The sequence below is a fragment of the Eretmochelys imbricata genome, chromosome 14 (assembly GCF_965152235.1).
Source record: "Eretmochelys imbricata isolate rEreImb1 chromosome 14, rEreImb1.hap1, whole genome shotgun sequence".
NCBI lineage: Eukaryota > Metazoa > Chordata > Testudines > Cheloniidae > Eretmochelys > Eretmochelys imbricata.
The window spans coordinates 13,969,787-14,040,075 of NC_135585.1; the positions used below are offsets into that span (position 1 = coordinate 13,969,787).

At 47.1% G+C, this 70,289-nt stretch overlaps 4 protein-coding genes across 5 annotated transcripts in view; all 4 read right to left on the reverse strand.

The window, feature by feature from the left end:
• Positions 1–955, reverse strand: part of LOC144274505 (CMRF35-like molecule 2) — a 4,723-nt gene extending 3,768 nt beyond the window's left edge. The window contains exon 1 of the mRNA XM_077833363.1: positions 916–955. Within this exon, the coding sequence (XP_077689489.1) occupies positions 916–955 (40 nt within the window). The remainder of the gene's footprint in view (positions 1–915) is intronic.
• Positions 956–4,389: 3,434 nt separating this feature from the next.
• LOC144274506 (CMRF35-like molecule 6) lies at positions 4,390–17,724 on the reverse strand. Its single transcript, XM_077833364.1, has 5 exons — positions 17,670–17,724; positions 13,571–13,909; positions 12,119–12,236; positions 5,039–5,173; positions 4,390–4,414 (listed from the first exon to the last, which is right to left on the reverse strand). The coding sequence occupies exons 1-5, from the start codon at positions 17,722–17,724 to the stop codon at positions 4,390–4,392; spliced, it is 672 nt and encodes a 223-aa protein (XP_077689490.1).
• A 6,907-nt stretch (positions 17,725–24,631) lies between these two features.
• Positions 24,632–32,263, reverse strand: LOC144274912 (protein CD300H-like). The gene is made up of 5 exons (XM_077834009.1): positions 32,113–32,263; positions 26,997–27,353; positions 25,553–25,685; positions 24,966–25,106; positions 24,632–24,766 (listed from the first exon to the last, which is right to left on the reverse strand). The coding sequence occupies exons 1-5, from the start codon at positions 32,261–32,263 to the stop codon at positions 24,730–24,732; spliced, it is 819 nt and encodes a 272-aa protein (XP_077690135.1). The 3' UTR covers positions 24,632–24,729.
• Positions 32,264–46,274: 14,011 nt separating this feature from the next.
• On the reverse strand, positions 46,275–58,638 carry LOC144274721 (CMRF35-like molecule 1). 2 transcript variants are annotated; one of them, XM_077833767.1, is made up of 7 exons: positions 58,526–58,638; positions 56,746–57,075; positions 55,837–55,957; positions 54,139–54,248; positions 50,155–50,207; positions 48,363–48,500; positions 46,275–48,019 (listed from the first exon to the last, which is right to left on the reverse strand). In XM_077833767.1, exons 1-7 carry the CDS (start codon positions 58,563–58,565, stop codon positions 47,870–47,872), a joined length of 942 nt encoding a protein of 313 aa, XP_077689893.1. In that variant the 5' UTR covers positions 58,566–58,638; the 3' UTR covers positions 46,275–47,869. The 2 variants fall into 2 exon arrangements, with proteins under 2 accessions (XP_077689893.1, XP_077689894.1); XM_077833768.1 differs by lacking the exon at positions 48,363–48,500.
• Positions 58,639–70,289: the final 11,651 nt, after the last annotated feature.

Sequence of the window (70,289 nt, forward strand, 5' to 3'; positions counted from 1 at the left end):
TGGAGGTCACTCCTTCCATACAAGTTGCTCATATCTCACTTTACCTTCTCTATTCTCTGGGGAGAGACACAAACCAGTGGATTGTCCCACCACCAGGGTCAGTTACTGAGTCAAGGGGAAGAGGTGTCTCTGCACAGGGACTGTCTCTAACCTTTTAAAAAGCTGACTTGGGAGCAAGAGCAACTCACGTGCTCCACAGCACGGGCATTTACACCAGTGCAAAGTACCATAAACTACTATCATGCTGATGTTGTAGCCTTTTACACCCACTTTCATTGACGTAAATGCCTATGCAAGGTGCAGGGCTATGGTGAAGTGGGCCCGTCATTCCACGCTGGGGTGGTGCACACAGGAGGAGCTATGATACTTAACTGCAGCCATCGGTTAATAGCTCAGTGTTACCGAATCCAAGCGTTCCAAAATCAGGTCAGTCCCCACCCCCACCTCCAAGCATAACAAGGATTTAGGAATCAGCAGATTTTAAACATAATACATCAGTGGTTCTTTTTTCTTGGCTTTCTGGATTTGAGTCTTTAGGTGGCATTTGTGGCACATTTTCAAGTTTTTCTCTGCAACCACAAGGGCTAGAAACATTATCGTTTTTTCTTCAAGGAGTGCTGAGATTCTCACACATTCACGTGACTGTCTGGGCTGCGTCTTAAAGCAAGCAAACAGATACACAAGACTAGACCTTTTTGTGTCTTCTCCACAGAAAGCTTTCTTAGGATACAGATTTCAAATCTTTACTTCCCTGCATGGTTTGCAAGCTCCATCTCCAGTAGGCTGTAACAATTGCAGGAACCTATCTGGAGCTTTCCAGCTCTGACGGTGAAACTGGGAGAGCTTGTAAACTGTGCAAACCCAATCACTTCAGTGTATTTCTAGCAATCCCCACAGCGCTGACATCACTCTCACCTGGGAAAAGAATCCAAACCAAAATGGGGACAATCCTCATGGTCCTGGTTTCCTCTGCACAGGACTCACTCCCTGGGAAAATCAGGTTTCTCCGAGACCTCTGGGACCCTTCTTCTTTTAGGCCAGTTGACGATGAAACCTGGAGGCTCACTGACCAGTTCTATAATCTGAAGTTTCTAGACTCTCAGCTGCTCCACTTCCCTTTGAAGAGGCTGGTGTTTCACGAGGGAAGGAAGTTGCTCCACGTCCATTCCCTACGGTGGTGTTTGCTATTTGCATTGAGGAGGAGCGGGGACACAGCATGAAATGTGGCTTATACCAGAGGCTGATGGGAAAACTTTAGCCACAAAATACACAGATCATATGATGGTAGATCTCTGAAAAAAAATGTTACTAATTGCAACACAACCTAGGGTTTAGGTCACAACCTCCAATTAGACACCCCTACCCCCTCCCAGTGGAACCTGGTTGGTTCCACTGCAGGGACCCTCAGAGAGAGAGACCCTGCTGCAGCTGGCCTGTGCTAGCTAACCAAGGCTAAGGAGCTCAGGCTACGGGGCTGTTTAATTGTGGTCCAGACATGCGGGCTCAAGCTGCAGCCTGAGCTGTGGGACCCTCCCACCTTGCAGGGTCCTAGAGCCCTGGCTCCGGCTCCAGCCCAAGCCTGAAGGCCGACAGTGCCATTAAACAGATCCCTAGCCTGAGCCCTGCAAGCCCAAGGCAGCTGGCACAGACCAGCCACCAGTTTTTAATGCTGTGGAGACCAGTGGTTCTCAACCTGTGGCCCGCAGGCTGCTTGTGGGCCAATCAGCACACAGCTGTGGCCCATGTGACATCCTCAGGGCCGTACAGGTAGGATATATATTGTGTGGATGCGGCCCACATAGCACACAGAGAGCTGCATATGCGGCCCACAATGGTAAATAGGGTGAGAACCACTGGTGTAGACATACCCACTGAGGCGTCCGCTCTCTGTGTGTCTACATCACTTATTATTTCTATGTGGCAACACTGATATTGTCCCCCCTCCCCAGCATTCAAAAATCATGTGTAGCTCTCAGCAACCATGAGATTGGCTTTAAAATCTCAAGAGCTTTGGTTTATTTAAAGATGTCTTTTGGGGTGCTTTGTTTATCTTCCATTTTTTGAAACCTGAGGGTGCACTCGGGTCACCTTTTCAATTTTTCTCGACTGTGGGGTGGGCTGGAAACGTATTGTTTCCTTTTCTAAGGAAAGCTGAGATTCTCCCATAATCTCAAGAATCCAGGAGCTGGAACTTTAAAAAAAGCAGCAAATGTTGTGAGACTTGCACTAAAACCGTGAGAGTTGGTAACATTGGGGAAGCCGAGTGGATCTGGTGGCAGCTGTGCAGGCAGTGGGGATCAGCATGGAGGTGGTGGAGGGGACAGAGTTTAAAGAAGAGTGGAGCTCCTGTGGCCAAATAGGGAGAAGGAGCAGATTCCCCGCCCCCCGCCTCCCAGCATCATTACTCACCCTGGGGTTACTAGAGGCGCTAGAGGGGGGTGGTATGAGGGCCCCCAGGGGTGCACATGGTGGAGATGAGGCTAGGAAGGAAAGGCTGGAGAGCATAAGGGGAAAATATGGAAACTGCAAGGGAGAAGAAGAAGAGGGAAAGTCTCCAAGTATGAAGACTGGAATATACCATGCTCCTCCCTCACCCCCCCAGTTACTGTCTCTCTTTTCTATAGGGGTGTGTGAGAGAGAGAGAGAGAGAGAAAGGATGAAAGTAACTCTGAGTCCAATAAGTGAAATGGCTCAGATAAAGTCACAGGTTTGAAGGCAAAACCATGAACTTCTCAGCTGGAAGGAGCAGAAATCACCCCAGCGAAGGGCAGCTGCATCATCTCCACAAATGCCCCTTTCTCACTAAGCTGTTTTCTATCTTTTCTTTAAAAAATGCCTCAGAAGAAAATTGCCTCCCTTTGGGACACTCACATTTCCTGTGGGACTTTGCAGAACCTTCAGCTTTTCTGAAACCTGAAAAAAATATTTTTCTCATCGGATGTCTCATTTTCTGCTCTGTGTTCTCTCCCACTGCCCCTTTTACACAGTCTATAAACCAGAAGGTGGAAATGAACAAGAAAGAGAGTATGTGTAACCAACAAGCTGCTGGGGTAGCCTTTGAGATCTTATCCACTTGATTCCCAAGAACTCAGCTCGACTCCGAATGCATCACTGAGGTTTCTTTATTGGCATACAATCAAACTATACTTGAGGTGATCAGGCTCAAGTGTAGAGGGTGGGAACAGGGTATACCACACATCCAATGTACACAATCATGACTCAGCTTCTAGACACACTTACACTTCATACTACTGGTTAATAGATCAGACCATACACTATGATTGGTCCACTTATTTTTGTACCCAATCCCTGTCTAGATCGTGAACTGTACACATGCTGCAAGCAATCACATGTTGCCTACTATCTCTTTTCTACTAGCTTTGTCTTTTCATATTTACAAGGCTACTGTCCGTTCATGCTTTGTTCATTGTTTCATGTTCTTGCTCAGAACAGACGGACATGGACTACAATTCAATGTGTGACAATTTTGGTCACTGTAATGTTACAGTAATTTAATGTAAAATATTGTACCTATTTACTTATCTAAAACATTAAAAATTCTATCCAGGGCTCCAGGTGCATTTGCCATAAACTAAAAATACAAATGAGTACAAACAAAAATAAACACAGCAGCTTCCCCAAATCTAGGAAGGGGTTAAAAAGAATATTCGACAATTATATGCGTGCTTGCAGTTCCATCATTCACCCAGTAGGGGTCTGTGTGAACTGTACCTTGTTCCAGAGAGGGTGTGGGGCTGGGTAAGCAAGCAGGCAAGCTGGGACTCAAGCTGTGTGGAAGTCTGTCTCCCTGTGCAGTTGCGTCTGTTTTCTTTCATAAATGGCTTCGCTTTAGGAAAAAATGTTATTCCATTAGCGTGACCCCGTGCCTCGATGCACAAATCCCAGTTCTTAGTACAGCCCAGCTCCCCAGAAGCCTGGAAAATGAGATGGCCTTTGCAGTGTCAACAGATCTGGGAGGATCCGGATCAAGGGAATTCCAGGTACAGGATCCCTTCTGGAGAACACCTGGTGGCAGCTCCCGCTTTTCACCTCAGGTCACTGTGACTATGTAGAGCCCAGCTGACTCAGGGGCAGCCTCTGTCACTGCTGGCTCTGACCTTGTGTTTGGTTCTGGGACTTCAGCGGAGTTACACTTGCTTAAACCAGGCATGAATTTGGCCCTGGGCTCTCCCACCCCCTGATAAGAACCTAGGTACCTGGGCCTGGAAACCATCGAGACAGACACCTCCAGCAGACTTCATCCTCGGAGAACGTGAGGGCAATAGCTTCACTTGACAGGAGAAGAAAATCAGGCCCATGGTGTGGGATATTCTGCGCAAAGCTGGAAAATGAATCCTCCGTCTGCCGGTTCCGATCCATTTCTAAGAGCTAGCAAAGAGGCAGTTCATGAGCTGTAACGAAAACAAGGACACCCCCAGTGACTGCAGGAGAAACACTTCATGCTGGGAGCTTTTTGTTCATAGCCATCATGGGGTGAGTCTGGTTCTATGAATTCCTGATCAGGGCTATGGAGCAGCGAGGTTGTCTCCCTATTCACACACAGACTCATCACACTCCTATGTAAAGGTTGAGGTCAAATCATGGCCCTGCTAGTACAGCAGGGGGCCATAAGGGGGTGCAACTTAGGGATCCATGCAGGATTGGAAGCAGACGCAGCAGAGCACCGAACAGGTCGAAGCTAAAGGTTGGGGAATGGGTGGATCATTGGCTCCACCTCCACAATGGTCCTGGCAGTGTAGCTGAGCCGATTCACCACTGGAAGTACTCCGCATCAGTTATAGCTCTGGAGGTTTGCGCCATCTCTGAAGCAAGAGGGGGGGAGAACAGAAGGGACATTGTAACTTGGGCAGTCATGATCTGCCTCCCAGGGTGCTCCAAGGGCAATGCAACAACTCACTGCCCCTTACTCTGCTCACAGGAAAGCTATAATTGAGCCCTTGGTGTTCAAGAGAAGACTGAGAACATTCCCATGGTCGTGTCACCCCGTAGTGGGAGTGTTAGATGCTCTCACCTTGTCTGTCTGTCTGGCACCATCTCCCTGGGACTCCTCCTGTAGCGTACGCTCATCCAGATCAGCACACAGACGATGCACAGGAGGAGGAGACCCTTCAATAAGACCAGGAGCAGGAAACAGATGATGATGGGTTGGAATCTATGCAGTTGAAATACAATAGAAACTTTAAAGCTCTGTCAATTTGACCAGACTCCTCCCAATAAAACATTCCGGGGCTGCTCTCAGGCTGCAGATGTGCACGAGTTTCATGGTGGAAGATGCAACACACAGAGCCTCAGCACCCTGCCCTTATAGAGAACCACAGCACCTACTTGGGGATTCATTCATCCTGTTATACAGTCTTGTAGGATTCTTGCAGGGTTCATGCACTTGGCAACACTCAGGGCACACCCGGAGTGTTGTGTAGGAGCAGTGCACACACGGCTCCTCTCAAGGGCATGAAACTTGCCCAAATGACATAACCGTGGGAAGCCTCCCAGGACTGGGCTCAAGGCCCGAGAGCAAGGAATGCGGTAGATAGAAATTGGTAAATAAGAATATTAAACAAAGCCAGTGTATTCCTTTTATCTGTTGAAGTATGTAATGCGCGGGAGGAGGGAGAGAAATAAAAGAGAGGGTGGAAAGCTGAGAGGCAGACCAGCCCATCGGCAGACCAGCCTGCTTGCTTGCTTAAAGCCTTGTTCTGTCTTGTATTTGAACCACAACAACTGGTGCCCAAACGTGGGGCCCTCAGCACTCACCTCGCCCGGCAAGGGTTTCAGACGCGTCACTCATCCGCTTCGCGGATCCCGGTGAGTATTTTTCGTTGTGGTAAGTATGGGAAGCTCCTTTTCTGCTTTGCAAGTGCAACACCGCAGTGAGCTACAGTATTTGCTGCATAAGGCTCAGCATGACTGCCCCACTCGAGAACTCACTCTCCTGCTACAGGAGGTGAGTGCCCAATGCCCGTGGTACCCTGAAGCTGGAACCCTTAAGCTAGTGGACTGGGAGCGGTTGGGCCAGACATTGCACAAAGAGCCTCGGGCGCCCGTGCAGGCTTTACATGCCTGGCACCTCTGCTGCGACTCGATACAGCGTGTCGCCTCGGACAGGTCCTCCCTCACAGGGCTGGTGCTCTCGCCACTCCCGTCCGCTCCTGCAGCCATTCCCCCCTCCTGGCGATGCGACACAGCATGTCACCTCGGAAAGACCCTCTCCCGCGCCAATAGAGGGGCTGCTGATCTCGTCACCCCCGTCCGCTCCTGCAGCCATCCCTCCCCCTGCTTCGCCCCTAGTGCCTCAATTACTGCTGCCTCCTTTGTCTTCCCTTCTGGAGCCGGTGAGTGGTCACCGGCCCCCTGTGGGGCCCCATGCTCCGGGGCCCCCCGGGGGGTCATCCACGTCTGCTCAGGGGCTTTCGCTGGTGCAACAAATGGTTCACGCAGCGAAGATTCACCCAGATCTTACAGCAGAGGAATTAGCTGATCTGGTCTCAGTTTGCCCGGTGACCTGGCAGGATGATGGCCAGGGCAACCAGCTTGCAAACTGGGTCAGTTTGCCTTACTCGGTGATCAGAGAGGTAAAGAAAGCGATTCGCGAGTTCGGCCTCACTAGCACGTATGTACGTGGTCTCCTTGAAGGGCTAGGTACTGGGTACACCCTGGTCCCTGAAGATTGGAAGGCGCTGTTGTGCATGATGCTGACGCCCAGTCAGTATGTTATTTGGCTTAGTGAGTATCGGCAGATGGCGGAACGCCAAGACCAGGTATATATAGCGCAAGGTGTCATTTATGAGCAATTGGCAGGGGAGGGCCCGTTTGCTACCGTTCAGATGCAGTCTCAACTCCAGCAGGCTGTCTTCCCCATTATTTCTGCCTGCACCCAGCATGCTTTCCGGAAGGTCCCAGATTCAGGCAAGCCTACCAAAAGCTTTGCCAGTATCCGTCAGGGTGCATCAGAGTCCTTTATGGATTTTACCAACAGATTGCAGGAGGCTATCCTCCGACAGGTGGATAACCCTGTGGCAGCTCAGGAGATTCTGTTAAAAATGGCGGTTGAAAATGCGAACGAGGATTGCCACCGTGCTCTCCAGGCGGCACAAGCCGCTGGCGTTCTAGAGCTGTCGGACATGCTGCGGGCGTGCCAAAACATTGGCACACAAGCACATAAAGCTGGGGTTCTGGCCGCTGCCCTGCGGAAAAGCGGGAAGGAGGGGAAGCCTTGTTATCGCTGTGGTAAGGAGGGTCACTTTCAGCGGGAGTGCCGCTCATCGACGGCACCTGCCCGCCCCTCAAAGAAGTGCCCCAAGTGTCGGAAGGGCTATCACTGGGCTAATCAGTGTCATAGCGGGTCGGGAAACCGCACGATGGGTCTCCCCCGAACCCAGGGCCAAACGGGGGTGTTCCCCACTCAAACAACAGTTCCTCTGCCTTAAAATCCATAGACTCCATGAGGGCAGCGACTGCTGGAAGTGCAGGGCTTGATTTGATTATGCAGGAGGACGCTGATTTTCAGTTGCCGGGGGAGTTTTGCGTCATACCTACACAGGTGACGGGACCTCTCCCTGCCGGATTTGTGGGTCTGGTTCTCCCTCGCTCACACGCTGGGAAACAGGGTTTTTTTGTCATCCCAGGGGTCACTGATGCCGATTACACCGGTGTTATTAAGATTCAGGTGTGGACCCATCTTCCGCAGTCGCTCCCGCGTGGACGGTCGATTGCACAATTGATTTTAGTCCCCTATCAGGTGCCAGCCGCAGAGGATCGAGCCCGGGGCAGAGGCGGCTTTGGATCGACGCTGTCTCAGTCGCTGCCTCACAACACGTCCTCTCCACTTGTTGCTCTAACAATGTCACTCCACCCCTCGAAACCTCAGTTAACACTTCTTTTAAATAATTTTCCTTTTACAGGGCTGGTGGACACTGGAGCTGATGTTACGGTGATTCGTGATCAGGACTGGCCGGTCAGTTGGCCAACAGTTCCTTCTAAAGAGTTGTGGGGGATCGGGGGTAGCAAACCCGGGCGCCAAAGTTTGTCTTGGGTCACGGTCTCTAAACCAGGAGGCCATGCCCTTGCTACAATCCGCCCTTTTGTGCTCCCTGTCCACCTCAATATTTGGGGCCGTGACTTACTTGTAAAGCTGGATACCACCCTCGATATTAATATATAATGGCCCAAAACCCTCCCCCACCCACCTTGCCCTCCGCATTACCATTGGTATGGCAATCCTTAGAGCCCGTATGGATTGACCAGTGGCCCGTCCCCCTAGAAAAACTGAAAGCGCTTCATTCACTTATGCAACAACATTTGCATGCACAGCGCTTGGAGAGCTCCACTAGTCCTTGGAACACCCCGGTGTTCGTTATTAAGAAAAAATCTGGTGCATGGAGGCTGTTACATGATTTAAGGGAAATAAATAAACGCATCCAACCCATGGGCCCCTTGCAGTTTGGGTTGCCAAACCCAAATTTAATTCCTCAAACCAATCAGCTTTGTGTGTTAGATTTAAAAGATTGTTTTTTCACAATCCCCCTTTGCCCACAAGATCGCGAAAAATTCCCGTTTACGGTGCCAGAATATAATAATCAGCAACCCTCTCAAAGGTATCAGTGGAAGGTCTTGCCCCAGGGAATGCAAAATAGTCCAACCTTGTGTCAATTTTTTGTGAATCGGGCCCTTGCCCCTTTTCGTGCCCGATACCCCATACTAAAGGTCTACCATTATATGGATGATATTTTGCTTAGTGGTCCCCAGGTCACGGCACAACAGCTTGAATATTTGTCTCAGATTCTTGGCCAAAATGGCCTGTTAGTGGCACCAGAAAAAATTCAACACTCTTATCCCTACCGATATCTCGGGCATAAGGTTTTACAAACCTATGCTGCCCCTGTTCGTCTGGAAGTGGTCCTACCCCAACCCCTAACCCTCGTTAAATTACAACAAATTTTGGGTTATTTGAATTGGATTCGACCCTACTTCCGTCTCCCCACATCGATGCTGCAGCCGTTGTTCGAGCTCCTACGTGGAGCTTGGGCACCGGGCGCAGTTATTGCCATCACTGAGGAGCACATTGCCTGCATTCGACAGATCAATGCAGTGTTGAGTCAGCGTTTGTGGATAGACTCACTGAGGTTCGTCCCCTGCGGTTAGTTCTCCTTGCCACCCCTCATACGCCTACTGCGGCTCTGTTTGTACCTCGTACAGACACCGCCGTCTCTATCATAGAGTGGATATATTTGTCTTCCACTCCTCCTCGGAACATTTATCCTTATTTAGACGCCCTCTCCGACCTTGTTCGTAAAGCCCGCCACCGTGCAGTGCAATTCATGGGCACTGATTTAGTTGCCATTGTTTTCCCCTTATCACGTAGTGAATTTGATTCCTTGTACCACACCTCCTTGGCCTGGCAGGTTGCTCTTTGTGATTATGTGGGAGAGATTTCTTATAATCCCCCGAAAGATCCTCGGTTGGTGATCACACAAAAGGTGCCACTAATCGTACATTGTCTTAGCCGCTCTCGACCTATTGTTTCAGCTGTCACTCTTTTTACTGATGGCTCTCCACATCGCGGTGTTGTCACCTATCAATTAGGTGACCCCCCTCGTTGGCATTCTCGTTTTATGCTGCCTCAGCGTTCCGCGCAGCGCTCAGAACTGGCTGCTGTTATTTTGGCCTTTCAACTTTTTGCTGATTGTCCCTTTAATTTAATTGTGGACACCCATTATGTTTATCAGGTAATTGATCATTTACCCCTTGCCCTCATTACCCCTTAGATTGATGCGGACTTCCTCCGCCTGTTTTTGTCCTTACAGTATCTCATCACCACTCATAATTTCCCTTATTTTGTTGCTCATATTCGCAGTCATACCCCTCTGCCTGGGCTACTCACTGAGGGCAATGCGCGTGCCGATCGCGCATTACGTGGTCAGGTAAATTCCCTTTTTTCTGACCCCATCGAAAGCCATTCTTTTTTTCATCAGTCTGCCTCTGTTTTGGCCCGACAGTTTCACATTCCTGCTGATCATGCACGTTCTATTGTTCGTTCCTGCCCCCACTGTGCTGCTGCTGCCCCTACCTTTTCTTATGCCGTTAACCCCAGAGGTACCGCGGCGAATCAGCTGTGGCAAATGGATGTCACTCACATGCCACAATTCCGCCCCTATTCGTTTTTACATGTTTCCATTGATACCTATTCGGGATTCCTCTGGGCGACCCCACAGCGTGGGGAAGCCACTCCCAAAGTTATTCACCACTTGCTAGCCTGTTTTGCTGTTATGGGTCACCCGAGCCAGATAAAAACGGATAATGCCCCAGCCTATTGCTCCACAGCCCTCTCCACCTTTTGTGCCCAATGGGATGTCCGTCTCAAACACGGGATCCCTTATAATTCCACAGGCCAAGCTATTGTTGAACGTGCAAATCGCACGCTAAAAACCTTGCTTGACAAACAATTAAAACAAGGGGAGCTGCGTCTCCGAACCTTAGGAGACATTCAGCAACAATTGCATGTCTTTTTGTTTACTTTAAATAATTTAACATTGAATACAGATCAGCAGACCTCCGCGGATTGGCATTTTCATAAGTCCGAGGTACTGGAAAGACCGCGTGTCTATTACCGTCAGCTGCCCGATCCGCAATGGTTGGGCCCAGTACCTTTAATTACTTGGGGTCGGGGATATGCTGCTGTGTCTCTCCCTGCAGGACCGTTGTGGGTTCCGGCCCGGTGTGTGCGACCGGCACTGAAACAGCATGGCATGGCACCAGGGGCTGTCGAACCCCATACCGGAGTTTCAGCTGACCTTGGAGGAGAACGCGGTGCCTCCCGGGTCGACCATGGCGGGACGGAGACGGAGGAGACGTAGCGTCCCAAGCCAACCCGTGACATGGGGAGCAGTGAAAGCATTGGTCGCCGCGGCTCAACGAAGACTGGCAGCAAACCAACAGCCAGAGACTCCTGAGACTCTGTTTGTGGCCATTCTTGCCAAAATCACTGCTAATTCTGTATTGATTGTGTGTCTTATGTGCCTGCTATTTCCTGTAGGGGTTGACTCGGGAGCGCCTCCTCCGTTATGGGCCCGAATGACATATAACCTATGGGAAAGATTGGCTTCAATAGCAAATGTTACCCACTTTTGTTTATTTGATTTTGTAGCAGCTGAAGAATTGTTAGGTACGTGCCTTATTCCAGTATGTCATCACCCTGAGGAAATAGGGAAAGAGATGATGCTTGCTGCTTATGCGAACCTCTCTTCCCAGTACTCTAGCATGGCTAATTGGGGCCCGGCCAACTACACTTTACCTTCTTGGGCTTATTTTTGCCGTTTCTGTGTGCAATGTATTTTCTTTTTGTTAAGGCTTTGTCGAGAACTGCCCTCGCAGGCTCCACGAGTTATGACCTTGTCTGTCCGGGAGTTAATGGCTTGCAAAAGCAAATTGATAGCTACCGTGAGTTGGCCGAGCACAAATAAACAAAAAAGGAGGGGATGAAGGATTCTTGCAGGGTTCATGCACTTGGCAACACTCAGGGCACACCCGGAGTGTTGTGTAGGAGCAGTGCACACACGGCTCCTCTCAAGGGCATGAACCTTGGAAACTCACCCAGATGACATAAACCGTGGGAAGCCTCCCAGGACTGGGCTCAAGGCCCGAGAGCAAGGAATGCGGTAGATAGAAATTGGTAAATAAGAATATTAAACAAAGCCAGTGTATTCCTTTTATCTGTTGAAGTATGTAATGCGCAAGAGGAGGGAGAGAAATAAAAGAGAGGGTGGAAAGCTGAGAGGCAGACCAGCCCGTCAGCAGACCAGCCTCCTTGCTTGCTTAAAGCCTTGTTCTGTCTTGTATTTGAACCGGAACACAGTCTGATGTGACTGGACCCAGACAGTCCCTGTCCAGTGCTACTCTGCATCTAGAATTGCCATTTTCCTACATATGAATCCAGCCTCACTGGACCTGCAGGTTCTTGCTGATAAAAGCAACATTTGTTTTTTTCTGTGGGACGTTATCACCAATGATGTCACTATTCTTTGTGCCTCTAGAGATGGATCTTGCTAGGGCATTGGGAGAAGTGACCAGAGCGACAAGGGACAGGAGTAATGGCACTCACCGTGTAGGAGTGGTGTGTGCGGTAGGGGAGAAACTGGATTCAGCCTTTGTTGGAGAAGACACATCTGGCTGCTTTGTTCCTTGTGGTGTCATTTCAGTCTGAATTGCATAAGGAACAGCTGTAGAGAAAAACAGAGATTTAGTCTGCTCCACAAATCAACCCAACCTGAAATGTTTGGCATAAGTCTGATCATTAATGAATCTCCTGCTGTCTCAGACCCTTCACGCTTAATCCTGGCCCACATCACAGTCCTTGCTCTTGTTTGCTGTCAGCTGTAACATTTCGTAGGATGGATTGCTCCTGAGGACGAAGCACATTATCTCCCTCGACTTCTGGCTAACTTGTGTGTCTAACTTTGCCAGACCATGAATGTACATACTCGTTTGATGTGCTTTAAATGAGGTCGGTCCATCTGCAGACTCTATTGTTCGCTGGGCCAGCATCACTCTCTCCATTAATTTAATAGGCTAGTGATACATCCCAGCTCAGTTATTTAAACAAAAGACCACATGACTCTGGCTTCATCTAATCACATGAGAAAAAATATTGTCAACAAAATTGAAAATGTTCAGAATAAAAACCTTCCTTTCAGAAACCAAGGGACAGAGAATTACTTGCCTGTCACTGCCCTTGGAAACAGCAAGCAGTTGAAAATCAAGGGAAGGGATATTTCAGGACAACATTGACCTTACACTGCCCACATAGGAAAGGAACGAATCTTCTCAAGTATATTTCATCCCGACTCAACAGCCCCAACTCTGAGCCCAAATGAAAACTACTGGCGCACCAAAATCTCGCCCTTGGCCCCCAGCACTGTCCCTTGAATGTGAGTTTAAACAATGAGCCAGCGGCACTTGAAGGCCTCAGGGTCTTGATTTACTTTCCAGTTACTCGGGGCAGGTTTCGGTTCGATCTGTCAAGAAGTGGCAAAAACAAATTTCCAGCTTGAAACGGAACGGAGGTCCCCGCTGCTGTTGACTGCGCCCATCCCCCCCAAATATTTGGGGACCGATATCTATAGTGCAGGGGGACGGGTATGGAGTCTGGCAGCTCCCGCTCCTCTGGTGGTTCTGCCAAGGGCCTTCCACACCCCTGGGCCCCACTTCTCTCCCCCTCTTCCAGCCCTTCTCCTCCTCTCCCCCTCGCCCCCACCTGTCGGGGAGGCGCCCGGCCGCTGCCTGGGGATGCCCTCCGCCCTCGCTCTGGCTCACGCAGGCACTGGGGAGCGAGGGGCCGGGCCTGGGGGTCTCAGAGGCGGGGTGATTAGCCGCTGTCCGGTGCAGGCGCTGCGGGGCTGGGCAGGGGCCGGTCGGCGCGGAGCAAAGGGCGCTGCGGGGAGCCCGGGTTACAGCAGATCTGCCAGTCCAGACACCCGCCCCCCTTCCACCGCCCCCCGGCCGTGCCCCGAGCCCAGCAGCCCCGACACTGCTGGGGGGCAGCGCTGGGATTTACCTGGGGAGACGGTGAGTTCCACAGTGGCCCTGGGACCAAGCCCAAACCTCTCTACCCCGCACTGGTACGTGCCGGCGTCTGCCCGGGTCAGGTTCTCCACGGTCACGGTGAAGGCGAGCTCGGTGTGACTGTCCCGGATGGAGACTCTGCCCCGCCTCACCTCGGCCTCCGACCCACTGGTCTCCAAGATGAAAAGCCCGTTGGAACAGCGCCACCTTTCTCCTTCCCGGCACCAGAACTTCGGATCATCCTCAAAGCCACCCCGGTACCGGCACCGCACAGCCACCGACCCGCCCGGGGGCCCGCGCACTGCCCCGGGGCCCGTCACTGCCCAGCAGCCTGCGAGAGACAGAGACGAGACCCGGGCATCCTTCTGGCTGCCTACAGCCATGACATGACCCACATGCCCGGGGCGGAGAGGGGGGTTGTGGGTGATGCTTCAGCCCTTTGGCGGGAGGACAGCGAGTCAGAGCCAGGTTCACCTGTCCAAAAACCTGACTTTTTAAAACTATGTAAAGGGACCAAGAGCAGTTGCCCCTCTCCCCTGGGGCTGCGTGGGAGCAGGTGAATGGGGCAGGGCAGCAGGCATGGGCAGGGTATGGGCTGGTCTGATCTCAGCAGGTTAATTAACTATAAAAGGGGCCCAAAATTAGGCTTGATTCTTATTTACCCGCAGCCCCCTTTGCACCACTCTGGCAGTGCACAGAGGCGTAGAGTGAATGCAGGTGTCAATTACATTTTCCACTAATATATTTTGCAGTAGGAACATTTGCTGCAGGAAAAATTCTGTTTCAAAACAATATTTGGGTTTTCCGGGTGGGAAAATTGAACATTGAAATGACGAGTTCAATTTCAAACTGACTTTTCAAAATGAAACTCTCTTTTTTCATTTTCACCTAAAATGTCATTTTGTTTTGGTTTTCCATTTCACGTTCATATTTTGGGGGTTCTCACCACCCCCTTTCTGCTCCAGTGTGATGCTCCAATGTGCACTATGCTGGGATATCTCAGGAATGTAAACCTGACTAGTTTAGTACTTTCTAAATGCAGTTTGGAAGGTGTGAGTTGCAGAAAGCTAGCTGCTTGATCTAACAAAATATCTATGAATGCTAGTCTACACAAGGGGTCAGAAAAGTGCCCCCCCTCTGTCGTGCAAATATTTACCCATGTGCTTCATTTTAAGTACAGGAGAACTCCTTTGGGGTTCATTGGCACTCCTGCTTAGAGTTAATCAGTGGGATTAATCATGTTGTTAAAATTAAGCATGTATAAGTGCTTCTAGGATTAGGCCCTACATTGGTATTGTTTGGTTCACTTTTGTTACAATTATTTATTTATTTATTTTATTTTGAAAAGCAATCTTTGAAAGTTGCTTGAAAGATACTTTGACGATAAGGGCCATATTCGCAACTAGGGAGACAAAACACAGCCTAGAAAACTAATTGCATCAAATACTTGATGGTGCCCCCTATGTCAAGGTTTCAGTAGGACTTACCTTCTCCCATCCTATTTCACAGGCTCATCACCAGAGCTGGTCAAATAGTTTGTTGTGAATAATATTTGTTACAAATTCTGGCTATCTTTACATCAAGTAGTTATTATTGAATAAGGGTTTCCATTATTTAACTGTCTCTGCAGATAATGGTCTGAATAATTCTCCTCTTCAGCCGAAGTTATCCTGTGTTTGTCTGAGACCAGAGATGATGTTTTTGTGCAAAACCTCATCAGTGATTTTTAGTTTAGTCATTTTAAAAATACATTTCCCCCATTTAAAAGAGTATTTGGGGGCTATTTGAAGGCTTGTATCTAATTCAAAAATAGTACATTGAACATTCAATCTATTCAGAACATTGTAGCACATTGTAGTACATTGAACATTCAGACTATTCAGAAAGAATACACTGAACATTTGAAACTTTCAGGAGGCGTAAGCTTTCAGGAGTCGTTTACGCCAGTGCAAAGTGAGTAGAAAATGCTGCCATTCTGAGATTGTCGTCTTTGACAGCCACTTTGTATGGATGTAAGTGACTACACAGGTGTAAGATATGGTGAGTCAGGTCTTCCATTCCATGCACGTGTGGTGGGAACTTTTGAAGTAAAAGCTGCAATACTTAACTGTTGCAGTAGGTTAATATCTTCAATATTTCCAACCCTCAGGACTAGTCTACACTGGGAACATACATCGGGGTGGCTACGCCACCCAGGGGTATGAAAAATCCATACCCTGAGAGAAGTACCTATGCTGACCTAACCCCCTGTGTAGACAGTGCTAGGTCGATGGAAGAATTCTTCCATCAACTTAGATACCACCTCTTTGGGAGGTGGATTACCTGTGCCAATGAGAGAACCCCTCCCGTTGGTGTAGGTAGTGTCTACACTGAAGTGCTACAGCGGTGCAGCTGTGAGACAGGAACAGTTTAAGTGTAGACATACCCAAGTGTAATCAAAACTCATGAGTCAAGCCACCCCCCACCCTCCATCATGAGATGGGCTTAAAAGTCATGAGATTTTTTGAAAAAAAATAATAAATTTGTGGGGGTTTTGTGCCTTTTGCATTTTGAGTCTTTAGGTTGCACTTGGATCATGTTTTCAAGCTTTTTCTCCACAAGTATGACAGCTAGAAACATTTTTTAAATGAAAGCTGAAACTCTCCCCAAATCACAGGTATCTAGGAGCTGGGGTGTTAAGAAAAAAACCTTCAAGTATTGAGAGAATTGCAATAAAACCACAACAAATAGCAATACTGCAATCACCTAATATAGACAGGGTGCACCAGTGCAAATCGTGTCTACATTAGGGGTTTGCTCCCTTGAACTCACTCCTAGTGGCCCTCAGCCTGGAGCTACAGTTTGATCTTAGCTCTATATTGTGGTGAAGGCCCTGTAACCCAAACCAGAGGCCTTGTCTCATCAGTGACTGATCAATCTTTCCCAGCTCTTATCTCTTTAGGGACCTTTCCAGCTACAGGCCTTTTCAATAACTATTCCATTCCCTGTGTGTGTGTGTGTGTGTGTGTGTGTGTGTGGTGTACGACACAGATAAGTGATCACACACCAGTAACTTTAGCCACTGGTGCTCAATGTCCCCAATAGCCAGACAGGGGAAGCCGTGATGCCCCAAAATGCACCAGGCTGGGATGTCACACCTACCGCGGAACTCATCTTGAGCATGATCTTGCCTCATAGAAAGTCTGAAAAGGTCCAAACTGTACGATTTGGTGCACTTTTGCAAACATTCTTTGAAAGATGCTCAGAGTCTACAGTGATGAAGCCATTTTCTATAGCTAGAAATAATCACACCCTCTAGAATTAGTTATAACTAACACATGGCTCGTGCCCCATATTGTCAAGGTTACAACATGACTTTTATTATAACTTATTGTTTTCATATGCTTATGGCTAGAGTTCATCTTATAGGAACAGTGGAATAACCAGACTAGATGAGACTCAGCGTCCAATATTCTGTCTCCAACAGTGGTCAGAGCCACATGCTTTAGAGAAAAGTGTAAGAACCCTGCAGTATGCAGATGTGGGACAATGTCCCCCGCCCACCGCAATAGGTCTCTTCCTGATCTCTAATAGCTAGACATCGCCTTAAGCCCAGAAGTATGTGCTTTCAATTCTCATCCAAAAGTTTGGTTGATGCTAATTATGATAACTCTGGATATTCTCAATATGCATGTAAATATCCAATCCTTTTTAGAATCTGGCTACATTCTTAGCCTCAGTGTTTGTTGCAACTAATATTGGTTGCAAATGCTGGTAAAGTTTTCATCAAATAATTCTAATGAATATTGTTTTCTGTTCTTTGACCAACTGTGCTGAGAACGTTCTGAAAAATTCTCCTTTCAGCTGAAATTTTCCTTGCTTTGTCTTCCTAGAAAACTTTCTCTGCAGACACAGACACAGAGTCTGTGCTGAAATCTTTACTGTCCTGCCCACTTTGTAAGTTCCATCTGCCGTGTGAGTTAGCTTCACAGCAAGAGCACAGCTGAGACTTTCAAGCTCTGTTGGTGAAACTGGCAAAGCTTGTAACCTGTGCAAACCCAATACTTGCATTGTATTTCTAGTGATCCACAAAAAGACCATGTCATACTCACCTGGGAAAAGAATCCAAAGCAAAACAGAGAAAATCCTCATGGTCCTGATTCCCATGGTGGGGGAATCTCTCCGCTGGAAAACCTGGGCTCTCCAGGAGATCCCAGGGATCCTCTTCCTTTTGTGAGAGTTGAAAATAAAACCCCAAGACTCACTGACCAGTTCTATTGTGTCAAGTTTCTCGATCTGTCAGCCACCCCACTTCCCTTTGAAAAGGCTGCTGGTTGACCTCAGAAAGAAGTTGCTCAACCTGCATTCTCTGGCGATTGGTGTTTGCTTCTTTTTTTAAAAAGGAGATGCATGATTAAAGGAAATGTCACGCTCACTGAGAGAAAAGCTGGGCCACAGTTCCCATCATTTGAAGGTTTCTGAAAAGTGTTACTGAGTGCCATGCTAAGACTTTGTCTCCACTGCGGTTTAGCGGCTGCCATAGCTACAGCGATTAGAGCTGAACTGGTGCAAACCCAGTAATGCCGGCTTCAAGCATTCAAAAATCACATGATCAAAGAATTCACGCTTGTGGCTCTCTTATCCAGGCACCGACATGACCACAACCAAACAGCAAAAACTACTAAGTGTCAATATCACATGTCAAGATATACACAATAAATATCCTAAATCCAGAAAGATCTGTTGTTCTGTGTGGCATATTGAAGTTGAATTTTTTTTGCCCAAATCGTGTGATGTGACATAGTGTGACAAACATGGGTGTGTGGCGGGGAGGGTTGTATTTCAGGAAACTTGTAAGGAAACAAAATGTCACCAGTACCAAAAAAGAAGACGTCAGATGCACAGAACAGGAAATGGAAAGCTGCGAGAATGACTGCAATGAAGAAAGATGCAGACGCAATGAAAAAATACTTGAAATCTGTTAACAGCAACCCATGCAGTAGTAGCGAGACAGACAGAGTGGAGACATCGGAGGAGAAGTGCATAGGTCATTCACAATTCAACGTTCAAGAATCATTGCAAGAGAAACAAAGAGACCCAAACAAAACTGAAATTCTTTATCTAGACCAGAATAATACTGATGCAACTAGTGATAGAGGTGAAACAATTCCCACTGTAGGCGCTGGTGATGCCATTTCTGATCCTGCTTTATGGCCCAATCTAACACCCAGAATCGAGATCTGTTAGCGACCAATGGTCCACCAAAAGTAAAGGACGTGGATTTTCCTCTGGATAAGCAGAATTGCCATTTGTCTATGAAGTTTTTGTGCAGAAAGCTTGAAAATGGTGAAGTTCTGAAGCAGTGCTGGCTGCTTTACTCAGAATCCACTAACCTGGCTTTCTGTTTCTGCTGCAAGCTCTTTGACTTGAATCCAAAATCATCCCTAGCATTTGAGGGGGTCAAATGATTGGAAGCACACACCTCAGATTCTCATGTGTCATGAAAAGTCCATAGTCATTTCAATTCCTTCCAAACATGAGTCAAAGCAGAGCAAAGGTTAAAACTGGATAATTGCATTGACATGGAGCTTCAACATGTGATTCAACAAGAGACAAAACAGTGGGAGAAGGTTATAAAGAGACTCATGTCAATAATACTTTATCTTTCTAAAAATAACATGGCTTTCCGAGGCTCATCTGACAGGCTCTTCACAGGAACAACAGGAACTTCCTGGGTTTGGTGGCGTTACTAGGAAAATACACTGAAGTAATGAAGGGGCATTTGCAATGCATACTTTCCAGGGAGGTGACGGATCACTACTGTGGAAAAGAATCCAGAATGAGATAATTGAATTGTTGTTGAAGAAAGTGCTGCAAGACATTATTAAAAGGTTAAGGAGTGGCAAGTACGAGTCCATGGTATTGGACTGCACTTCAGATGTGAGCCATTCTGAAAAGATGTCTTTCACTGTTCGGTTTCTTGACACTTCCCATGGGAAAGTGACAATTCAGGAGCACTTTATTGGTTTTAAAAGAGTGGACGAGTCCACGGGGAAGGACTAACTGATACTATATTGGCTACTCTGCAGGAGTGTGACATAAATATCCAAGACTGCTGGGGCCAGGGTTATGACAATGGTGCAGACATGACGGGGAAAACCAAGGGTGTACAGGCAAGAATCCTTAATCAAAACCCAAGAGCATTTTTCATTCCATGTGGATGCCACTCGCCTAGTCTTGTGGTGGGGGACGCTGCAACATCTTCAGTGGAGTCCATGTCCCTCTTCGGCATTCTGCAAAGGATCTACGTTCCGTTCTCTGCCTCTGTTCGTCATTGGAAGATTCTCACAGATCATGTCAATGTCACTGTGAAGCCAGTATGTGAAACACACTGGGAGTGCAGAATTGACGGTGTTAAAGCTGTTCGATACCAAACAGCTGAAGTCTACGATGCCCTCATCGCCTTGGCTGAATCGGAGCAAGCAGATGCTGGAGTCCATCATGAGGCATTTAGCCTGGCATGTCATCTAACTGAATTCAAGTTTCTTGTCTCTATTGCGGTGTGGTATGCTATCCCTTTTCAAGTCAATGTGGTGAGCAAAAGCACGCAAAGCAAGAAAAACATGGACATTGTTGCAGCCACAAACTTGATAAATGCCTGTCGTAACTATATACAGGGAAGTCGGGTATGAAGGAGCTCTGACAGCAGCTAAGGAAATAGCTGAAGATCTTGATGTTGATATAGGGTTTAAACCAGCCCCACGAGTCTGTCATAAAAAGTGTCAGTTCAACTCTGAATGTGAAGATGAAACAGTTCACAATCCAGAAGTCAAGTTCAAAATTGAATTTTTCAGCCAGCTTTTAGACACTGTGCAAGTGTCTCTGGAAGAACGGTTTAAGTAAATGAATCGACGTGTGAACCTTTGGGGCTTTCCATATAACATGACCAGACTCCTTGACAAAGAAACTTTGATGAAGCACTGTAAAGACCTTCATTGTGTTGACATATGGAAAGAGTTCTGAGTTCTGACATTAATGGCGTCGACCTCTCAAAGATCTTGGCTATCTCAAAAGTCTGCTGCCAATGGACTGTAGGGCTCCTCAAGAAGTTCTACAATTTATTGACAACAATCAACTTCATGGCATCTTCCCAAACAGTTGGCTAGCACTCAGGATCCTGTTAACCATGCCCGTATCAGTGGCAAGCAGTGAACGGACCTTCTTGAAGGTGAAGCTCCTAAAAACATACCTGCGATCGACCATGGGAGACGACAGGCTATCTTCACTGGCCATCCTGTCTATCGAGAATGCTGTGGCTCAAAATATAGACCTGTCCCAAACAATGTCAGAGTTTGCAGCAGCAAAGGCACGCAGAGTTTTGCCTTCTGATTCTTACACTCTTGGTGAGCAAAATATTGTATTTGTTATTCATTAGTTTAGTGTTTCGTTTAATAGTTAGTTCATTTGTCACTTAGCTATAGTGTTATTGTTATGCCTTACATCGTTTATTGTTTGAATAAAATTGAAAGCAATAGAATCACATTTTGTGTCATTTCCTCCTTTGTATTTTTTTTAGTAAATTATAAAACTTTGGAGATTGCAGCTTTAGCTCTGACATTGTCACTAGCACTGCTACATATGTCAACTCAAAGGGCGCCAAAATACAAGTTCGCCCAGTGCGCCATTTTCCTGAAGGCTGGCCCTGCTGCGGCTGGCCTGCGCGAGCTGAGGAGGGCTACGGAACTCCGGCTCCAGGGCTGTTTAATTGTGGTCCAGACATGCGGGCTCAAGCTGCAGCCTGAGCTGTGGGACCCACCCACCTTGCAGGGTCCTAGAGCCCGGGCTCCGGCTCCAGCCCAAGCCTGAAGGCCGACAGTGCCGTTAAACAGAGCCCTAGCCTGAGCCCTGCGAGCCCAAGTCAGCTGGCACAGACCAGCCACCAGTTTTTAATGCTGTGGAGACCAGTGGTTCTCAACCTGTGGCCCGCAGGCCGCTTGTGGGCCAATCAGCACACAGCTGTGGCCCATGTGACATCCTCAGGGCCGTACAGGTAGGATATATATTGTGTGGATGCGGCCCACATAGCACACAGAGAGCTGCATATGCGGCCCACAATGATAAATAGGGTGAGAACCACTGGTGTAGACATACCCACTGAGGCGTCCGCTCTCTGTGTGTCTACATCACTTATTATTTCTATGTGGCAGCACTGATATTGTCCCCCCTTCCCAGCATTCAAAAATCATGTGTAGCTCTCAGCAACCATGAGATTGGCTTTAAAATCTCAAGAGCTTTGGTTTATTTAAAGATGTCTTTTGGGGTGCTTTGTTTATCTTCCATTTTTTGAAACCTGAGGGTGCACTCGGGTCACCTTTTCAAATTTTTCTTGACTGCGGGGTGGGCTGGAAACGTATTGTTTCCTTTTCTAAGGAAAGCTGAGATTCTCCCATAATCCCAAGAATCCAGGAGCTGGAACTTTAAAAAAAGCAGCGAATGTTGTGAGACTTGCATTAAAACAGTGAGAGTTGGTAACATTGGGGCAGCCGAGTGGATCTGGTGGCAGCTGTGCAGGCAGTGGGGATCAGCATGGAGGTGGTGGAGGGGACAGAGTTTAAAGAAGAGTGGAGCTCCTGTGGGCAAAATAGGGAGAAGGAGCAGATTCCCCGCCCCCCGCACCCCAGCATCATTACTCACCCTGGGGTTACTAGAGGCGCTAGAGGGTGGGTGGTATGAGGGCCCCCAGGGGTGCACATGGTGGAGATGAGGCTAGGAAGGAAAGGCTGGAGAGCACAAGGGGAAAATATGGAAACTGCAAGGGAGAAGGAGAAGAGGGAAAGTCTCCAAGTATGAAGACTGGAATATACCATGCTCCTCCCTCAACCCCTCAGTTACTGTCTCTCTTTTCTAGAAGGGTGTGTGTGAGAGAGAAAGGATGAAAGTAACTCTGAGTCCAATTGATAAGTGAAATGGCTCAGATAAAGTCACAGGTTTGAAGGCAAAACCATGAACTTCTCAGCTGGAAGGAGCAGAAATCACGCCAGCAAAGGTCAGCTGCATCATCTCCACAAATGCCCCTTTCTCACTAAGCTGTTTTCTATCTTTTCTTTAAAATGCCTCAAAAGAAAATTGCCTCCCTTTGGGACAATCACATTTCCTGTGGGACTTTGCAGAGCCTTCAGCTCCTCTGAAACCTGAAAAAAATATTTTTCTCATCGGGTGTCTCATTTTCTGTTCTCTGTTCTCTCCCACTGCCCCTTTTATACAGTCTATAAACCAGAAGGTGGAAATGAACAAGAAAGAGAGTATGTGTAACCAACAAGCTGCTGGGGTAGCCTTTGAGACCTTATCCACTTGATTCCCAAGAACTCAGCTCGACTCCGAATGCATCACTGAGGTTTCTTTATTGGCATACAATCAAACTATACTTGAGGTGATCAGGCTCAAGTGTAGAGAGTGGGAACAGGGTATACCACACATCCAATGTACATAATCTTGACTCAGCTTCTAGACACACTTACACTTAATACTACTGGTTAATAGATCAGATCACACACTCTGTGATTGGTCCACTTATTTTTGTACCCAATCCCTGTCTAGATCATGAGCTGTACACGTGCTGCAAGCAATCACATGTTGCCTACTATCCTACTATCTCTTTTCTACTAGCTATGTCTTTTACATATTTACAAGGCTACTGTCCGTTCACGCTTTGTTCATTGTTTCATGCTCTTGCTCAGAACAGACGGACATGGACTACAATTCAATGTGTGACAATTTTGGTCACTGTAATGTTATATTTCAGAGTAATAGCCGTGTTAGTCTGTATTCGCAAAAAGAAAAGGAGTACTTGTGGCACCTTAGATACTAACCATTTGTTATAGTAATTTAATGTAAAATATTGTACCTATTCATTTACTTAACTAAAACATTATAAATTCTATCCAGGGCTCCAGGTGCACTTGCCATAAGCTAAAAATACAAACAGTACAAACAAAAATAAACACAGCAGCTTCCCCAAATCTAGGAAGGGGTTAAAAAGAATATTCGACAATTATATGCGTGCTTGCAGTTCCATCATTCACCCAGTAGGGGTCTGTGTGAACTGTACCTTGTTCCAGAGAGGGTGTGGGGCTGGGTAAGCAAGCAGGCAAGCTGGGACTCAAGCTGTGTGGAAGTCTGTCTCCCTGTGCAGTTGCGTCTGTTTTCTTTCATAAATGGCTTCGCTTTAGGAAAAAATGTTATTCCATTAGCGTGACCCCGTGCCTCGATGCACAAATCCCAGTTCTTAGTACAGCCCAGCTCCCCAGAAGCCTGGAAAATGAGATGGCCTTTGCAGTGTCAACAGATCTGGGAGGATCCGGATCAAGGGAATTCCAGGTACAGGATCCCTTCTGGAGAACACCTGGTGGCAGCTCCCGCTTTTCACCTCAGGTCACTGTGACTATGTAGAGCCCAGCTGACTCAGGGGCAGCCTCTGTCACTGCTGGCTCTGACCTTGTGTTTAGTTCTGGGACTTCAGCGGAGTTACACTTGCTTAAACCAGGCATGAATTTGCCCCTGGGCTCTCCAACCACCTGATAAGAACCTAGGTACCTGGGTCTGGAAACCATCGAGACAGACACCTCCGGCAGACTTCATCCTTGGAGAACGTGAGGGCAATAGTTTCACTTGACAGGAGAAGAAAATCAGGCCCATGGTGTGGGATACTCTGTGCAAAGCTGGAAAATGAATCCTCCGTCTGCCAGTTCCGATCCGTTTCTAAGAGCTAGCAAAGAGGCAGTTCATGAGCTGCAACGAAAACAAGGACACTACCAGTGACTGGAGGAGAAACACTTCATGCTGGGAGCTTTTTGTTCATAGCCATCATGGGGTGAGTCTGGTTCTATGAATTCCTGATCAGGGCTATAGAGCAGCGAGGATGTCTCCCTATTCACACACAGACTCATCACACTCCTATGTAAAGGTTGAGGTCAAATCATGGCCCTGCTAGTTCACCAGGGGGCCATAAGGGGGTGCAACATAGGGATCCATGAGGGATTGGAAGCAGACTCAGCAGAGCACCGGACAGGTCGAAGCTAAAGGTTGGGGAATGGGTGGATCATTGGCTCCACCTCCACAATGGACCTGGCAGTGTAGCTGAGCCGATTCACCACTGGAAGTACTCCGCATCAGTTATAGATCTGGAGGTTTGCGCCATCTCTGAAGCAAGCTGGGGGGAGAACGGAAGGGACATTGTAACTTGGGCAGTCATGATCTGCCTCCCAGGCTGCTCCAAGGGCAATGCAACAACTCACTGCCCCTTACTCTGCTCACAGAAAAGCTATAATTGAGCCCTTGGTGTTCAAGAGAAGACTGAGAACATTCCCATGGTCGTGTCACCCCGTAGTGGGAGTGTTAGATGCTCTCACCTTGTCTGTCTGTCTGGCACCATCTCCCTGGGACTCCTCCTGTAGCGTACGCTCATCCAGATCAGCACACAGACGATGCACAGGAGGAGGAGACCCTTCAATAAGACCAGGAGCAGGAAACAGATGATGATGGGTTGGAATCTATGCAGTTGAAATTCAATAGAAACTTTAAAGCTCTGTCAATTTGACCAGACTCCTCCCAATAAAACATTCCGGGCCTGCTCTCAGGCTGCAGATGTGCACGAGTTTCACGGTGGAAGATGCAACACACAGAGCCTCAGCACCCTGCCCTTATAGAGAACCTCAGCACCTACTTGGGGATTCATTCATCCTGTTATACAGTCTGATGTGACTGGACCCGGACAGTCCCTGTCCAGTGCTACTCTGCATCTAGAATTGCCATTTTCCTACATATGAATCCAGCCTCACTGGACCTGCAGGTTCTTACTGATAAAAGCAACATTTGTTTTTTCTGTGGGACTTTATCACCAATGATGTCACTATTCTTTGTGCCTCTAGAGATGGATCTTGCTAGGGCATTGGGAGAAGTGACCAGAGCGACAAGGAACAGGAGTAATGGCACCCACCGTGTAGGAGTGGTGTGTGTAGGAATGGTGTGTGTGGTAGGGGAGAAACTGGATTCAGCCTTTGTTGAAGAAGACACATCTGGTTGCTTTGTTCCTTGTGGTGTCGTTTCAGTCTGATTTGCATAAGAAACAGCTGTAGAGAAAAACAGAGATCTAGTCTGCTTCAGAAACAACCCAACCTGAAATGTTTTGCATAAGTCTGATCATTAATGAATCTCCTGCTGTCTCAGACCCTTCACGCTTAATCCTGGCCCACATCACAGTCCTTGCTCTTGTTTGCTGTCAGCTGTAACATTTCCTAGGATGGATTGCTCCTGAGGACTAAGCACATTATCTCCCTCGACTTCTGGCTAACTTGTGTGGCTAACTTTGCCAGATCATGAATGTACATACTCGTTTGGTGTGCTTTAAATGAGGTCGGTCCATCTGCAGACTCTATTGTTCGCTGGGCCAGCATCACTCTCTCCATTAATTTAATAGGCTAGTGATAAATCCCAGCTCAGTTATTTAAACAAAAGACCACATGACTCTGGCTTCATCTAATCACATGAGAAAAAATATTGTCAAAAAAATTGAAAATGTTCAGAATATAAACCTTCCTTCCAGAAACCAAGGGACAGAGAATTAGTTGCCTGTCACTGCCCTTGGAAACCGCAAGCAGCTGAAAATCAAGGGAAGGGATATTTCAGGACAACATCGACCTTACACTGCCCACATAGGAAAGGAACGAATCTTCTCAAGTATATTTCATCCCCACTCAACAGCCCCAACTCTGAGCCCAAATGAAAACTACTGGCGCACCAAAATCTCCCCCTTGGCCCCCAGCACTGTCCCTTGAATGTGAGTTTAAACAATGAGCCAGCGGCACTTGAAGGCCTCAGGGTCTTGATCTACATTCCAGTTACTCGGGGCAGGTTTCGGTTCGATCTGTCAAGAAGTGGCAAAAACAAATTTCCAGCTTGAAACGGAACGGAGGTCCCCGCTGCTGTTGACTGCGCCCATCCCCTCCAAATATTTGGGGACCGATATCTATAGTGCAGGGGGACGGGTATGGAGTCTGGCAGCTCCCGCTCCTCTGGTGGTTCTGCCAAGGGCCTTCCACACCCCTGGGCCCCACTTCTCTCCCCCTCTTCCAGCCCTTCTCCTCCTCTCCCCCTCGCCCCCACCTGTCGGGGAGGTGCCCCGCCGCTGCCTGGGGATGCCCTCCGCCCTCGCTCTGGCTCACGCAGCCACTGGGGAGCGAGGGGCCGGGCCTGGGGGTCTCAGAGGCGGGGTGATTAGCCGCTGTCCGGCGCGGGCGCTGCGGGGCTGGGCAGGGGCCGGTCGGCGCGGAGCAAAGGGCGCTGCGGGGAGCCCGGGTTACAGCAGATCTGCCGGTGCAGACACCCGCCCCCCTTCCACCGCCCCCCGGCCGTGCCCCGAGCCCGGCAGCGCCGGGATTTACCTGTGGAGACGGTGAGTTCCACAGCGGCCCTGGGGTCAGAACGCCAAACCTTCCCCACCCCGCAGTGGTACGTGCCGGCGTCTGCCCGGGTCAGGTTCTCCACGGTCACGGTGAAGGCGAGCTCGGTGTGACTGTCCCGGATGGAGACTCTGCCCCGCCTCACCTCGGCCTCCGACCCGTTGGTCTCCACGATGCGACGCCCGTCGGAACAGCGCCAACTTCCTCCTACCCAAACTCCTGCTTCCCGGCACCAGAACTTCGGATCATCCTCAGAGCCGCCCCGGTACCGGCACCGCACAGCCACCGACCCGCCCGGGGGCCCGCGCACTGCCCCGGGGCCCGTCACCGCCCAGCAGCCTGCGAGAGACAGAGACGAGACCCGGGCATCCTTCTGGCTGCCTACAGCCATGACATGACCCACGTGCCCGGGGCGGAGAGGGGGGTTGTGGGTGATGCTTCAGCCCTTTGGCGGGAGGACAGCGAGTCAGAGCCAGGTTCACCTGTCCAAACAGCTGACTTTTTAAAACTGTGCAAAGGGACCAAGAGCAGTTGCCCCTCTCCCCTGGGGCTGCGTGGGAGCAGGTGAATGGGGCAGGGCGGCAGGCATGGGCAGGGTATGGGCTGGTCTGCTCTCAGCAGGTTAATTAACTATGAAAGGGGCTCAAAATTAGGCTTGATTCTTATTTACCGGCAGCCCCCTTTGCACCACTCTGGCAGTGCACAGAGGCTTAGAATGAATGCAGGTGTCAATTATATTTTCCACTTATATATTTTGCAGTAGGAACATTTAACAATATTGGGGTTTTCCATGTGGGAAAATTGAACATTGAAATGACGAGTTCAATTTCAAACTGACTTTTCAAAATGAAACTCTCTTTTTTCATTTTCACCTAAAATGTCATTTTGTTTTGGTTTTCCATAGAATCATAGAATATCAGGGTTGGAATGGACCCCTGAAGGTCATCTAGTCCAACCCCCTGCTCGAAGCAGGACCAATTCCCAGTTAAATCATCCCAGCCAGGGCTTTGTCAAGCCTGACCTTAAAAACTTCCAAGGAAGGAGATTCCACCACCTCCCTAGGCAACGCATTCCAGTGTTTCACCACCCTCTTAGTGAAAAAGTTTTTCCTAATATCCAATCTAAACCTCCCCCACTGCAACTTGAGGCCATTACTCCTCGTTCTGTCATCTGCTACCATTGAGAACAGTCTAGAGCCATCCTCTTTGGAACCCCCTTTCAGGTAGTTGAAAGCAGCTATCAAATCCCCCCTCATTCTTCTCTTCTGCAGGCTAAACAATCCCAGCTCCCTCAGCCTCTCCTCATAAGTCATGTGTTCTAGACCCCTAATCATTTTTGTTGCCCTTCGCTGGACTCTCTCCAATTTATCCACATCCTTCTTGTAGTGTGGGGCCCAAAACTGGACACAGTACTCCAGATGAGGCCTCACCAATGTCGAATAGAGGGGGACGATCACGTCCCTCGATCTGCTCGCTATGCCCCTACGTATACATCCCAAAATGCCATTGGCCTTCTTGGCAACAAGGGCACACTGCTGACTCATATCCAGCTTCTCGTCCACTGTCACCCCTAGGTCCTTTTCCGCAGAACTGCTGCCTAGCCATTCGGTCCCTAGTCTGTAGCGGTGCATTGGATTCTTCCGTCCTCAGTGCAGGACCCTGCACTTATCCTTATTGAACCTCATCAGATTGGGTTCCATTTTGGGTTCATATTTTAGAGGTTCTTCCCACCCCCTTTCTGCTCCAGTGTGATGCTCCAACGTGCACCATGCTGGGATATCTCAGCAATGTAAACCTGACTAGTTTCGCACTTTCTAAAATACAGTTTGGAAGATGTGACTTGCATAGAGCTAGCTGCTTGAACTAACATAATATCGATGAATGCTAGTCTAGATAAGGGGTCAGAAAAGTGCCCCCCCTCTGTCCTGCAAATATTTACCCATGTGCTTCATTTTAAGTACAGGAGAACTCCTTTGGGGTTCATTGGAACTCCTGCTTAGAGTCAATCAGTGGGATTAATCAGTGATGAAATCCATTTTCTATAGCTAGAAATAATCACACCCTCTAGAATTAGTTATAACTAACACATGGCTCGTGCCCCATATCGTCAAGGTTACAACATGACTTTTATTATAACTTATTGTTTTCATATGCTCATGGCTAGAGTTCATCTTATAGGAACAGTGGAATAACCAGACTAGATGAGACTCAGCGTCCAATATTCTGTCTCCAACAGTGGTCAGAGCCATATGCTTTAGAGAAAAGTGTAAGAACCCTGCAGTATGCAGATGTGGGACAATGTCCCCCGCCCACCGCAATAGGTCTCTTCCTGATCTCCAATAGCTAGACATCGCCTTAAGCCCAGAAGTATGTGCTTTCAATTCTCATCCAAAAGTTTGGTTGATGCTAATTATGATAACTCTGGATATTCTCAATATGCATGTAAATATCCAATCCCTTTTAGAATCTGGCTACATTCTTAGCCTCAGTGTTTGTTGCAACTAATATTGGTTGCAAATGCTGGTAAAGTTTTCATCAAATAATTCCAATGAATATTGTTTTCTGTTCTTTGACCAACTGTGCTGAGAACGTTCTGAAAAATTCTCCTTTCAGCTGAAATTTTCCTTGCTTTGTCTTCCTAGAAAACTTTCTCTGCAGACACAGACACAGAGTCTGTGCTGAAATCTTTACTGTCCTGCCCACTTTGTAAGTTCCATCTCCTGTGTGAGTTAGCTTCGCAGCAAGAGCACAGCTGAGACTTTCAAGCTCTGTTGGTGAAGCTGGCAAAGCTTGTAACCTGTGCAAACCCAATACTTGCATTGTATTTCTAGTGATCCACAAAAAGACCATGTCATACTCACCTGGGAAAAGAATCCAAAGCAAAATAGAGAAAATCCTCATGTTCCTGGTTCCCATGGTGGGGGAATCTCTCCATTGGAAAATCTGGGTTCTCCAGGAGATCCCAGGGATCCTCTTCCTTTTGTGAGAGTTGAAAATAAAACCCCAAGACTCACTGACCAGTTCTATTGTGTCAAGCTCCTCGATCTGTCAGCCACCCCACTTCCCTTTGAAAAGGCTGCTGGTTGACCTCAGAAAGAAGTTGCTCAACCTGCATGCTCCGGCGATTGGTGTTTGCTTCTTTTTTTAAAAAGGAGATGCATGATTAAAGGAAATGTCACGCTCACTGAGAGAAAAGCTGGGCCACAGTTCCCATCATTTGAAGGTTTCTGAAAAGTGTTACTGAGTGCCATGCTAAGATTTTGTCTCCACTGCGGTTTAGCGGCTGCCATAGCTACAGCGATTAGAGCTGAACTGGTGCAAACCCAGTAATGCCGGCTTCAAGCATTCAAAAATCACATGATCAAAGAATTCACGCTTGTGGCTCTCTTATCCAGGCACCGACATGACCACAACCAAACAGCAAAAACTACTAAGTGTCAATATCACATGTCAAGATATACACAATAAATATCCTAAATCCAGAAAGATCTGTTGTTCTGTGTGGCATATTGAAGTTGAATTTTTTTTGCCCAAATCGTGTGATGTGACATAGTGTGACAAACATGGGTGTGTGGCGGGGGGGGGGTTGTATTTCAGGAAACTTGTAAGGAAACAAAATGTCACCAGTACCAAAAAAGAGACGTCAGATGCACAGAACAGGAAATGGAAAGCTGCGAGAATGACTGCAATGAAGAAAGATGCAGACGCAATGAAAAAATACCTGAAATCTGTTAACAGCAACCCATGCAGTAGTAGCGAGACAATCAGAGCGGAGACATCAGAGGAGAAGTGCATAGGTCATTCACAATTCAACGTTCAAGAATCATTGCAAGAGAAGCAAAGAGACCCAAACAAAACTGAAATTCTTTATCTAGACCAGAATAATACTGATGCAACTAGTGATAGAGGTGAAACAATTCCCACTGTAGGCGCTGGTGATGCCATTTCTGATCCTGCTTTATGGCCCAATCTAACACCCAGAATCGAGATCTGTTAGCGACCAATGGTCCACCAAAAGTAAAGGACGTGGATTTTCCTCTGGATAAGCAGAATTGCCATTTGTCTATGAAGTTTTTGTGCAGAAAGCTTGAAAATGGTGAAGTTCTGAAGCAGTGCTGGCTGCTTTACTCAGAATCCACTAACCTGGCTTTCTGTTTCTGCTGCAAGCTCTTTGACTTGAATCCAAAATCATCCCTAGCATTTGAGGGGGCCAAATGATTGGAAGCACACACCTCAGATTCTCATGTGTCATGAAAAGTCCATAGTCATTTCAATTCCTTCCAAACATGAGTCAAAGCAGAGCAAAGGTTAAAACTGGATAATTGCATTGACATGGAGCTTCAACATGTGATTCAACAAGAGACAAAACAGTGGGAGAAGGTTATAAAGAGACTCATGTCAATAATACTTTATCTTTCTAAAAATAACATGGCTTTCCGAGGCTCATCTGACAGGCTCTTCACAGGAACAACAGGAACTTCCTGGGTTTGGTGGCGTTACTAGGAAAATACACTGAAGTAATGAAGGGGCATTTGCAATGCATACTTTCCAGGGAGGTGACGGATCACTACTGTGGAAAAGAATCCAGAATGAGATAATTGAATTGTTGTTGAAGAAAGTGCTGCAAGACATTATTAAAAGGTTAAGGATTGGCAAGTACGAGTCCATGGTATTGGACTGCACTTCAGATGTGAGCCATTCTGAAAAGATGTCTTTCACTGTTCGGTTTCTTGACACTTCCCATGGGAAAGTGACAATTCAGGAGCACTTTATTGGTTTTAAAAGAGTGGACGAGTCCACGGGGAAGGACTAACTGATACTATATTGGCTACTCTGCAGGAGTGTGACATAAATATCCAAGACTGCTGGGGCCAGGGTTATGACAATGGTGCAAACATGACGGGGAAAACCAAGGGTGTACAGGCAAGAATCCTTAATCAAAACCCAAGAGCATTTTTCGTTCCATGTGGATGCCACTCGCCTAGTCTTGTGGTGGGGGACGCTGCAACATCTTCAGTGGAGTCCATGTCCCTCTTCGGCATTCTGCAAAGGATCTACGTTCCGTTCTCTGCCTCTGTTCGTCGTTGGAAGATTCTCACAGATCATGTCAATGTCACTGTGAAGCCAGTATGTGAAACACGCTGGGAGTGCAGAATTGACGGTGTTAAAGCTGTTCGATACCAAACAGGTGAAGTCTACGATGCCCTCATCGCCTTGGCTGAATCGGAGCAAGCAGATGCTGGAGTCCATCATGAGGCATTTAGCCTGGCATGTCATCTAACTGAATTCAAGTTTCTTGTCTCTATTGCGATGTGGTATCCTATCCCTTTTCAAGTCAATGTGGTGAGCAAAAGCACTCAAAGCAAGAAAAACATGGACATTGTTGCAGCCACAAACTTGATAAATGCCTGTCGTAACTATATACAGGGAAGTCGGGTATGAAGGAGCTCTGACAGCAGCTAAGGAAATAGCTGAAGATCTTGATGTTGATATAGGGTTTAAACCAGCCCCACGAATCTGTCATAAAAAGTGTCAGTTCAGCTCTGAATGTGAAGATGAAACAGTTCACAATCCAGAAGTCAAGTTCAAAATTGAATTTTTCAGCCAGCTTTTAGACACTGTGCAAGTGTCTCTGGAAGAACGGTTTGAGTAAATGAATCAACGTGTGAACCTTTGGGGCTTTCCATATAACATGACCAGACTCCTTGACAAAGAAACTTTGATGAAGCACTGTAAAGACCTTCATTGTGTGTTGACATGTGGAAAGAGTTCTGAGTTCTGACATTAATGGCGTCGACCTCTCAAAGATCTCGGCTATCTCAAAAGTCTGCTGCCAATGGACTGTAGGGCTCCTCAAGAAGTTCTACAATTTATTAACAACAATCAACTTCATGGCATCTTCCCAAACAGTTGGCTAGCACTCAGGATCCTGTTAACCATGCCCGTATCAGTGGCAAGCAGTGAACGGACCTTCTTGAAGTTGAAGCTCCTAAAAACATACCTGCGATCGACCATGGGAGACGACAGGCTATCTTCACTGGCCATCCTGTCTATCGAGAATGCTGTGGCTCAAAATATAGACCTGTCCCAAACAATGTCAGAGTTTGCAGCAGCAAAGGCACGCAGGGTTTTGCCTTCTGATTCTTACACTCTTGGTGAGCAAAATATTGTATTTGTTATTCATTAGTTTAGTGTTTCGTTTAATAGTTAGTTCATTTGTCACTTAGCTATAGTGTTATTGTTATGCCTTACATCGTTTATTGTTTGAATAAAATTGAAAGCAATAGAATCACATTTTGTGTCATTTCCTCCTTTGTATTTTTTTTAGTAAATTATAAAAACTTTTGAGATTGCAGCTTTAGCTCTGACATTGTCACTAGCACTGCTACATACGTCAACTCAAAGGGCGCCAAAATACAAGTTCGCCCAGGGCGCCATTTTCCTGAAGGCTGGCCCTGCTGCGGCTGGCCTGCGCGAGCTGAGGAGGGCTACGGAACTCCGGCTCCAGGGCTGTTTAATTGTGGTCCAGACATGCGGGCTCAAGCTGCAGCCTGAGCTGTGGGACCCTCCCACCTTGCAGGGTCCTAGAGCCCTGGCTCCGGCTCCAGCCCAAGCCTGAAGGCCGACAGTGCCGTTAAACAGAGCCCTAGCCTGAGCCCTGTGAGCCCAAGTCAGCTGGCACAGACCAGCCACCGGTTTTTAATGCTGTGGAGACCAGTGGTTCTCAACCTGTGGCCCGCAGGCCGCTTGTGGGCCAATCAGCACACAGCTGTGGCCCATGTGACATCCTCAGGGCCATACAGGTAGGATATATATTGTGTGGATGCGGCCCACATAGCACACAGAGAGCTGCATATGCGGCCCACAATGGTAAATAGGGTGAGAACCACTGGTGTAGACATACCCACTGAGGCATCCGCTCTCTGTGTGTCTACATCACTTATTATTTCTATGTGGCAGCACTGATATTGTCCCCCCTCCCCAGCATTCAAAAATCATGTGTAGGTCTCAGCAACCATGAGATTGTCTTTAAAATCTCAAGAGCTTTGGTTTATTTAAAGATGTCTTTTGGGGTGCTTTGTTTATCTTCCATTTTTTGAAACCTGAGGGTGCACTCGGGTCACCTTTTCAAATTTTTCTTGACTGCGGGGTGGGCTGGAAACGTATTGTTTCCTTTTCTAAGGAAAGCTGAGATTCTCCCATAATCCCAAGAATCCAGGAGCTGGAACTTTAAAAAAAGCAGCGAATGTTGTGAGACTTGCATTAAAACAGTGAGAGTTGGTAACATTGGGGCAGCCGAGTGGATCTGGTGGCAGCTGTGCAGGCAGTGGGGATCAGCATGGAGGTGGTGGAGGGGACAGAGTTTAAAGAAGAGTGGAGCTCCTGTGGGCAAAATAGGGAGAAGGAGCAGATTCCCCGCCCCCCAGCTTCATTACTCACCCTGGGGTTACTAGAGGCGCTAGAGGGTGGGTGGTATGAGGGCCCCCAGTGGTGCACATGGTGGAGATGAGGCTAGGAAGGAAAGGCTGGAGAGCACAAGGGGAAAATATGGAAACTGCAAGGGAGAAGGAGAAGAGGGAAAGTCTCCAAGTATGAAGACTGGAATATACCATGCTCCTCCCTCAACCCCTCAGTTACTGTCTCTCTTTTCTAGAAGGGTGTGTGTGAGAGAGAAAGGATGAAAGTAACTCTGAGTCCAATTGATAAGTGAAATGGCTCAGATAAAGTCACAGGTTTGAAGGCAAAACCATGAACTTCTCAGCTGGAAGGAGCAGAAATCACGCCAGCAAAGGTCAGCTGCATCATCTCCACAAATGCCCCTTTCTCACTAAGCTGTTTTCTATCTTTTCTTTAAAATGCCTCAAAAGAAAATTGCCTCCCTTTGGGACAATCACATTTCCTGTGGGACTTTGCAGAGCCTTCAGCTTCTCTGAAACCTGAAAAAAATATTTTTCTCATTGGGTGTCTCATTTTCTGTTCTCTGTTCTCTCCCACTGCCCCTTTTACACAGTCTATAAACCAGAAGGTGGAAATGAACAAGAAAGAGAGTATGTGTAACCAACAAGCTGCTGGGGTAGCCTTTGAGATCTTATCCACTTGATTCCCAAGAACTCAGCTCGACTCCGAATGCATCACTGAGGTTTCTTTATTGGCATACAATCAAACTATACTTGAGTTGATCAGGCTCAAGTGTAGAGGGTGGGAACAGGGTATACCACACATCCAATGTACATAATCTTGACTCAGCTTCTAGACACACTTACACTTAATACTACTGGTTAATAGATCAGATCACACACTCTGTGATTGGTCCACTTATTTTTGTACCCAATCCCTGTCTAGATCATGAGCTGTACACGTGCTGCAAGCAATCACATGTTGCCTACTATCCTACTATCTCTTTTCTACTAGCTATGTCTTTTACATATTTACAAGGCTACTGTCCCTTCACGCTTTGTTCATTGTTTCATGCTCTTGCTCAGAACAGACGGACATGGACTACAATTCAATGTGTGACAATTTTGGTCACTGTAATGTTATATTTCAGAGTAACAGCCGTGTTAGTCTGTATTCGCAAAAAGAAAAGGAGTACTTGTGGCACCTTAGATACTAGCCATTTGTTATAGTAATTTAATGTAAAATACTGTACCTATTCATTTACTTAACTAAAACATTATAAATTCTATCCAGGGCTCCAGGTGCACTTGCCATAAGCTAAAAATACAAACAGTACAAACAAAAATAAACACAGCAGCTTCCCCAAATCTAGGAAGGGGTTAACAAGAATATTCGACAATTATATGTGTGCTTGCAGTGCCATCATTCAACCAGTAGGGGTCTGTGTGAACTGTACGTTGTCCCAGAGAGGGTGTGGGGCTGGGTAAGCAAGCAGGCAAGCTGGGACTCAAGCTGTGTGGACGTCTGTCTCCCTGTGCAGTTGCGTCTGTTTTCTTTCATAAATGGCTTCGCTTTAGGAAAAAATGTTATTCCATTAGCGTGACCCCGTGCCTCGATGCACAAATCCCAGTTCTTAGTACAGCCCAGCTCCCCAGAAGCCTGGAAAATGAGATGGCCTTTGCAGTGTCAACAGATCTGGGAGGATCCGGATCAAGGAAATTCCAGGTATAGGTTCCCTTCTGGAGAACACCTGGTGGCAGCTCCCGCTTTTCACCTCAGGTCACTGTGACTATGTAGAGCCCAGCTGACTCAGGGGCAGCCTCTGTCACTGCTGGCTCTGACCTTGTGTTTGGTTCTGGGACTTCAGCAGAGTTACACTTGCTTAAACCAGGCATGAATTTGGCCCTGGGCTCTCCAACCCCCTGATAAGAACCTAGGTACCTGGGCCTGGAAACCATCGAGACAGACACCTCCAGCAGACTTCATCCTCGGAGAACGTGAGGGCAATAGCTTCACTTGACAGGAGAAGAAATCAGGCCCATGGTGTGGGATATTCTGCGCAAAGCTGGAAAATGAATCCTCCGTCTGCCGGTTCCGATCCATTTCTAAGAGCTAGCAAAGAGGCAGTTCATGAGCTGCAACGAAAACAAGGACACCCCCAGTGACTGGAGGAGAAACACTTCATGCTGGGAGCTTTTTGTTCATAGCCATCATGGGGTGAGTCTAGTTCTATGAAATCCTGGTCAGGGCTATGGAGCAGCGAGGATGTCTCCCTATTCACACACAGACTCATCACACTCCTATGTAAAGGTTGAGGTCAAATCATGGCCCTGCTAGTACACCAGGGGGCCATAAGGGGGTACAACTTAGGGATCCATGTGGGATTGGAAGCAGACGCAGCAGAGCACCGAACAGGTCGAAGCTAAAGGTTGGGGAATGGGTGGATCATTGGCTCCACCTCCACAATGGTCCTGGCAGTGTAGCTGAGCCAATTCACCACTGGAAGTACTCCACATCAGTTATAGCTCTGGAGGTTTGCGCCATCTCTGAAGCAAGCGGGGGGAGAACGGAAGGGACATTGTAACTTGGGCAGTCATGATCTGCCTCCCAGGCTGCTCCAAGGGCAATGCAACAACTCACTGCCCCTTACTCTGCTCACAGGAAAGCTATAATTGAGCCCTTGGTGTTCAAGAGAAGACTGAGAACATTCCCATGGTCGTGTCACCCCGTAGATGCTCTCACCTTGTCTGTCTTTCTGGCACCATCTCCCTGGGACTCCTCCTGTAGCATACGCTCATCCAGATCAGCACACAGACGATGCACAGGAGGAGGAGACCCTTCAATAAGACCAGGAGCAGGAAACAGATGATGATGGGTTGGAATCTATGCAGTTGAAATACAATAGAAACTTTAAAGCTCTGTCAATTTGACCAGACTCCTCCCAATAAAACATTCCGGGCCTGCTCTCAGGCTGCAGAGGTGCACGAGTTTCACGGTGGAAGATGCAACACACAGAGCCTCGGCACCCTGCCCTTGTAGAGAACCACAGCACCTACTTGGGGATTCATTCATCCTGTTATACAGTCTGATGTGACTGGACCCGGACAGTCCCTGTCCAGTGCTACTCTGCATCTAGAATTGCCATTTTCCTACATATGAATCCAGCCTCTCTGGACCTGCAGGTTCTTGCTTATAAAAGCAACATTTGTTTTTTCTGTGGGACGTTATCACCAACGATGTCACTATTCTTTGTGCCTCTAGAGATGGATCTTGCTAGGGCATTGGGAGAAGTGACCAGAGCGACAAGGAACAGGAGTAATGGCACCCACCGTGTAGGAGTGGTGTGTGTGGTAGGGGAGAAACTGGATTCAGCCTTTGTTGGAGAAGACACATCTGGCTGCTTTGTTCCTTGTGGTGTCATTTCAGTCTGAATTGCATAAGAAACAGCTGTAGAGAAAAACAGAGATCTAGTCTGCTCCACAAATCAACCTAACCTGAAATGTTTGGCATAAGTCTGATCATTAATGAATCTCCTGCTGTCTCAGATCCTTCACGCTTAATCCTGGCCCACATCACAGTCCTTGCTCTTGTTTGCTGCCAGCTGTAACATTTCATAGGATGGATTGCTCCTGAGGACTAAGCACATTATCTCCCTCGACTTCTGGCTAACTTGTGTGTCTAACTTTGCCAGACCATGAATGTACATACTCATTTGATGTGCTTTAAATGAGGTCGGACCATCTGCAGACTCCATTGTTCGCTGGGCCAACATCACTCTCTCCATTAATTTAATAGGCTAGTGCTACATCCCAGCTCAGTTACTTAAACAAAAGACCACATGACTCTAATCACATGAGAAAAAATATTGTCAACAAAATTGAAAATGTTCAGAATAAAAACCTTCCTTCCAGAAACCAAGGGATAGAGAATTAGTTGCCTGTCACTGCCCTTGGAAACCGCAAGCAGCTGAAAATCAAGGGAAGGGATATTTCAGGACAACATTGACCTTACACTGCCCACATAGGAAAGGAACGAATCTTCTCAAGTATATTTCATCCCGACTCAACAGCCCCAACTCTGAGCCCAAATGAAAACTACTGGCGCACCAAAATCTCGCCCTTGGCCCCCAGCACTGTCCCTTGAATGTGAGTTTAAACAATGAGCCAGCAGCACTTGAAGGCCTCAGGGTCTTGATCTACATTCCAGTTACTCGGGGCAGGTTTCGGTTCGATCTGTCAAGAAGTGGCAAAAACAAATTTCCAGCATGAAACTGAACGGAGATCCCCGCTGCTGTTGACTGCGCCCATCCCCCCCAAATATTTGGGCTGCCGATATCTATAGTGCAGGGGGACGGGTATGGAGTCTGGCAGCTCCTGCTCCTCTGGTGGTTCTGCCAAGGGCCTTCCACACCCCTGGGCCCCACTTCTCTCCCCCTCTTCCAGCCCTTCTCCTCCTCTCCCCCTCGCCCCCACCTGTCAGGGAGGTGCCCCGCCACTGCCTGGGGATGCCCTCCGCCCTCGCTCCGGCTCACGCAGCCACTGGGGAGCGAGGGGCCGGGCCTGGGGGTCTCAGAGGCGGGGTGATTAGCCGCTGTCTGGCGCGGGCGCTGCGGGGCTGGGCAGGGGCCGGTCGGTGCAGAGCAAAGGACCCTGCAGGGAGCCGCGGAGGGGCTGGAGGGCCAGTGCGTAGCTGGGGGCAGCGCCCGCCCTCCAGCCCCTCACAGCTCCGGGCCGGGCACTGCACCGAGCCCGGGTTACAGCAGATCTGCCGGTCCAGACACCCGCCCCCCCTCCACCACCCCAGCACCCCCCTTCCACCGACCCCCGGCCGAGCCCGAGCCCGGCAGCCCTGACACTACAGCTCACTTTGAAAGCTTCTTCTCAAATAAATTTGTTAGTCTCTAAGGTGCCACAAGGACTCCTTTTCTTTTTGCAGATACAGACTAACATGGCTGCTACTCTGATTCCTTTTTAGTGATTCTCCCCCTCCTCCAGACACAGCTTTGTTTGTCCTTTTCCACAAAAGAAATGAACCCCTTTGTATCCAGCAGGTAACAAGAAAAGGTAAGAGGGGAAACTGAGCCACACATATTCTTTCCCCACAATAAATCAGATGTTTCCCGGTTCTCCACATTTACTCCTTTTAAAAGTGGAGTCCAGATTTACACCTATGTAAGTAAGATGAGAATCTTACCAATACATACATTTTGAATTCAGAAAGGACCATGGGGATCATCTGCTCTGAGCTTTTGCACAGCACAGGCAAGAGGATTTCACCCAGGATTCCTGCATCCAGCCAAGTAACTTCTGGTTGAATGAGAACATGCTTTTTTGAGCAGTGGTTCTCAACCAGGGGTCCATGTACCTATGGAGTTATGCAAAGGCTGTCCAGGGGGGTACATCAACTCATCTAGATATTTGCCTAATTTTACAACAGGCTACATGTAAAGCACTGGCGAAGTCCATAAAAACTAAAATTTCATGCAGACAATGACTTGTTTATACTGCTCTATTTACTATACGCTGAAATGTAAGTACAATATTTATATTCATATTGACTTATTTTATAACTATATGGTAAAAATGAGAAAGTCAGCAATTTTTCAGGAGTAGTGGGGCTGTGATACTTTTGTATTTTTATGTCTGATTTTGTAAGAGAGCAGTTTTTAAATGAGGTGTAACTTGGGGTATGCAAGACAAATCAGACTCTGACAGAGGTACAGTAGTCTGGAAAGGTTGAGAGCCACCGTTTTAGAGGGAGATCCGTTCTGGTTTAAAGCCCTTACTCCAATGAGTAGGTTGTTCCAATAGTTGATTATCATCACTGTTGCAAATCTGTATCTTATTTCCAAGTTCAATTTGTCTAGGTTCAACTTCCAGCCATTGGATCTCATCAAGCCTTTGACCGCTAGATTAAAGACCTCCACATGTGACCAAGTCACCTGATACTGGGCTCCGTCATAGAATATTAATGTTTTTCCACTGAAAGGTGTGGGAACTAAAAGTTGGAAACAAAGGATTCCTGCCATATGCAAAAGTTATTTAAGGCAGGGGAGTGACATCATCGTGGTTCATCTTCACTGACTCCCCGTCCAAGAAGATTGCTGGAAACACCTGAGAAACAAGGGCTGAACTGCGGGAGAAGGGCTGAACCCAGGCTAGACAGATTTCTAGCCTGTGAAAGGTATAACTGGGGTTTTAAGCTACAAGCAAGTGCAGCTTGCCCTCAAGAATCTCTGCAAGCTGCCTAAACCAACAAATAGGGTGAGAATTTGCTACTCCTATCTGATTTCTTTAGCATAGTAATCTTAGACTGCATTTCTGTTTTATTTGCTAGGTAATCTGCTTTGATCTGTTTGCTATCCCTTATAATCACTTAAAATCTATCTTTTGCCATTAAAAAGTCTGCTTTTGCTTTACCAAAAACCAGTGTGTGTGTGGAAATCATAATTTAAGGCAGAAAGCTGTGTATATTCCTCTCCACATTGAGGAAGGGGGTGAATTTCATGATCTTATGCTGTACAGTTCCCTGTGCAGTGCAAGACAGTATAATTTTGGGTTTACCTTTCAAAGGGGGTGTGCACTTGAGTAACTGGGCAGTTCCTTAGCTGAGCCTTCCCATGTACAGCTGATCTCAGCATCTGTGTGAAGCTGCAGCTGGGTGTGTCCCTACCTGTATGCTGGTGAAAGTATGAGACCGGGAGCGTGTCTGCAGCTTGTCACAGCATTACAGGGTGGGTGGGTGGGAGCCCAGGCTGGTGGGTTGGGGGGCTCAGTGGTACCCCAGATCCAGGTGGCACCCCGAGGGAGGGGAACCCATCACAGTGAGCCTTTGCCAATAATTATGCTTCAATATCTATCATTTAGCCAGTTTTTAAATCTTTTAATGGGACTTCCATGCCCTATTTCCTGAAGTCCTCGAAATCTCCTTCCTAATACTACCCACCAATCCCAGAAGCAAGAAGAACCTGAAGGGGGAACTTAATTCCTTGCATTTCCACTCACACACAGTGTCCATTTCAGGCTCACCTGGAAACAGCAGCTAACTCCTTATCAGGATCCTCCTGATTGCTCTGGTTCTCAGTAGGACACTCACTGCAAGTGACTCTCTCTCCCCAAACTATCCTGCTTCTGGGCATTAGAAGGTGCAGACACATCCTTGCAGTCACACTTGCATTCTACACTGATAGCCCAAGTCATGTTGTCCAGTACTGAAATGAGGAAATAGCTGGGAGATCAGGACTCTGTTTCCTTCCAGGAAGGTGTGTACAGTATGCGCAGAAGGGTGTGAGGTGGCTGCTATTTTAGTCCTTGTGGTTGTGTTGTCAGTTTGAGCGAAATTCAGCTGCTTTTTTATGAAGTAATAAATGGTATGACAGCACCAGGGCTATGGGAAGTCATAGGACTGGAAACAAAATAACCCCATGATGCACTTAGTGAACTTTTGAATGTTGCTATTTTTGCTGGTTTCTCTTCAACTCAATCTTGCACATCAGGAAATGGTGATGGGTGGCTGCTATTTGAACACTGTATCCCAGGGTTGCGTGTGCTGGGGACAGGCTGTGGGGTAGAGTAGCAGTCTTGGCTATTTCCTGACATGTGCTTCTCCATACTGCCCTCGCCCAGCCTGGCCTGTTCTCACGGGGTGTTTGCTGTATGATGCCAGAATTGGGGGATGGTTGGTAGTAACATTTAAGAAATGGAGGCCCTGATCCTGCAGAGACTTATGCACATGCTTAACTTTACTCATGTTACATGTCAATGTCATGTTTTGTCATGAACTGCCGCCCAAGTTTTCTGGTTTGCAACGTGCTTTGAATCTGTTTCCTTTCAATAAACTCAGTGCCTTTTCTCCTGGGAAAGCAAAGGAATAGATTCCCCAGTTCCTCACCTCCTCCTGTCTCTAGCACCCACATCCCAGGGATATACAGGGTTTTGCGGGCTAAAGGGGGAAATGTGTTAAAGTAGCAGCATATCACCTCTTCAGGCTGCAAAATGCTTCCAGCAGGAGAATCTCACTAGTTCTGTGTTATGGTGTGGGTCCCTCATTCTGCTCTAAGGGTCCAAAGTGAAATCCGGAGAACTCGGTGCCTCATTCCTTATCTCTCAGCTGCTGCCCTTTCCTGCTTTTAATCTGTTCTTTTTGTGGCCAGATGGGTGGTTTTGGTTCATTGCACCTGCTTTTGCACTAGGCAGGGGGCTGACTTTACTTAGCTTTTGTCTACAAGTTGTGTTGCTCTAGGGACCCAGCAGCAGTGCAAGCTCTGCATCTGCCTGGGGCCTGCTCCCGTCATAAGCATCGACAAAACTCCTGTTTGACAGCAGCGGGTGCAGGATGGGGGCCTGACTTCTCACTGAATGGAGCCTAAAGGTGAGAGGAGGCTATGGACCTCCACACCCAACCCAGAAGAAGTGTGAGGTTCATTCCTTTGAGCAAATAGAAGCAGGTGGGAGCTTCTGCCCAAGCGTGGGAGCCTGGAGTTGTCACCATTTCATCTTTCAAAACCTTGACCCTGCAGCTTAGCAAGAGCAGTACTGTGCTATCTTCTCCTCTAAGCAGCTTCTGAGGATCTCACTGCTCTTCACAAACCGGAGGGAATTTAGCCTACCTCCACACCTGTGAGGTAGGGAAGTGTTCTATCTATTTTTCATGATGGAAACTGAAGCCCAGAAAGGTCACCTTTGGCTGTCTTGGTCACCTTGGGCATAGCACCCAGATCTCTTGACTCCCAGTGCTGGGCTTTAACCCATGAACATCCTTCACTGCACTCCCTTGTCCTGAAACCATGTCTAGATCTCCAGGACCCCAATTTAATCAACCCAGAGATCCAAGTGACAATTCAACCCTTCAAGTCCAACTCTTGCAAATTGCCTACAGCCATGTTGCCTGTCCAGTACAAGGGCTGGTCAGGAACGTGGACTTTTGCAGTCTATGATGATTATCCCATCCCCATGCTGTTGGGAGAAGACTTGGCCAATCATGTGAAGCTAGCCAAGAGGGTGGGAATGGTCAACCGCAGCCAGGCTAAGCAAGCCGTCACACCTAGCTCTGTTCCGGAAACTTCTACCAGGACCCGGTCAGAGGTGATGGACCCGGACCCCAGGCCAACATCTGCAATAGCAGTAGTGGATCCAGTCCCAGAGACCCAGACAGAGCCAGTCCCAGAACCGGAACCGGCGGAACAACCAGCACCAGACCCAATGCCAGCACTGAATCCAGTACTTGCAACCCCAACACCAGAAGGCCCCACCGAACCTGCACGAGCAGCAGCTGATAACCCTACACCAGAGGCTCAGCTGGAGCCTGAACCCCAACATAGTGCACCAGCGGAGAGCGGTTCACAGTCAGTGGAAACAGCCCCATCCCCTACATCGCTTCCAGAGGGACCAAGCCTAGGTCCACAATCCAATGAGGAACTGATGTCTCCAGCATCAAGGGAACAGTTCCAGACCGAATAGGAAGCAGATGAAAGCCTCCAGAGAGCTTGGATGGTGACACGGAGCAACCCACCGCCTCTCAGCTCTTCTAATCGATCCAGGTTTGTTGTAGAAAGAGGACTTTTATACAAGGAAACTCTTTCTGGTGGACACCAGGAAGACTGGCATCCTCAGAGACAGTTGGTAGTTCCAACTAAGTGCCGGGCCAAGCTCTTGAGCTTAGCCCATGATCATCCTAGTGGCCATGCTGGGGTGAACAGGACCAAAGACCGTTTGGGGAGGTCATTCCACTGGGAGGGAATGAGCAAGGATGTTTCTACCTATGTCCGGTCTTGTGAGATATGCCAAAGAGTGGGAAAACCCCAAGACCAGGTCAAAGCCCCTCTCCAGCCACTCCCCATCATTGAAGTTCCATTTCAGCGAGTAGCTGTGGATATTCTGGGTCCTTTTCCGAAAAAGACACCCAGAGGAAAGCAGTACATACTGACTTTCATGGATTTTGCCACCCGATGGCCGGAAGCAGTAGCTCCAAGCAACACCAGGGCTAAAAGTGTGTGCCAGGCAGACATTTTTGCCAGGGGAGGTTGGCCCTCCGACATCCTCACAGATGCAGGAACTAATTTCCTGGCAGGAACTATGGAAAACCTTTGGGAAGCTCAAGGGGTGAATCACTTGGTTGCCGCCCCTTACCATCATCAAACAAATGGTCTGGTGGAAAAATGTAATGGGACTTCGGGGGCCATGATACGTAAATTCGTAAATGAGCACTCCAATGATTGGGACCTAGTGTTGCAGCAGTTGTACTTTGCCTACAGAGCTGTACCACATCCCAGTTTAGGGTTTTCACCATTTGAACTGGTATATGGCCGCGAGGTTAAGGGGCCATTACAGTTGGTGAAGCAGCAAAGGGAGGGGTTTACACCTTCTCCAGGAACTAACATTCTGGACTTTGTAACCAACCTACAAAACCCTCTTTAGCCCTTGCTAAAGAAAACCTAAAGGATGCTCAAAAAGAGCAAAAAGCCTGGTATGATAAACATGCCAGAGAGCATTCCTTCAAAGTAGGGGACCAGGTCATGGTCTTAAAGACACTCCAGGCCCATAAAATGGAAGTGTCATGGGAGGGGCCATTCACGGTCCAGGAGCACCTGGGAGCTGTTAATTATCTCATAGCATTCCCCACCTCCAACCGAAAGCCTAAGGTGTACCATATTAATTCTCTAAAGCCCTTTTATTCCAGAGAATTAAAGGTTTGTCAGTTTACAGCCCAGGGAGGAGATGACGCTGAGTGGCCTGAAAGTGTCTACTACGAAGGGAAATGTGCTGGTGGTGTGGAAGAGGTGAACCTCTCCATGACCCTTGGGCGTATGCAGCGACAGCAGATCCAGGAGCTGTGCACTAGCTACGCGCCAACGTTCTCAGCCGCCCCAGGACTGACTGAATGGGCATACCACTCCATTGACACAGGTAATGCTCACCCAATTAAAGTCCAACCTTACCAGGTGTCTCCTCAAGCTAAAACTGCTATAGAATGGGAGATCCAGGATATGCTACAGATGGGGGTAATCTGCCCCTCTGGCAGTGCATGGGCATCTCCAGTGGTTCTAGTTTCCAAACCAGATGGGAAGATACATTTTTGCGTGGACTACCATAAGCTAAATGCTGTAACTCGCCCAGACAACTATCCAATGCCATGCACAGATGAACTATTAGAGAAATTGGGACGGGCCCAGTTCATCTCTACCTTGGATTTAACCAAGGGGTACTGGCAGGTACCGCTAGATGAATCTGCCAAGGAAAGGTCAGCCTTCACCACACGTCAGGCTGTATGAATTTAATGTACTCCCTTTCGGGCTGAGGGATGCATGCACCACCTTCCAAAGACTTGTAGATGGTCTCCTAGCGGGATTAGGAGAATATGCAGTCATCTACCTTGACGATGTGGCCATATTTTCAGATTCCTGGGCAGAACACCTGGAACATCTACAAAAAGTCTTTGAGCGCATAAGGGAGGCAGGACTAACTGTTAAGGCTAAGAAGTGTCAAATAGGCCTAAACAGAGTGACTTACCTTGTACACCAGGTGGGTCAAGGAACTATCAACCCCCTACAGGCCAAAGAGGATGCTATCCAAAAGTGGCCTGTCCCAAAGTCAAAGAAACAGGTCCAATCCTTCTTTGGCTTGGCCGGATATTACAGGCGATTTGTACCTCAATACAGCCAAAACGCCACCCCACTGACAGACCTAACCAAAAAGAAACAGCCAAATGCTGTTCAGTGGACTGAAGACTGTCAGAAGGCCTTTAACCAGCTTAAAGCGACACTCATGTCTGACCCTGTGCTAAGGGCCCCAGACTTTGACAAACCGTTCCTAGTAACCACAGATGCATCCGAGCGTGGTGTGGGATCAGTTTTAATGCAGGAAGGACCGGATCAAGAATTCCACCCTGTAGTGTTTCTCAGCAAGAAGCTGTCTGAGAGGGAAAGCAACTGGTCAGTCAGTGAAAAAGAATGTTACGCCATTGTCTACGCTCTGGAAAAGCTACGCCCATATGTTTGGGGACGGCGTTTCTACCTGCAAACCGACCATGCTGCGCTACAGTGGCTTCATACTGCCACGGGAAATAACAAAAAACGTATTCAGTGGAGTTTAGCTCTCCAAGATTTTGATTTCAACATCCAACACGTCTCAGCTTCTAACAAAGTGGCTGATGCCCTCTCCCTTGAAAGTTTCCCAGAATCAACTGGTTAAAATCATCCTTGAGATGTGACAAATATTGTTAGTCTTTATATACTTGGTAGTATATTTAGAGGTGCATGTGTCTTATTAACTCTGTTTTCCCCTAGTGCTCCAGGAAGAAATCACAGCCAGAGTTTCACCCTATCTGTGATTTGGGGGGCGTGTCATAAATATAAAGGGAAGGGTAAACACCTTTAAATCCCTCCTGGCCACAGGAAAAACCCTTTCACCTGTAAAGGATTAAGAAGCTAGGATAACCTCGCTGGCACCTGACCAAAATGACCAATGAGGAGACAAGATACTTTCAAAGCTGGAGGGGGGGGGAGAAACAAAGGGTTCTCTCTGTCTGTGTGATGCTTTTGCCAGGAACAGAACAGGAATAGAGTCTTAGAACTTAGTAAGTAATCTAGCTAGAGATGTGTTAGATTCTGTTTTGTTTAAATGGCTGAGAAAATAAGTTGTACTGAATGGAATGTAGATTCCTGTTTTTGTGTTTTTTTGTAACTTAAGGTTTTGCTTAGAGGGATTCTCTATGTTTTGAATCTGATTACCCTGTAAGGTATTTACCATCCTGATTTTACAGAGGTGATTCTTTTACTTTTTTTCTTCAATTAAAATTCTTCTTTTAAGAACCTGATTGCTTTTTCATTGTTCTTAAGATCCAAGGGTTTGGGTCTGTGTTCACCTATGCAAATTGATGAGGATTTTTATCAAGCCTTCCCCAGGAAAGGGGGTGTAGGGTTTGGGGAGGATTTTGGGGGGAAAGACGTTTCCAAGCGGGATCTTTCCCGGTTAAATATCTGTTAGACACTTGGTGGTGGCAGCAATAAAGTCCAAGGGCAAAAGGTAAAATAGTTTGTACCTTGGGGAAGTTTTAACCTAAGCTGGTAAAAATAAGCTTAGCGGGTTTTCATGCAGGTCCCCACATCTGTACCCTGGAGTTTAGAGTGGGGAAGGAACCTTGACAGCAATTGTTTGGCATTGGAGCAGAGAGATGCCACAACAAGCACCAGAGGAATACCTCCAGCCCTCCAGGAACCTGAGCCACCAAGCCTTTGTGCTATTTCAAGCTGATGTCCAGGAAAAGAGAAGCATTTTGTAGTAGCTGTTGCCCCCCAGTACATTTCTGAAGACAGTCATGCTGGAAGTGGGACCTCCCCACCACATCTTGCTGTTGGCAGATTGCTCAGCAGAAGCAGGGCAGAGAGAATGCCCGTCTGGAAGCTTTCATGGGACAGTAGGAAAATAAGGACTGTTAAATATCCTGTAAGTAGGAAGGGCTTCAGCCTGCAGCTTTTCTCCCACACTTTGCTTGACGACAAATCATGGGGGGACGGGGTGTGATTGGGCACATATTGACGTAGGTGTCTTCCTGATCTGTGGCTGAGCAGTGCTCTGGGCCAGAAGAAACTGCTTCTCTCCCTCCTGAAACCTGAAATAAAGACACCATGAATCAGAGAGAAGAAACTACAAGAAGAGGAGATGGAGTAACTTGGAGCAGGTCCAGGCAGAAGACGAGAACATTTGCAAACCACAGCTGATTCTTCCAAGTGACCCCTGGCTTTAATTAGGTTGTGCCTTGCTGAAGGGTTCACGAGTTGCTGCTGCTGAAAGGGGCTGGTTAGTGGTAAGAAAGAGGAAGAGGGAAGGTTTTGCCCTGAATTGGTGCAGATTCCCTTTTGGAACAGTGTCCTCCAGGCCTGGAAGCAGGGAGTTTCAGAATCGGGGAGTACACCCTCCAGCAGCAGTATGCTGTCACTGGGTTTTCTTCCTACCTGATTCCTCAGAGGGATGTTTTCATAGTTGGACGCCGGATCGGCTGAGCAGGGCAGGTACTGCTTGTTCATATAGATTGCCATCTGGCCTGTGGCAGCAGGATCTGATGCACTGAAGGGAAGGGTGTGCCCAAGATTCTAAAACAGGCATGGGAGGTGCTCAGAGCTAACAGGAAACTCTAAGGGACCCCTCTTACCAAAATGCCACACTGAGGAGCTAAAGGGGTGGGGTTGGCAGGAAGTGACTCCTTCCCTGTACTGCCCTAAGCTACAGCCATGTTAAAAATGGCACCCTTGCTGTCTGAGTCTAAATAATGACCCCTCCCCCTCCACACTGGTTAATCAGCAGGGCGGGGAATTTCCTGTTAAAAGCACAAGTCTCTATGAGGTGAGTGTGACCCAAGGAACTCTGGTGCCAACTTCCAGAGGGCACCAGGGGTGCAGAGGGTTTACAAAGATCCCCTGGGTCAGATATATACATAGTTCACCGACGGGTGGCATGTGCCGTCTCTGCCGAGCCCCAGTTGCCCATTGGTCCTCAATCATTGCACAATGTGCGTGTGGATAGTATTGAAGGAGTTATGTATCTATACAGAAATTACGTTCATAAGGGCTTGGAATTAAGACAGGTCACCAGCAAGTGAGACACCTCGGAGATGTTCCTTGCAGGCAGGAAGTAACACACACCTCTCTCCCTGTCTGCCCATTTGGATACTGTGTATCGTATGCTGCACACTGTCTGCCTATTTACACCCAGAGCTGGGGAGGACTGAGAGACTGTGAAGTCTACCAGCGAGGAAATCTACCTGAATAAACAAACAGCCGGGGGAGGGGAGTGTCCTGTTTATGAATAAAGATAAAGGGTTGTCTCTTAGAGTACAAAGTGACATGTTGGATCCTTCACCTGGGAGGCAAACTGACAGCGTGCTTGGCTCATGAAAGGGGAACACAGCCAACCTGGTTGTAAGGCACTGTACAGATTTAGGGTGAGCAACACTCTACAAGACATGTGAGGAGCTTGTTCATTAAGTCTAGGCTCTAGAATGCGTTAGGATTTTGTTTTATGGGAAACCATTTGTTTTCAATACCTCAGCTTGCTGTTCCTTGAATTTCTCTGCTTTGTTAAATAAACTTCTCTAAACGCTGTTTGTTCAGTGGAGCAGTGACCTGAGGTGGAACTGGCCAGCTGGGGTGTATTACTGTTTGGAAGTGTTGAATCTGTGAGCACAAGTCTCCAGCGAATTAGGGGCTGGACACTCCAGGGAGATGCTTGGAGGGTTCAAGGTTTGGGATGTACCTACCGCTAACCTGTAGCAGAACAGTGAGGCCTGTGGGGCCTAGAGGGGAGGGCTTATGTTGCCTGTGGCTGGTGGAGCTGGGGAGCTGACCCACGACAGGCACAGACAGGGCTTCCTCATGCTAAGGGCAAGGGGTAGCGAGGTGCCCCCACAATCATGGGTACCGTCGGAAAGCGTCACACTGAGCTACAATAGTAACTCCCTTAGCCGGTAGGGGTAGCATGTGCTTAATTTCTTATGTGAACCAGCCACTAGAGGGAGACAGACACCTTCTGCGCTAGTGTAGATTGACTCGACTCTGACGTTATACCTTTCCTAGGACTTAGTAGCACTGAGTGAATGGTGAAGGTGTGTCACCTTTTCAGGGGTTCAGTAATGTGTGAAATACTCTAAACTCAGAGAGCCACTGACAATCTTCTATTCTATCCTGTATATGTTATTGTACTGAGCTAATCACCACTGTATCTGAGCACCTACCCGCGAGCCTATCTTACCTTCTTATAGAGATAGAAGTTCTTATCCTTTTGTCCTGGTGTGTCCTCAAGGGCTGAAATAATCAGAAACAGGAAATGTATCAAGCTGATGTAAAGCTATTTTTATTTATGGCTAGGCCTTTCTAAGTCACTTGTTGCAGTAGTATCCTGCGCCCTAGATGCAATGTCAGGGAAGCAAAGCCTTCCTAGGACCAAGTGTTACTACTATCTCCATCTGGGAGCTTTTGCAAAGGAATTTGTCAACCATTGGACTGTGTGTTTAGGTAACTCACTGGGGGACCGTCCTGTGTCGAAGAGGACCCAGCTTTTTAGATCTAAATGAACCAGATCAGCTTTCAAGGCCAAACACAGACCCAGCCCTCAGGATCAGCTCTGCAAGTGGAGCAGAGATCCGTAGTGCTTTGCAGCGCCCAGGGAAAGCAGTAGCGTCAGCTCCTTGGTGGGCTACACTCCTGCTCCCATGAGCCTCTCATCACCAACACCATGAGGTTAGGGCCCTGTGGATGTGTCTGGCAAGGAGATACATCCCCAGTGTCTTTTTAGAGATCTCCAAGTCTCTGGGGACAGTTTCCCTTTTAAGGATTAGCAGTTTGGCTCAGAGCCTTGAAGTTATTTAGGCTCCTAATTTGTTAGAAACCTAAATTCCTTTGAGGATCTGGACCTTTCTGCTTTGAGAATTCCTTTTTCATGCAGCATGCAAATGAAAGACAGAGAGCTACAGTTGGGGGGTGAAAGGTCAGTAATATTTCTCTGTCTCTAACTGGCTGCTGCAGCGTTCCTGCCGATCTCTTCCCAGAATTAGAAAAAAAGAGAGCCCTGTAGCTGGACCCCCACATGGGGGGCTAACAGTGCAGGGTGGCTGCAGCTCAGCTGAAGGTGAGCGGGAAGATTAGGATTGTCCAGAAAATGTGGTGTTCTAGGCTTCATTTACATGCAAAAATTGCCCCAGTTTAAAGTAAATCAGCTCAAAACCCAATTTAGATAAACAAGGGCAGAACTCTGGGTAGACTCGTATTTCAGTATGAGAACGACTTGCTTCAGTTTAGCTGAAGTGAATACGAAACTGGCTTAAACTAAATCTATATAAGCCACTCTTAAACTGAAATAAATAAATCATTGTGGAAAAGGCAGAGGTGCTTCATGACTTCTTTGTTTCGGTTTTCACCAAGAAGGTTGGTGCTGATTGGACGTCTAACAGTGAATGCCAGTGAAAATGAGGTAGGATCAGAAGAGACTAAAACAGGGAAAGAACAAGTTAAAAATTACTTGGACAAATTAGATGTCTTCAAGTCACCAGAGCCTGATGAAATACATCCTAGAATACTCAAGGAGCTGACTGAGGAGATATCTGAGCCATTAGCGATTATCTTTGAAAAGTCGTGGAAGACAGGAGAGATTCCAGAAGACTAGAAAAGGGCAAATATCATGCCAATCTATAAGAAGGGAAATAAGGACAACCCAAGGAATTACAGACAGTCAGCTTAACTTCTGTACCCAGAAAGGACAGGTTTCAGAGTAGCAGCCATGTTAGTCTGTATTCGCAAAAAGAAAGGGAGTACTTGTGGCACCTTAGAGACTAACAAATTTATTTGAGCATAAGCTTTCATGAGCTACAGCTCACTTCATTGGATGCATGCAGTGGAAAATACAGTGGAAAATTCAGTGGAAAGTACCCAGAAAAATAATGGAGCAAGTAATTAAGCAATCAATTTGCAAACATCTAGAAGATAATAAGGTGATAAGTAACAGCATGATTTTATCAAAAACAAATAGTGTCAAGCCAACCTGATAGCTTTCTTTAACAGGGAAACAAGCCTTGTGTATCGGGGGAAGCAGTAGATGTAGTATATCTTGACTTTAGTAAAGCTTTTAATACTGTTTCACATGACCTTCTCATAAACAAACTAAGGAAATGCAACCTAGATGGAGCTACTCTAAGGTGGGTGCAAAACTGATTGGAAAACCATTTCCAGAGAGCAGTTATCAGTGGTTCGCAGTCATGCTGGAAGGGCATAACGAGTGGGGTCCCACAGGGATCAGTTCTGGGTCTGGTTCTGTTTAATATCTTTATCAGTGATTTAGATAATGGCATACGGAGTACACTTAGAAAGTTTGCAGACGATACCAAGCTGGGAGGGGCTGCAAGTGGTTTGGGGGATAGAATTAAAATTCAAAATGATCTGGACAAACTGGAGAAATGGTCTGAAGTAAATAGGATGAAATTCAATAAGGGCAAATGCAAAGTACTCCACTTAGGAAGGAACAAGAAGTTGCACATATACAAAATGGGAAATGACTGTCTAGGAAGGAGTAGTGTGGAAAGGGATCTGAGGGTCATAGTGGACCACGAGCTAAATGTGAGTCAACAGTGTAACGCTGTTGCAAAAAAAGCAAACATCATTCTGGGATGTATTAGCAGGAGTGTTGTAAGCAAGACATGAGAAGTAATTCTTTTGCTCTACTCCATGCTGATTACGCCTTGACTGGAATATTGTGTCCAGTTCTTGATGCCACATTTCAGGAAGGATGATCATGTGGACAAATTGGAGAGAGTCCAGAGAAGAGCGACAAAAATGATGAAAAGTTTAGAAAACATGACCTATGAGGGAAGATTGAAAAAATTGGGTTTGTTTAGTCTGGAAAAGAGAAGACTGAGAGGGGACACGATGACAGTTTTCATGTAAAATGGTGGTACAAGAAGGAGGAAGAAAAATTGTTGTTCTTAACCTCTGAGGATAGGACAAGAAGCAATGGGCTTAAATTGCAGCAAGGGAGATTTAGGTTGGACGTTAGAAAAAACTTCTGAACTATCAAGGTGATTAAGTATTGGAATAAATTGCCTAGGGAGGTTGTGGAGTCTCCATCATTGGAGATTTTTAAGAGCAGGTCAGACAAACACCTGCCAGGGATGGTCCAGATAATACTTAGTCCTGCCTTGAGTGCAGGGGACTGGACTAGATGACCTCTCAAGGTCCCATCCAGTTCTATGATTGTGTTACTTGTATTATCATAGGGTCTAGGAGCACCAGTCATGGCTGAGGACCCCCATTGTGCTAGGTGCTGTACAAACACAGAACAAAGAGACCCAAAGAGCTTACAAACTAAGTAGAAGACGCGGGACAACGGATGGGTTCTGATAGACAGGGGAGGACCAGGAAACTCTGTGACAATAGTTGCCAGCATAATAGGCCACGGTCTCCACACACCAGCAGCCTTATAAATAAATAATAAAATAAATGTCTACAGAGACTTTGCTCCAGTTTAGCTAAATCATGTCTTGACCCAATTTAAGTTAAACTGCTGCAGCTTTCTCATGCAGCAGCGGCCCTGGCGTTGGTTCGGTTCTTTTTGCTGAGGCAGTGATTGCACGCCCTCTGGCTGAGGTGACGGAGGAAAAGACTTTGTCAGCTATTTCGCTGTTATTAGTACCCATCAGAACCTGGCAAGCCCAGCTGCAGCTGATTGGAAGTCACAGGATTACCAGAACCTGAGGCAGCATGGGGCTTGTGGGGTAGACAGCTTTGCAGGAAAAGCTGGGAATCACTATAGGCCAGAGGAGCAGTTCTTAGGAGCAGCTGATGAAATCAGGTAATCAAGGGGAATTTGTTTCTTTTGCTGAGTGTTAATGAATCTTATTTAAACAGCTGATTTCTACATGGTCAGAAACAACTGGTTTGTTTGCTTTTTAACTAGCCAGCTCCTGTATCTAGCCTGAGCTAGGTACCTGCTCCGTCACTTTGGCTGGGGATGTGTGATAGCGGGGGCTGGGTGAGCTGTGGGGATCTACCAGTTTGTACAGCCATGCAACCTGCTGCATGGAGTAACTGACGAAGTACGTGAGGTGAATTTAGAGAGTGTCTGTCTTGTGCTGTTATTTTGGGGACAGGAACAATATGGTCCTTAGGAAGGAAGCAAAATAATTGGGCTGCACCATCCGGAGAATGAAGTGACACTTAGTAGCAAAATTGATCAGAGAATTTTTACCTTTGCTCCTCCTCTGTGATGCTCTTCTAAACTTTACAGCAATGAACACAATCAAAGATAGAACCAGCAGGACGGATGGGATCAGGATATGGAGGACGAGGTTTGGTATACTAGGCGAAGGAGAAGAGAATGTTTATTTCTACCCTTAACGGTCACACTTTGTTATATAAAGACTAGACATATACCTTGCTCCCCTCTCAAGTTGTTTGAAGGGGTGGGTAAGTATTAGGCAACCCCTATCTGTTTTTTACAGATGGGAAACTGAGGCACAAGTACAGTGACTTGCTTCAAAGTAGCACATTGAGTCAGTTGCAGAGCTGAGGCTAACAACTTACTACGCTGGATTTCAGCATCCAACTGAATAAACAGAAACCATTCTGCAAAGGAAAATTTGGCAATCTAACTAGCAGGCCTAGCTTTCCTCTTTGCACAGCAAGGTTTAAATGTGTAGTAGGGCCTAGGTCTTTAAAGACATTTAGATGTCTCACTCTCCCTGCCCTCAATGAGAGTTAAGCACCTAAATACATCTGAGAATCTAGGCCCAGGTGACCAGAGACATGAGTTTGCTGGCCTCAGCATAGTGCCTAACAAAGGTCTGATCTCAACAAAAACCTACAGAGTGCGACAGCAGTGGGCACGATTCTAGTGACCCTAACAGGGCCTCTGTGGTTGGCACTTCAAAAACAAACTCTTTTTATTGATTAAATTTACTTAATTAAATCAGGTTAAAACTGTTAGACTATTTTCATCTGAGCTAGGGTAAAACCCCTGTTCTGTTTAGGGATGGCAGTGTTACCTAGTGGTTAGAGCCTTGGACCCAGCATCAGGAGACCTGGGTTCTATTCCTGGCTCTGCAACTGGCCTGCTGGCTGACCCTGAGCAAGTCATGTCACCTCTTGTGCCTCCGTTTCCCCATCTGTAAAATGGTGTTAATGATACTGACCTCCTTTGTAAAGTGCCTGGAGATCTGTGGAGGAAAAGTGCTCGATGTTGTTGTTCTCTTAGAGACTTGCACTGCATCTTTTGCCATGAATTTTTGGCTTTTCTGATTAAAAAGTTAGACACAATCGTACAGAATGCAGTGTCACACACACCCCTTCCAGTGCTGGGGTTTGTCAACTGCGTCTGCCGCAGTGTGAAGGAAACAATGGACAACAACTTCAAGATGGAAATTTCAGATATTCTGTCATCTGATTGACATGTTCAGTACATCTCCCTGCCTGACTGGAAAGCCCAATAGAATAGCAAGAGTCCTGCATGTCAGATGTGAGGGGAAATGCAGCGCTAGCTCTTTAAAATTGGACCACATCAGGCTGGAAGAGTGGTGAGTGTGGGCGGGGGGTGTTTTTTGCTTTCTTTTTGTTTGCAAGTGTGGGCGTGATACAGTATAATGCAATGGAATTCACCTTGCAGGGCAGAAAATAGTTTGCAGGACAGGAAGGACTGTATAGCAGCAGAACTGTCTGGCCCTGACTTGGATGATAAATGACCCTACCTCAACTTGTAAACTCAGCTAAAAATCTCGCCGTCACCTGTGAGTTCTAGGCTCCTACATGCTGCCTGAGTTTGACTTAAAGCCTTGGCATCTGTAAGGATTGTAGCTCTGACTTCGGAGGGCTGTGTAGAGACCCCAAACCTGCCATGGAGCTTGGGGAAAGGAGACCTCACAGTGCCTCCAGCATGAGTTTGGGCACTCACCCGGCAGGAGCATCACTACTGTAAAAGGCGGAGGTGGATTTTTCCACTTCAGGAACAGTCCATGGGGAGGTGGCAATGGTCAGGTCCTTTTCTGGCGTCGTTGGCGGTGAGGTAGGAACAGCTGCAAATGACAGCAGACAGAGCTGGATCACCACGCCCTTGTTTATCCATTTCCTGTTTGAGACGGCACCTGCCTTCATGGTGGCTGGGCTATTAAAGCCCCTTGACGTGTGTACTAGCTAGGCCATTGCAAGTGGAGAAAGGGGGTGTGGTGTTGTTTTAACACAGTAGCTGTAATTCTGTATCCTACTTGAACCGCTGGTGGCCCCCAGTGAGATAACGTAGCTTTGCAGTATGCCAAATAAAGGAACCTGAGGGACGAGACTGGAGTTGGACTGAGTTCTCGGGGGGCTAAGTGGAAGAGGTTTGGGGGGAACTCCAACAATATTGAGGGACTGGGGAGAGTGAGCGAGACTTGGCTTCCTCTGCAGGGATCAGTGGTGGCAGCAGAGGAAGGAAATGAGACAGAACTATTCTGACATGAGCACATGGTGTTTAAATGCCTCATCCTGCATTATTGGCCAACAAGTGAGCAGATAGGCCCTGGCTTCTCCTCCCCTTCCCTCTGTACCTCTATCTCAGTCCATATTCTTCCCCACTCCATTGAGATAGGAACATGGGAATCAGCACACTGAGTCAAATAAACTGTTCCTCTAGCCAGGGAGACTCTGGGAACTCGGGAATTGCGGTTCACTGATTGTTACTGGCCAGGCGAGGTTTCAACTGGCAGAGTCCTCAGGAGTGTGCTGGCCGGGCAGACAAGCTGGTGTGCCAGGGCTCTGACTCCTAGCTTAGCAGCAGCAGGTGCTGGGTGACTGGCACAACACATCACACCCTTGAAGGACTTACCTGGGAAAACACACACATTGACAGCGACCATGCCGTCAAAGCCGCTCTTCTCTATCCCGCACCAGTAAACATCCTGGTCGCCCAGTGCCAGGCTCTCCATGGTCACAGTGAACGTGCACTGCGTGTGATCATCTTGGATGGAGACTCTGTCCCCTGCCACCTCTGCCTCTGAACTGTTGGTCTGAACAGCTACGGAGCAGGATATCCACATTTCTCCTCTGCACCAGTATTTCTTATAGTTCTGGTAAGCCTCATTGTACTGACATTGCACAGACACCGACCCTCCCACGGGGCCGCTCACCTCCCTAGGGCCGGTCAGAGCCCAACAGCCTGCAAAAGACAGAATTGCTTTCATTGCTTTCCTGCTGAGCAAAAACAAGTGACAAAGAGACATACTTCAGAACTAGTTAGCCAGATCAACCTTTTGTGCCTGGATATTCCTGTGTGGAAGGAGACAGCTGCTTTGTGGTGGATCTAAGGTGGTGAAAGCTGATAGCCTGGGCCTTAGAAGATCTGGGTCCAAGTCCCCAGTCCTCCACAGACTCTTTATGTGACCCTGGGCAAGTTCCTTCACCTCTCTCTGCTTCAGTTCCCTTGAGGATAATAGTGCTTCCCTGCCTCACAGGGGTGTTGTGTGGGTCTGTTTCACAAGAAATGTTTTGGTGGCCTCAGAATGCAGCCACCAATTCTTGCGGGGGGCCATTCTGACACGTTTCCCTAAAGTAGTTAATTAACTTTAGGAAAATCAAATAAATATTTACATAGCCATGTGAAAATCATTGTAATTCATTTAAGTAGGTTTTTATTGCAGACTCAATAATAAAAATAATATACAGTTGTCTCTATTCTTTACTGGACCTAGATAGAATAGAAACAAATCAGGTGGTTTGCATGTTCTTGTCTTTTGTTGTTGTTTCTTTTGCTTGTTTGGTTCCTTTTTTTAAGACTTGCCAGCTAGGAAGTCTGTTTCTGTGAAAAGTGATATCTGTATGTTTGTTAACACTGCTTTGCTTCTCATCTCCCCCCTGCCCTCCCCTGCCCCAAAAAATCATGGCATTTGTTCTCCTTTTGTGGCTTTTCAGATAGAAATACTCACTGCATTGGTCAGGTTTGTCAGCTGTGTCTAAGTGACTTAGGAGCCCAAGTCCCAGTGCCTTTCAGTGCCACTTGTTCTCCTGCGTCACGTGTGACATTGAAAACCCGACCTCACAATACTATTTAAAAAGCAAGCAAACAAAAAATAGGTGCATAACTGGTCTGCATCCCACTTGGAAGTGACTGCACTGGGGACGTTACTATCATCTGCAGAGCACTTGATTGCAGTGAAATTCCTTCTCAAACCAACTTGCCGCATGGGGGTTGAGGGAGGAGAGGAAAATGTGTTAAGGGAAGTTAGAGGACAATCCTCCAGAGCCATCGGTGGCAGGGAAGGGTACAATTATTAGACTTGGGGGAGTCTAATTCCTCCCCCTATCTTAAAGGAAAAACTGTAGTACTAAGGTCCCTGGTGAGATTTTCCAAACCACTTCAACCCACTGCAGCACTGAAATGTTTTGGTTTTTATGTAGGACATTTTCTCCAGGGCCATGGAAATTCCTGCAGGTTGGCTTTAAACTAGGACATTCTCTCCTGTTATCTGTTCAAACCTGTGCTTAACATCAGGCACTTGGGTGGAGGACCTGAGGGCAGAAATGATTAGTAGCCAAAGCTCCTATTGCTCCAACAGGAGCAGATCTGCCTCCTGGGTCTATTTCTATTGATCTAAAGAATCCTGTCTCACCTGGCAAAAGAATCCAAGCCCGGACAAGGAAACTCCTCATGGTCCTGGTTCTTTCTTCAGACAGCAGAATGTGGACTATCAGCGTATCCGGTGTGGTCTCAATGAAGGCAGGGTTCTGTGTTTTTTCGAATCTAAAATGTACTGACAAATGGATTTAGTTTCAGACTTCCTTTCTCTTTACAGTTTCATTTCCTCCTAAACTCGTGGCAGCTGAATGGTCTCATTCTGTGGGGGCGGCTTTTTTAGAATGTGTCATTTCAACCGCATTTATTCAGGGAAATCCAGATCTGTGTGATGTTTCTGTTTCACAGTCCAGTCAAAGTCTAATTCTTAACTCCTGCACCCCTCCCAGAATGGAACATCTCAAAGTGCCCTCAAAGCACAAGTTTCCAGGGCTATCCAATGCCTAAAATGAGATACAAAGTGGGTGGATGGTTTTAGATTTAATAACCCCCAAGAAACCTAAACATATGCGTCTGATCCTGTGGGGTGCTAAGCATCAGCACCTTCAATTCCTGTTAGTCTGTGGGAGTTGAAGGCACCCATTGCAGAGACTGCTTAGACCTAGTAGGATCAGACTCAATATAGGGAGAAGGCAAATGTACTAAAAGTCAACACCACCACTAAAAATAAGCTGTCTCTGCTATATTCTTAATGGGCTGGACTCTGCTTTCACTTATACTCCAGCAGACCATTCATCAGATTTGCCTAGTGATTAGAATGTGAGAAGTGAGTGGAGGTGAATACCTGGCTGCGCACATGGTGTCGCCAGGAGGGCTCCAGCTTTCTCAACTGTGGGATGCTGCTCTGAGAAACAGGAGAGATGGGGCCCACCTATCAAGGAAGGGAGGAGTATCTGCAGAGACAGAATGGTCATAAATCTTCTATCAAAAAGCTTCGTTGATGGAAAATGGCTTTTTGAGGGGAAAGAATTTTTTCCATACATTTCCGTTTTCATCACAATCGTTTGGGTTTTCATAAAAATATTGAAATTTTCTACATTCAGAAGCTGAATGTTTGGGGCCTTTATTTTGGTGAAAACATGAAAAATGTCAACAAAAATGAGAATTTCTGGTTTTGCATCATTGTTCGCTTGTGCAGGGGGATAATTTCCTGACCCTCTCTCTTGGTGTATCTCTCCCTGTATCTAAAGTGTTCAGAACTTCATCATAATGATATTGTACAGGAACATCTCAGTCTCACGCTCTGTAACCAAAGGTAGATAACACAGTCGAGGGACTGACTCTACTTAAACCGCTTTAACCACAATAGTATTGGTGTCTCGCTGTTGTCTTTGCTCTCAACACAACATTAAAAGTAAGAGGAAACCGCATGAACACAGTTGGGTTCCAAACAACCATATGTTTACTAACTATATACAACACCGAGCTAGATATACACTTCTGTTATAGAAGTCAGGGAGACCCATGTGAGGTCTCCCCGCTATTTAAATGGACACTGCCCAATTCCTGTACACCTACATGCAGTAAAACTCCAGCTATATGTGATCATCATTCCCTTATAACTCTCACCCAGTGCTGGGTTAATAATCTAGTTGCAGCCCTGCACATCAACTGTCCTTATGAAAATTCTCCCTTACTGTGACGTTCCCCAGGTACAACCTGAACTGCCGTGTTCCCTCAATTCTCCAGGCTGGGGCACCTTTTAAATTGCTTCACTGTGAGAGCAACTGCTCCTGGTTTGCTCAAACCCAGCCTCCAGCATGAAAATCACTCTCAGGTATATTATATGAGTGCTATGCCAGCCACTCATGAATTACACTACAGGAAAACACCAGCAAACTCCCAGGCCCAGACTTTCCCCCAGAAATGAGTCTTGCACTTCCCAGCACTCTCCTGGACAATACAAGCTCATATAAAGTCCGTCATTTATCGGTAGAAAATGCTATGCACAAATCCTGTCATCCCAAATGGAGTTTCCCAAATGCTTCAATCCAAACATACTGGTTTAGAAAAACATGTTTATTGACTACAGAAGGAAAGATCTTAATGATCACAAGTAACGAGACATAAAAATCAGCACTGGTTACAAAGAAATAAAAGGTAAAATGCAACTAATACCTAACTTACCAGGCTAAATGAATTCAAAGCAAAGCTTTCTCTCATCACATGCTTTTTAAGTCTTACTGGCTGGATGCCTTTCATCCAGGACCTCTTCTCCTGTCCAGTGCTTCTTTCCTTATTCTTCGGGTATTGTTGATGCTGTTAGCAGAGAGAAAGGGAGGAAGAAAACCCTTGGAGCATTTGCCTTCTCCTCTTATAGCCATTTCTGTTTCACAAGAATTCATCTTCAGCTGAGATTCAGGAAACAGAAGGTCTGAGGAGACAGGAAACCCCAGCTGTTTGTTTGTCAAAATGTAGATTTCTCACTCACCTCCTTCTTCCTGCCAAAGAAGAAGAGGCCATCTGATTTTGTTGACAATTGGCTGAGGCATCAATTTGCCTTTTGTCTGGGAGAACTTGGAACATGTCTCAGGAATGTTATGCATTAGGATCTTGTAACTTTACATACAATGTTGCCACCCATATTTTATTTGACGATCAGCAGATTATGAGCTTGCAAATGATACCTTGCAAAGCATACTTTGTACAAAAATTATCATCGTCTTGCAGAAATGGTGAACATAAGGGTACAGACTGTCACACTTATCCACTCCACTGGAGACTTAGATTGTTAGTATAGTGCAGAAATTACATGTTGAGTTCATTCGGGTGCACCAAAGAAGGAACTCAAATTCCACAAGAAAAATATCGAGTTCTAGAAATCTAGGGCTGTATCTGTTACCGGGAAGGAGTGTGGTTGTGTGAAATGCAATGTCAGTACTTTCTGCATTAGCCACAAAATTCCTTTTTCAAAACCAGAACAACAACCCCAAAACAAAACGGAACACAAAGGAGTTTTCCCTTCTAATTGGAGAAGTGCTGAACATACCCCCTGGCAGTCTATCCTACCTGTATCACATTTCATTCCTATAAGCACGGCCCACTGGTATTCTGCACCTGCTGTTCCTTCCCATATTCTAGAACCTAAACTTTCATTTAAAAAAGAAAACCCTTCCTATTTCCAGCCTTTATTGTTGCAGAGAACTTTTGAAAACATGAGCCAAAGTATAAACTGATACAGCAGTGTGAGAAGGCAGCCTGAAAGAATAGCTCGCATGTGAGCTGCCACATTGTTTGCAATCTGATGTTAATTCTGAAACCTAATGGTGGCACAATGTCAAAGTGTTTCTGCTCTTCTTTACTGCACTGAAAGTTGGCGCTCTCAGAGGTCTATGTCCTGTGACTGAGCTTTTTATTGCTTACCTTCAGGTAGGAGAATGAAAAGCAGGTAAACAAATCCTCCATTCCAGATGCTGCCGACATTAAAATTCCCTTATTTTCTAGATGTACCGCAGATCTGCCCCTTTCAGCCAGACACACTTGCTGAAAAGATCTATTTGAGGTAAATGAGTTTTTCAAATCTCTTCCATTTTATTAACTTAAACCCTCCCCCCCCCACCCCCAAGAAGAGACCTGTGGCTAGTGGTGAGTGTCTGCGACAGCCGCTTTCACCAGCTTGGCGTCTCCTCTCACCTGTGAAGCAACAGATCTAGAGTGCTATGTAAAGGCAGAGTTATTAGAAACCAGGTCTTATAATGGGGAAGTGTCAGGCATCTTTATGTATAGGTGACGCTACCCCCACTGCCTACAATGAGATAAGTGACAAAATTCTCAACATGCACCGACAATTAAATGGAAGTGCTGACTGCCCCTTTCATCGCTGGCGCATCTCTGTGTGAGCAATGGTCCAGAGCAGGGATACTGCTGGGATTCACTATGTGGTGAATAAGTTAGGCGGGGCCTCAGGGAGATGGAAAGTGAGAAAGTCCAAATGATTTCATCGGCTAGAAGGAAAGGAAGGGGACTTAGCAGTTAGGTAGGGTTAAAGGGTTTTGTCACTGGGAGGAGAACTGAGCCCTATATGATAGGACTGTGTGGGAGGGTGTCATGGCGTGCAAACTGGAATGGGTGGAAGCTGGGACTTCTGTTCCCTAGAGGAATGACAGATGTTCAACAGGGAAAGGACTGAGTAGTTTGGAGGGAGGAGGGAAGTGCATGATCTCCTGTCCATATATGACCTTGCTCAGGCTCCTGGATGGGCTTGTAGAGCAGAGGGCTTCCCTTCTTTCTAACCTATGCACTGTGGTTCACGGATGGGTGGACATAGGAAACTTAGTTCACAGGTTGTACATTAAACAGGCTGTCTGTCTTCTCTCCATGCTTTGGGCCTGAAGTCTCCAAAGGCACAGGTCATGCACAGCTCCACTCCTGGCATGTGTTTAATATTAAACACTAAAGTGCCAGATCACCACGATGAAATTAAGCGCATGAAGCAATCTGGGCTGGTGCCACAAAGGGGTTTAAATTAGACTCCATGCAGAAAGGGGATTCAAACAACAAAACAGGCGCTTTCTGGCAGTGCTGCAAACAAGCTCTCAAAAGGGGTTAGAAGTGAACTGAGAGTAAAGTGAACTAAGAGATGATACAGCTGGAGAGAGAAGCCCTTGAGTGCTGAAACAAGGAGTCATATTCCACTACGAGCTGTGACTTTTATACCGTGTAATGCAAATATATGTCGTGTCAGTTCAGAATGGTATGAAAAATAGATCAGAGCAAAACAATTCAAATGGAAACAAATGCAGCAGAAATCAGGACTGCAATCACATCGCTTGTTCACATTTCATCACATTCTGAAAAACTCTATATGAAACCTGTATTCCCTCATCCACCTTGTGTCTCTCTCTATCAAACAAACGCAAACACCGCTAGCTTGTCACTTAGCTTGCAAGCATCTAGGGTTTGAGAGTGTCCATCAATATTTATTTGCCTTTTGCTGCATGCAGCACACTGCTGCTGCCTGAAAAATTAAAAAAAATTGCCTGAGAAATTAAAAAAAAATTATTAAAGTTGGATTGGAACTGTGTTGTGAAGAAGAATGACATGCAGGCTAATTAATCACTAGGGGGCAGCACTGTACTTTGCAGACTTGACTGAACTCATCACTCTGATGTGCCAGTGACAGGTACACTTTACAGTTTCACTGTGAGCCAGTGAGAGGGACCTCTTGTGCTTGATGCCCCTCTGTGGGGAGGAGAGGCATTCATACATGAGTCATGCCTCGTGATACTGGGGAAGGGCACAATGTAAAGGTGGGGGCACGTGACCACCCCATGTGCCTCCTTTGGGAAGAGCTTCCAGCCCCACCTCCCTGGGCCAGGGCAGCCCATCCAGCTGGTTCCTGGGAGCTGGGGCTCCAGGAGTGGGGAGCATGTGCCTCTGGGCCTGGCTGGGGCTGGCCAAGTCCAGGCTGAGCAGAGGCCAGGGAACCTGCTCCTGGTGCCTCCCCCAGTGACCCCCACCCTGCGCCAAGCCTGGGGATGGCCACACTCCACCAGTTACCTGCGGGGTGGGGACTCTGTCTTCCTGCTGCACCTCTCCCCACCCTCGGCACATTCAGCCCCTGTCCCTGGCAGCTGGGCCAGATGGGGAGCAGGACAGAGCACTTCTCATGGGGCTGTAGGTGGCTGCGCTGGGTCACTGCTCCGTTCCCCGGCTTCCGCTCCCCACCCAGTCCTGGCTGCCTGGGACAGGGGCTGAACAAGTGGGAAATGTGCTGGGAGGGGAGGAGGCTGTGACTCGCTGGGCCCATGTCCTTGGCAGCTGGGCCCAGGTGGGGAGTGGAAGCCGCCACCTCCCCAGCCAGGCTGTCACAGGCAGCCACTGCACTGCACAGAGAAGCTACCTGGAGTGGCCAGCTTCAGAAGCAGCCGGGCCCACCCCTTCCACTCCCCACCTGGGTCTGGGTGCCAGAGACAGGGGCCGAATGTGCCGAGGAGCAGGCATGGTGGAAGAAGGGTAGAGCCTCTCTCCTTCCCCCCAACCGCTGGCAGGTCAAGCAGAAATCTGAGGGGGCACTTGCCCCTGCATGCCCCCCCCCACGTGTTCCCTGTGCTTCTTAGCATATGCAAAACATGCCTCAAGGAGCACATGACCAGGATTCATCACTGAATTTGGTCTGCTGGTTGGATCATTAGCTTCCCTGGCCCAGGCCAGGGCTGACATGGAGCACGACATGAACACTGATTCATGCCCCCTGGAGAAGATAGTATAAAATCTCTGTGTACATCTCAGGAAATAATCCTTGTCCACTTAATCTTTAATCCTGCCACTCTGGGCTTGAGGAGAGGCCCCATTTGGATTGGCCTTCCTGGCCGTAGCCTGGATCTGCTTTGCTCTAGCACTTAGGGGTTGTCCATAAATGACACAACACATTTTTGGTTCTTTTTAAAGGCCCTCCTATGCCTTCTAACACTGAAATAAACATGCAAAATTGAGGACCCTCTCTCCCCTCCCCCCCACAAAATGCCCTAAATAATTTCTGGAAAGCCCCTTACTGCTAAAAGCCTTCCTTCTCCACTTGGACAGCTCCATTAGCACGGGGGGGGGGCATTCCAGCCCCCCTACTAGAACTGGTGGGATTTTCTTTTCATCAAACTATTTCAACTCAATCTTTGAAAACTTCCATTTGGGTCAAACTTTTATGGGCTACCAAAGACAAAAATCAGAAACTGGAACCCAACTTTTCGGCGGTAAACTCTCTTGAGGGGATTCAGTTTTCAGCCATTTCCACCCAAAGTTTTTATTAATTATTATTATTAATAATTTTATTTTATTATTTATTATTATTTCCCCTTGGGTGGGGCGGAAACTTTCTTTGTGGGGGGGGGAGGGGCACAAGCCCTTTTGCATTTAGTTATCGTTTTAATTTCCCGAAAAAAATCACTGACCCTGTTGGACCCGCGCTCCCCTGCGAAGCTGCCCACCCCGGGGAACGAGGTGCGCAAGGGGCGCGGGGACCTTGAGCTGGGATCTGTCCTTGGTCCTGGGCTGGTCCGCGGGAAGGCGCGGCTGGGCGGGAGCTGTCTATGGTGCTGAACTCCGGCGGACGGGGGGATCAACTCTTCGCTAGCTCACATTGAATGCATCTCCTTCCAGTCCCTTCAGGATCTGCCAGCAAACGGCATTTCAGTCTCCCAAGGGACTCAGATGCTCTGGGGAGGAGGCATTTTAATACTTTGACCGGCCCAGGCCGGCCTCACGTCTCCCCCTCACCTCCAGGGGTGGGCCTGTTTCCTTCTGTTTCCCCCACCCCTCACTCTTCCCTTGTCACGCAGCTCTTGAGCAATCCGGCTCGCTCCGTGCACGACTGTGTGTACAGGGTGTGAGACGGGAATGAAGGAGGTCATTGGTTCGGGTGCTGTTAGCTAGGTACTATCCCTAACTACTCACTTCACCTCTAGGCACCTACAGCTTTTCTGCCCAAATTATGTGCTATAAAATAACTATTTCTTGGGGACATTGCATGTGCCCTTTTTATTTTGTGTGTTTTCTTTGTGGACTTTTCTATAGCACCCAGCCCTATAGTATCTGCCCACCACAAGCACAGTAATGGATTTATCCTTGCCACACCCCCATAAGGTAGGTGCATATTAGTGTCCCCATTTCTGTAGCTATCTCGTCAGCAATGCTTATGGAAGCTTTAGTTGTAATATAGTCGTGCCTAGAGACACCAGAGGTGTTCAGTCCCTCAGTGTGCTAAGCACTGGACATACATGGACTGTAAATTACTAAGGGCAGGGACTGTCTCTTCCTAAATAGACTAAGGTGGGGCGAAAGGAAGTAATATTATCTCCATTTTACAGTTTCACAGAAATATTAAGTGACTTTCCCAAAGTCCCAGCAGAAGCAAGCTCTCCTATGTCCTAGTCTGGTGAAAGCCTTAACTACAAGACCATCCCATCCTTCCTTGTAACCTTGGTTAATGCTTCTTACAATCCCACAGCCCATGTTCTAGAGCTCTGAACACTTTAGCATTTCTGGAAAGGATGATTCACTCCTATTCTGCATCTTCAGGTGAAGGAACAAAGTCAACCTTTGTTGTGTGTGTTCCCAACTTGCTGGAGGCTCTGTGTTCCTTGCCCTCCCTCTTGAAAACCAACTCATGAAAGGTGGGGATAACAAATGCAACCAGACGTGATCCGAGATGTTTTTCATGACCTTCAAAGTTTGCTCAGTTGCAGAGTTGAACAACCTGGGCCTTACAGGGGAGCTATTGAGGAAAGAAAGCAGCTTTGCTGTTCAATGTGTGACAGAGGAAAGGGAAGGCTAATAAGTTGTTTCTTATTTTAGTGCCTTGCACTGAAGTAAGACCGGATTTCTTTTATTATTATTGACCAATCATCAGGTGTCTCTTGCTGTTGGCTAAAACCACTAAAACAATAAACAATGAAGGCTCCAGAGCTCTAGAGTTCCAAGAGAGAGCTTTATAAACGTCGTGTCAAATCCGGCAGGCTTTCATCAGTGGTGCTGGACAGGCACTGCAATAGTGAGTGGTGAATATTCATTTCAGCCCAAGATTCGGACTCACAGGCAATGAGCAATGGACTGAGACCTGGAGGCTGCTGCTAACAGCGAGAACAGCCATCTTTACCTTTGTCACTAAGGGTATGTCTTCAGCGGAGCTGGAAGGTGTAACCTCCAGCTTGAGAAGTCATACCCACACTAGTGCCGATCAAGCTAGCATGCTAAAAATAGAATGTAGCCACAGTGGTGTGAATGGTGGGACAGGCTAACTGCCATACTAAAATCCCATCCAAGACCTTAGGCATGTACTTGGCTGCCTGGCCCCACCCACTGTTTGTGCCACTGTGGCTACACTTCTTCTTTTAGTGTGCTAGCTTGATCAGCACTAATGTGGGGATGTCTGCTTGAGCTGGAAATTACACCTCCATGCCAGTATGGACATACCCAAAGTCTCCTGATCCATCCTTGCAGGCTTTAGCATTGAGCCCTGTTAGGTGAGCGTGCTTTTCTCTGGCTTTTGTCTTTCTTCTATCTACATTTTTCCAAGTGGCGGTGAATTGCAGCTAGAATTTGAATGTCACTTTAATGCTGCAGCATAGGTGCTAACTGAATGCCCCAGGAATGAGGGGATTTTTATCCTTGGGCAAGGCCAACTGGGCAAAAGGTTCCCAAGGTCATAAACAGGGATGCAGCCTCTGCTATAGCCATATATTACGGACAATTGACTGGAGGTTCTGATCCAAAGACCAACGAAGTCAACGTGACTCTCTTCCACTGACTTCACTGGGCCTTGGATCAGGCCCGTGTTTAAAGGCACTATGGTAATCACTTGCCCGCTTTTTATCTGAGCCAGACGCTCTGTACATTGCTCAAGTTCGGATGCCAGAATGAGCTGGCTGCTCTTTAAATTTGACAATTGACATAATAATAACAATTAACCTAATTGCATAACATGCAGTACTTGACCTGGATTTGTACTAGCGCTTAATATAAGCTCAGCAGCTCTGTGCTAGTGAAGAGAACAAGTGCCCAGGGACTTGCGAGCAGTACCGTGGCCATATGTAGGTGCAGAACTGTGGTAGGAATTGTTGTTAAAATGCACATGTATTTCCATGCCCTAATTAACATAGTTAATTACTCTCCAGGGGCCGTAAAGCAGCAAGTGCTTCCTTTTTCTTGTGGCGATTTCAAAAAAAGCATTTAAAATGGTTCAGCTTGAAGCCTATTATAGCTGCCTGCTTAATTATGCAAATATTATTTCCTTTTTAAAGAAAGCATGGCTTTTTAGTCAGTAGCCACTCAAACTGCTACTGGAAAATAATTGCATCAAATCCCAGTTTAGGCCTTGATCCTGCAAATACACACCCAGGCTTAACTTTACCAACATGAGGAGCCCTACTGAAGTCTATGGAACTACTTCCATGCTTCAAGTTAAGTGTTTGCAGGTTCGGGGCCTTCGTGCTTCAGTTGAGAACTAGGGACAGCTGGCAAATGGGCAATTAGGACAACTAGCACTGAGTTCCTCACTAATGGGACCTGGATCCTGTTCCTGTCACACCCTGAGAGATATCGAAATCAGTCGGAGTTGAGTGCTTAGCATGAAGCTCACAGCTCTACTAAAGCTTCCCAGTCCCGAGCTGCAACAGCTCCAGTCATCTCCCCTCTGCTGAGACTGTCAATCATGTGGCACTGCTTAGTGGTCTTGTAGATATCACAAGTGCCTGTGGGGATGACAAAAGTCGCTATCACTTGGAGCCTGTATTGGATTTGGGCTCCTGTTTCCAGAGGTAAAAGGCCTGTACTTTAATATTCTGTTAAGTCAATGATGTGCCTCTATTAAGAGGGAGAGAGGGGAGGCACATCATTACCCAGAGCAAGCAGGTAATACCATTAAACTGGGATGTAAAGACATAAGGTAGGAGAAATAGCTCTTCTGAAATGCTAAAGTGGAATTCGTGCCTGTGGATCCAGTTCACTGCAATTTGCTCATCTTTCCACTGAAGAGCTCCTAGTCTGAGTTGGGACAGAATTGTCTTCATTCTTGGCAAGAATATATGGGCTGAATGTTCACACAATCCAAAGTGAAACCTCTTTATTTTCCCCCGGGAGTGTGAAACAGAAGCACATTCTGTTATTGGTGACAAATGAGAACACGGCATGTCGAAGACCAGCTAACACCTGCTCATATCCAGCAGCACCTCTGCTGCCAAGATTTCCAGCCACTGGGAATGACTGTTACCTGATCATTTGACAATAAAGTGAAAGGATGGAACGATTAGCTGAATCTGTCCCCTTAGCTGTGAAATGCCAGCTCCATGGGCCATCTAGCCCAGTCTCCTGGCTCTCACAGTGATCAGCACCTGATATTTCAAGAAATCCAGTTGTAGACAATTAATGAATAACCCATGCAAGAAAAGATGTCTTCTCTCTCCCACCCCCCATCCCAAACACTTATGGACTGATTTTGAAAGGCTTTTAAGTACTTGAGGATGCAGGTAAGCTTGGGATTTTCCAAAACACCTAAGCACCCAATTCCTTCTGGTTTCTGTGACAGGTGCTTTTGGAAGTCCTGATTCCTATCTGCCTCTTTAGGCACTGCCTTTCCAAAATCTGGCCTTTAGGGTTTATATTCCCTCCGTTTTATTTACCCCATCTCATGTACTTGTCAGAGACCCATCATTTTCCATGCAAATGGCCAGCCTTTCCTGAGTCTTCCTTTGCTGTTGGCTTCAGTGGTCTCTGCGTGGCAGTGAATTCCATAGGTTAACTGTGGGGCTTTTGCAAAGTAGTGTTTTTTCAGGTTTTTTTCTATTTGGTTGCTTTTCATCTTCAGTTAAATTGTCCTTGTATTGTTCATTTAAGAATGGGGGTAGACAGAAGTTTCCAGTTTACCTTCTCTAGGACAAACACATATTCTCTGATTTCTATCTTCATACCCCACCACTAATAACCAGAAAAAACTGTAATGATTTGCCAGACCCACACAATCTTTATTTTGTTAGTAAAACTAATAAGGCACCCAGGAGAGTGCGGGTTTTAATGTGCTTTATATTGTTTGTAAATTGAACTCTCTAGCCAGCAAAGGGTTAAGGGTTAGGAATTGTGTTGTGAGGAGTACTTAAATACACAGGATTAACCCTGGCCCTATTGTAGTCAATAGGAATATTGCCACTGACTTCCAGTGAGCCAGAATGTCACCTATAGAGTAGACAGCATTGGTTCTACAACTCCTAACCTCATTTAGAGATTACAGCCCTCTTACCTACCGTTTTCTATGGCGAGTGATCAAAACAAGAACAGTGAAGAAAACGGACCAGAAACTCCTGCCTTAAATGTAG

What these genes read in the sequence shown, in the direction of transcription:
- LOC144274506 (XM_077833364.1), bottom strand. Translation starts at nt 17,724, where the DNA reads ATGGGAATCAGGACCATGAGGATTTTCTCTGTTTTGCTTTGGATTCTT. An exon ending in GGAACTCACCGTCTCCCCAG is followed by an intron (nt 12,237 to 13,570) that starts GTAAATCCCAGC and finishes TTTTCTCTACAG; the next exon opens with CTGTTCCTTATGCAATTCAG. An exon ending in GAGATGGTGCCAGACAGACA is followed by an intron (nt 4,415 to 5,038) that starts GACAAGGTGAGA and finishes TGTTTTCGTTAC; the next exon opens with AGCTCATGAACTGCCTCTTT.
- LOC144274912 (XM_077834009.1), bottom strand. Translation starts at nt 32,263, where the DNA reads ATGGACTCCAGCATCTGCTTGCTCCGATTCAGCCAAGGCGATGAGGGC. An exon ending in GGAACTCACCGTCTCCACAG is followed by an intron (nt 25,686 to 26,996) that starts GTAAATCCCGGC and finishes TTTTCTCTACAG; the next exon opens with CTGTTTCTTATGCAAATCAG. An exon ending in ACACACACCACTCCTACACG is followed by an intron (nt 25,107 to 25,552) that starts GTGGGTGCCATT and finishes TCAACTGCATAG; the next exon opens with ATTCCAACCCATCATCATCT.
- LOC144274721 (XM_077833767.1), bottom strand. Translation starts at nt 58,565, where the DNA reads ATGAGGAGTTTCCTTGTCCGGGCTTGGATTCTTTTGCCAG. An exon ending in ACTTCTATCTCTATAAGAAG is followed by an intron (nt 48,501 to 50,154) that starts GTAAGATAGGCT and finishes TGCCTGTTTTAG; the next exon opens with AATCTTGGGCACACCCTTCC. An exon ending in ACATCCCTCTGAGGAATCAG is followed by an intron (nt 48,020 to 48,362) that starts GTAGGAAGAAAA and finishes TCTTTATTTCAG; the next exon opens with GTTTCAGGAGGGAGAGAAGC.